Consider the following 72,089-nt stretch of genomic DNA (forward strand, 5'->3'; position numbering starts at 1 on the left):
TCTTACTGGCCTGTCATTTTCAGCTTTATGTCTATCACCCTCTCCTTTATACACAGGGGCTACTATAGCAACTCTCTATTCATCTGGTATAGCTCCTTCAACCAAACAATAATCAAATAAGTACTTCAGATATGGTACTATATCCCAACCCAGTGTCTTTAGAGTATCCCCAGAAATCTTATCATGCCTTTTGAAGATCCTCACATACACACTCCCCGGGTTCATTAATTACTCCTGGAATGTCCTTCTTGGAACCTGTTTCTACCTTAAAATACCTATACATTCTCTTCCATTTTTCACTAAAATTTGTATGACTGCCAATTATGCTTGCCATCATGTTATCCTTAGCTGCCTTCTTTGCTAGATTCAATTTTCTAGTAAGTTCCTTAAATTTCTCCTTACTTCCACAGCCATTTGTAACTCTGTTTCTTTCCACTCTGCACCTCCTTCTTAGTCTCTTTATTTCTCTATTATAATAAGGTGGGTCTTTACCATTCCTTACCACCCTTGAAGGTACAAACCTGTTTTCACATTCCTCAACAATTGCTTTAAACCCATTCTTTCACCAGAATGAATACTCCCCCTCCCACCATCCCTATCCTATCTCTATGATACACACTCCTGTTCCATTTATTTTTAGTTACAATTACCTAGTAATTTTTAATTTTTTGTTTCTTTATAGCCTCCACCAATAGAGGAAACAAATCCAGGAAATAAATTAGGTTACCTTCAAAGGTAAGTCAAATGTTACCGGTATGTTGTTTGTTGGTTAGTTAACAGTTATTGATTCCTTGAGATGAGGAATATTCTTTACTCCGGTGTGTGATGTTTTTATTACGGGTGAGCATGCACTCATTTGCTGAGTGCGGGTTGAGGTCAGTAGTGGGAAGGTAAACACAAACAATTTTAAGTGGTTTATTACCTAGGTTTAATATCCAGGGGAGGAGGGACAGGGGCAAGTGTCCCCCTTCCAAAGTGGAAATAAATAAATAAATAAATAAATAAATAAATAAATAAATAAATAAATAAATAAATAAACAACAAATTTTTAAATTTCTGAAAAATTTAGTAACAGGTTGGTTGTTGGTATTTCAACACTTTGAAAGAATCTAAACATGAAATACAGATGATTACCACAGAGAAGATCATTCCTTATATTAACACCTAGGTACTTACATTGTTCCCCATGAGGTACCATCACCCCATCAACACAATAATTAAAACTGAGAGGACTTTTCCTCTTGGTGAAACTTACAACTTGACTTTTCATCCCATTTGCATTCATACCATTGTCTGCTGTCAATCTCACTACATTGTTTAAGTCCCCCTGCAGTTGCTCACAGTCCTGCAACTCATTTACTGTTCTATACAGCTTAACAATAATCCGCAAATATCCTTATCTGTGATTCGAGATATTTACTCATATCATTTATATATATAAGAAAACATAAAGGTCCAATAATACTACCCTGTGGAAACCCCCTCTTAATCATTAGAGGATCAGATAATGTTTCACCTACTCTAATTCTGTGAGTTCTATTTTCTAGAAATGTAGCCACCCATTCAACCACTCTTTTGTCTAGTCATATTTTCCTCATTTTTGTCAGTAATCTCCCATGATCTACTCTAACAAACGCATTGGATAGGTCAATAGCGATACAGTCCATTTGACTTCCTGAATCTAAAATATCTGCTATATCTTGCTGGAATTCTATAAGTTGAGCTTCACTGGAATAACCTTTCCTAAACCCGAACTGCCTTCTATCAATCCAGTGAGTAATTTTGCAAATGTGTCTAATATAATCAGAAAGAATGCTTTCCCAGAGCTTAAAAACTACACAGGGTCAAGCTGATGACCTGTAATTTTCCACTTTATGTTTGTCACCCTTTTCCCTGTACACTGGTGTTACTATTGCAACTTTCCATTCATTTGTTATAGCTCCTTCATGCAAACAGTAATCAAATGAGTATTTCAGATATGGCACTCTATCCCAACCCATAGTCTTTAATATATTCCCAGAAATCTTATCAATCCCAGCTGCCTTCCTAGCTTTCAACTTTTGTATCTTTTTATAAATGTATTAATTATCACAGGTAAATTTCAATATTTTTCCATTATTAATCTCCTCCTCTATCAGGACATTATCTTTATATCCAACTACCTTTACATATTGCTGACTGAATACTTCTGCCTTCTCCAAGTCCTCGCATATACACTCCCCTTGTTCATTAATGATCCCAGAAATGTCCTTCCTGGAACCTGTTTCTGCCTTTAAGTATCTAGACATGTCCTTCCATTGTTCCCTAAAATTCATGGGGCTCCCAAATATGTTTGCCATTATGTTTTCCTTGCCTGATTTTTTCGCTGAATTTAATTTCCTAGTGAGATCATTCCAGCTCTCCTTACTCCCGTAACCACTCCTAACTCTATTTCTTTCTAATATGCACTTCCTTATAATCTATTTATTTCCCTGTTATAATATAATGGGACCTTACTATCACTTACCACTTTTTAAGGTACATATCTGTTTTTACACTTCTCACCAATTGCTTTAACTCTTCCTATACTATTATATGCCATCTCTGTCATAAGAACTATAAAATGTACATGTATAGTTAGCCTGTAGCAACAAGGAGCTTTCTAGAATAATCTCATCTCATTTCATGACAACAACAATTAGAATATTCCAGATGCCATTTACCATACACATATATGTAGGAGTATCGTAGGTTATAATCTTAATTTCCGTGTTATTTATTTAGCTTATGGCTAGTACATAACTATACATACAAATATTAAAAAAAAACACAATATAACACCTTAAACAATCAACCAATCTCTAAAACAGTTCAGAAACTCAAATCTAAGCTGTCCAACCATTGTACAACCCCGTCAGAAGCACACACAAACTCCTTCAGCTGACCGGAGTATGATCGCCTAGGACATTCGGTGACAATATGACGGATGGTCTGTTTCTTCTCACCACAGTTGCCCTCAGGGGAGGAGCACATACCCCACATATGCAACAATGACCCACATCGTCCATGATTGGTACAGACTCTATTGAGAAGAACCCAAGTCCTTCTGGGGAGATTAAAACCAGGTGGTGGGTGTTGGCGACTAAAGAGGGTCTGCCATTCATCTAGAGCTGTGTTGGTCCACTCCAATTGCCATTCATCAGAACCGTTAAAGTTCCTATTGATGAGTTCCCTTGCAGTCTGAATGGGCGGAGATCTTGACTTCAGACGTCTATACCTAACAACCATGTCTTCATGAATGGGAAGACTTGGGTTCATTGTTATCTTCCTGAACTTGCGAATTAGGTTGTTTTATCTGCGAATCCTTGGAGGTGTTATGTGGCTCAAGACTGGCAACCAGAAAAGAGAAGTAGATCTGACTGTGCCGCTGACAATGCACATCGTCTGATTCAGAACAACATCAATATTCTTAACATAAGGGCTGTTCAGCCAAACAGAAGAACAATACTCGGCTGTAGAGTATACCAGTCCCAGTGCTGACGACCTAAGAGTGGATGCTGATGCTCCCCATGTAGAACCTGCAAGTTTCTGAATGATATTGTTCCTGGTCTTCAGTTTAGCAGCGGTATTCATTAAATGCTTCCTGAAGGATAGTGTCCGATCAAGAGTTACTCCATTCAGTCGTTTTTCAAAACCTGCTTCAATGTGGGTTGTTAACGCAAGAACTTGGTCTTCACAACTACGGTTAGGTCTAAAATCGGCTTGTTCTGCTGGGAGCGATCGTAAAATTAGAGGGCTTATTCTATTGTAGATGAGCCGTTCCAGAAGTTTGTAACAAACACTCATTAGAACAATTGGATGATAACTTTCAGGACAATCGGAAGGTTTACCTGGTTTCAGAATAGCCAGAATCTTGGTTCGTTTGAACTCTGGAGGAAGTTTGCCCGTAATCAGAATATTTGGGAAAAACCGTAACAACCATTTCCTTGTGTTCTTCCCACAATGGTTGAGGAATTCAGGGTGAATGCCATCAAAACCAGGTGCTTTGCGGTTTTTTGTTGTCTTCAGAGCAGACAGGAGCTCTTTTTCGGTGAAAGGGGCAGAAATATTTGATGAATCAATATTATGTCTTTTCATGAAGGTTAATTCTTTTCTTATTAACCGATTGAGTTCTTTCTTAGGTTTCACTTTAGACAATCCAGCAATCCGTTTGACAACTTGATCAGGTGATACAGCAGATTTGGGCTGTGGAATGTGAGGTGATCTTCCCAACTTCTTTAAGAGGCTCCAAGCCTTCCTGCTAGAATGTTTGAAATCCATTAGTCTCCACAGTTTCTGTCCACTTGTTCTGTCTGGCCTCAATTTCTAGCTTGGTTCCACAGTTTGATTGCAGCTAGCTGGGATTTTTTTTTTTTTTTGACAGGGTTACAGTTTATGGATCTCATGTTCACAATCGTCTGTATTGATGACATATAATATAAAAAATTCCCTTGAAAAAGTAAAAAATTTAAAAATCCACCTTTGTCAATACAGTTCAACATAACCTATATTAAAACACACTTAAAAGGTCAAGATTAAAACACTTCAGTACATGTTTCAGTCAGATATTTTAGGCCTTCTTCAGGCACATATAAAACAATGAGTAGAAAAATGTATGACGTAAAGTTAAAAATAATTAAAATTGACAAAAAGTATCACATGAAAATGTCCATCTTGATGGAAATGGATATGACTTTAAAAAAAAAAACATATGTCTGGGTTCTTCATGAATTAATTGTTGAATGTTCGAGACAATATTCTTGTTATGTAAATCTAACACTGTTGAAAACTGAGGACAGCCACTGAACAGTCTAGCAGATCCCACCGTAGCGCACACTTCATTTACGTTCTTCATTAAATCTTCAACAAGCAATTAATAGAACGCCATACCTGTCTTTTCACGTCAACTTTTCCGGTCAATGTTCTGTGTTGACTTCCAAATGGAAACCCTGTTTGTACACAATAATTCTTCCACCAAGTGTGCTGCTTCAGGCATCAATTTCTGATAATGAGACAAAGTCTTTCATAGTGTATTGGCACTGCCGGTGGCTCCAAATAGCCTACGCAGTGGCCTCCACGGTATGTACTAGCCATGAGTCTTGGTGGGTGTGCTAAGTACCAACTGATGAGCCCAACTTAGCACACGGGGGTGAAATGTTGGCAACCAGGAATGAGTTAGCTGGAAAATTTATAATGTCCAATAACAGACCATTTATATTGGCATTATAAATTTACTCGTTTGGGACAAATATTTCAGGTTCCCTATGGGAATCAACATCTATATCATAGCCATGCATATCAAATTACTCAAAAAATTATTCCTGATATTTCTATTATTTTATCTTCTCCAGATTCTGTCTGTAAGCGGAGATATGTCTCAAGTTTATTTTCTTGTCAGGCCTGAAGTCTCCCGCATTTCTTGTTAGCAGACTGGCATCAGAAAATCCTTTAACATCAAGTGGATGGCGTTCCCTGTCTCTGTTCCTGTCATACAGTGAGCCACACCCGAACTGATGCTGTGATGCTCCCAAAAGTGCGCTATTGCACCATATTGCCCTTTCTTTGTGGTCACATATGATTATACTCATTAAATATTACCTCCAGTGGCCCATGAACAGAACAGTTCAGTATGCCATACGTCGATGGTAATGTTCCGTGGAGGACGAGCGACATACGGCATTGAGTTCTAGTGCTTATATATTCGCTTCACCGTACTACAGACGTTAGCAGAGTACTGGAACACATTCCGCAGTGCTTGTAGTTCATTAAAAAATACCAGGCAGCAGCACATCATCGGAACCTAATTCTATTATGATACTACCGAGGCAGCTTCATAGCCGCATGGTAACACGCGGGTAACGGTTAGAGCCAGTTTCCATAATTAATGTAATCTTTTCATTTCTCAGTGATTAGTATGTATGTTATGTTTCAAAAATGTATCATGGTGTGTGTGACTCTGTAACTTTTCATGTTTTTAATATGCATTGTGGAAATTTAAAAAAATTAGAGTAGAAAAAAAAAGTTTTCGAAATGTAATTATAAAAGTTACTGGTTTTGCTCCAATTTCGAAAATAAGGTATGCATGTGTAGCTCAAATGTTGCTGAATCCAAAATAGGTGTGTGACTGTTAGTAAGGTTATCAGTTATTTTTGTATAAAAATGTGAATGCACACTGAAATGCTGTCGTAGGACAGGTATCCTAATTATGATAAAACCTTCAATACTCGTATCTTGAAGTTTTATGATGAGCCGAAAGTATTATGTTATTATTTTTATGTTTCGTGTCCATGGACGTATAACGTGCGGATGTACGGACACACAGACTTCCAATATGGCGTCAGGGAACAGCACCATTAGGTCTCTGATGTGAAACATGTATATTTTTTCTTTGTAGATTGTTTTTGTGACGAGTGATTGTTTTTCTTCATCTGACAGGATAAGTTGGTAGTGATAATAAAGTTGTTTTTAGAAATACGTAAAAGTGTTCTCGTGTGATATTTTTATTGCGTAAAATAGAAAATCGCATATAGAGAACGAAAAATTGGGTATCCCCCCCTAAAACCTTCAATACTGATTCCGGACTTTTCTGTTTCTAGGTCTTAAATTATACCTAGAGATCCCGATCTCCATGTCTTCAGTTCTCTCATCCTCCAAGGTCGGTACCGACACATGTTGATCCTCTCTGGAGTTCGTGTCCTTCTGGGGTCCTTTAGAGAGTTCCCACTCGCCGGTCCCTCCGCCTTCTGTTAGGGGTTGAGGTAATACCTTTAATTCTGACGTATGCACCTTCGTCGGCGGCATACTTTTCAGAAGATACACACCATTCCCCAACTTTTTCTCCACCTCAAAAGGTCCGAGCCATTTTGGGGCCATCCCAGCGTGGAACTTTTGAGGCTTGTTGCTGAGGGGATGGTTTCGACGAAGAACTAGTGTTCCCGGTCTGAGCTCCGTTTCTTCCGGTGTATCGTTGTTCTCGGCTTCTCTCCTGGAACGCTCTTCGGCTTGGCTATGTGCCTGTTGTATTCGCTGCTGGTTATGTACATACCATGTATCAAGACCCTCCGGTTCCTCCTCTCGTCTATGTATGAAGTCCCAGTCGCCAGTTCTCTTAATTGGGCGTCCAAGAAAAAGTTCTGCGGGCGAGAAACCTGTGACGCGATTAATCCGCTGTCTGATGGCCAAGAGGGACTCATGTAGCTGTTGGTCCCACTTGGTATGTTCTTTGTCAACCAAGTGAATTCGGAACATCTTCTTCAGCTCCTGAGTTCTCCGTTCAGTTGGATTCGCTTGTGGGTGGTAGATTGGTGTCGTCCAGTGTTCGATTCCCCATTCTAACAAGGTTTGCAACCACTGTCTCGAAGTGAATTGACTACCATTGTCTGTGAGTATACACCGAGGATATCCATAACGACTGAAGACTTCTGTCCTTAAGAGGTGTATGATACGTCCCGATGTAGCTTCGGGGATGGCGAATGCTTCCACCCATCTGGTGAATAGGTCAGTCACCATGACTTTTCCCGTTTTTCCCCGAGATGTCCTAGGGTAGGGTCCCATAAGGTCAATAGCGAGTACCTCCCAAGGTTGATGGGGTCGTCGTCCTCTCATGCTGGTACTCGCCTTTTGATTGTTCGCCTTAGTGCGAGCACAGATAACACATGCTTGGACGTAGCTCATAATTTCTTGACGCATGTGTATCCAGAAGAAAGGTCGCCGAATAGAAGAATATGTTTCCTCTTGACCAGGATGCCCTGCTTCTGGATCATCATGATATTTATTCAAAATCCTCGTGGTTTGCGACTTCGGGATGACGATGACCGGGGAAGATCCAGGCAGATGTGAAATGTATTTGAGTATGCCGTCTTCGAGTCGGAAGTTCTTATAGCACATCTTAAACTGGACTGGGACAGATTGACGATTAGTGCTGCGTTTGCTGATCCAGGATTTCATTCGGTTACAGGACATGTCCTCAGTTTGCCATTTCCTTATTAATTCCAAATCGATCTCATTATTCCTTCGATGGATAGCAAGAAGCACATGATCGGTTTGAGGCCTCTTAGTTGGTAGAGGGATCTCTCTCTCTAATAAATTCGTCGCTGATACCTGCCCGTCCTCAGGATTTCTTGATAGGCTATCCGCCGCTTGATTGGTCACCCCAGGAACGTGACAAATCTCGAAGTCAAAGTCGGCAAGGATCAAGGCCCATCGCATGAGTTTGGACTTCAATCCAGATACTTGGTTCAACCACTGAAGTGAAGAGTTATCCATAAATAGCCTGAACTTCCTTCCCTCTAGGTAACCTCTAAACTTCCCGACAGCCCACACCACTGCTAATGCTTCCTTCTCGGCTGTACAATAGTTTCTTTCGGAAGCAGAAAGTTTCCTACTGGCATACTCAATTATATCCTTGCTTCCTCCTCCTTTCTCGTGAAACAGTACAGCCCCAAGACCGACGTCACTCGCATCCGTCTGTAAGCAGACTTCCCGGTTTGTATCCAGATAGGCTAGATTTGGAGCATCACAAATAGCTCTTTTTATCTCCTGGAAGGCTGTTTCTTCCCTCTGAGTCCATTTAAATAGCATGTTCTTGTTGAGGAGGTCGGTTAACGGAGCAGCTTTCGTCTCAAAGTGCGGCACAAAACTACTGTACCAACCGCAGAGCCCTAAAAATTGACGTACCTGGCGTTTCGTTCGAGGTCTCTCTTGTTCTTGAATGGCCCTATTCTTCTCAATTTGTCTCTCTAATCCCCTGTCCGTCACTACATGACCTAAGTACTCAACCGAGTTTGATGCGAATTGGCACTTCTTGACTTGGCAAGTAAGTCCGTGGATCCTCAGTCTTTCTAATATTCTAGTTAGGTGTTCCAAATGGTCCGAAAATGTCTTGCTATATACGAGGATGTCATCCAAATAGACCTGACAGAATTCCCCTGTGTATCCTGATAAGACTTCGTCCATCAGACGCATAAAGGTGGCTGGAGCATTCTTAAGACCAAATGGCATGACTCTGAATTGATAAAGTCCTCTTGGGGTAGAAAAAGCAGTCATCGGTCGAGATTCTTCTTCGACTTCGACTTGCCAGTAGCCCGAGTTCAAATTGAGGGTACTGAAGACTTTTGCCCCACTCACTTGCTTTATCAGGTGGCGTAGATCCGGCATGGGGTAAACATCTGATATAGTCTTGTTATTAACTTGACGTAAATCTACACACAGTCGGTAATCCCCACTTTTTTCTTAGGTAATACTATCGGAGAAGCCCATCTTGATACCGAAGGCTCAATCAAACCTTGGTTCTCCATTTCCTTGACCTTCCTTATTACAAATTTTCGCTTATCTGGGTTCAATGGGTAGGGCCTTTGTTTGACTGGTGTATTATCCTTGCATGCTATTTTGTGTTTTACCGTTGTAGTAAACCCGATTTTATCAGTGATGACCTCCGGGAACCAGTAATTTCTCAAGATCTTCCTTCTCCTCCACCTTCAACGGTCCTGTTTTCAGTTCCGCCCATACCTTGGGTTCTACTGTTTGTGACTCGAGAGCTTTATTTTCAACCCATGCCAGTCTACATCTTTTCCTATTACCAAGGAATATTTCATTAGCTGTGTAATCTATCACTACCCCATATTTAGTTAAGAAGTCATGTCCTAAGATTATGTCAGGTATCAAATCCTTGATAACCTTTACTGGTATGTCTATGACTTCAGGGGAGCATTTGGCTCAAAGGAAAGTACAACCATCAATCTGATAATGTGTGTGACGAACTGCCCCTCTGACTGTTTCCACCTTATCAGGACGCATAGGTTCTAAAAATTTAGCCACATTCAGGCTCACAAACGAGTGTGAAGCTTGAGTGTCAAGGATAGCGATTACCGGCTTATCATCAATCGTCAAATTAATAGCCGGGTGGGGTGAACTAGGCTCATCACTACAAATTTGACCAATATATTTACCTTCCAGCCAGGTGTCATGTATCTGGGGCTGTTTCATTCCGGAACCCTCCTTCCCCCAGCTCGGACGGTCCCAAGCTAGTTTTCCGGACATTGTCCCTTAAAATGCCCGATCTGCCCGCAACGGTAACATTTCTTGGGTGTCTCCGCTGTTGAGATTTTCGTTCTCGAGGAATGGTAACTGGTTTCCTCGCCCAGTTTTGCTACGATGTGACGGAGCTCTTCAAAAGTTCTTGGTTGTGCCACTTTAACAAGTGATCGTACCTTATCATGTAGCAGCTCGATTATATAAGGAACGCTCGTGTCAACATTTTCTTTTTCATGGACTCGTTTAAATAGTTGGAGTTTTTGAATTATGAAAGCTCCTGCTCTCATCCCACTGGGTTGTGTTTCAGTAAGGAACTTCTTTTGGACCGACGCTTGGACAGACTCTGAGTCAAATCTCTGGACGAATTCCTTCTTAAATTCCTCCCAGTTGAGGCTGAGCCCTTTTATTTTCTGCCACCAAGTCCCTGCTGATGCTTTTAGTTGTTGACTGACAAGTTGTAAGTATATCTCCGTAGGTATATTCGTCCTACCTAGTAAAGATTCTGATGTTTTTAGGAATACTTTAGGACACTCTTCCAATCTCCCATGAAATTCTGGTAGGCTATTTCTGATTACCCTGGGATCGACCGGTATCCCAAGGGAAAGGTCCTTACCTCTGTTAGGTTGAACATTGCCTATGGAAATGTTTTCTTCCAGGGTTGAAATTTTTCTCTTAACCTCAGATTCAAAATTCTTAAGTTTCTGGCCTACTTCGGTTTTAAACTGGTTGGATTCCCGCTCGATTTCGCCAATCTTTTCTTCGACTTTGTTTTCCAAGGCATGCATTTCATTTACTACTTTGTCTATATCTAATTCTATGTTGTTGAGTCTATCATTAATTTTTGTAATATCTTCTTTCAGATCTCTTACCAAGGAATCGATTCGGCCTTTTATCTCTTGAGCCTGAGTCTCGATTTTCCCTTCGAGTTTTTCAGATTGTGTCCCGATCAAAGTAGTTAGTTGCATAAACATCCGGTCGTTGGCTTCCTTCTCCGAGACGACTTCAAAATCGAAGCTACCTGGGTCTTCTTCATTTTCTATCAGATCTTGGCGTAGTCTCTCTTGTAGTTCCGACTTGCTCCCAGCCGTCGGTAACCCTCGGGATATCAGCGCCTTTCGTAAAATGACGACAGTCATTTGATCAATCTTCATCATTAAACTTCGAAAGTCCTGTCACGGTCGCCAATTTTTCGTTCTCTATATGCGATTTTCTATTTTACGCAATAAAAATATCACACGAGAACACTTTTACGTATTTCTAAAAACAACTTTATTATCACTACCAACTTATCCTGTCAGATGAAGAAAAACAATCACTCGTCACAAAAACAATCTACAAAGAAAAAATATACATGTTTCACATCAGAGACCTAATGGTGCTGTTCCCTGACGCCATATTGGAAGTCTGTGTGTCCGTACGTCCGCACGTTATACGTCCATGGACACGAAACATAAAAATAATAACATAATACTTTCGACTCATCATAAAACTTCAAGATACGAGTATTGAAGGTTTTATCATAATTAGGATACCTGTCCTACGACAATGCTCAGTCCACAGTGTAAGATCTAACTTCACATGCTTAGTCTTCAATGTGTTAAAGATCTAGGTTTAGGTAAGGCTCCTGAAAGCAGCAAACTAATTAATAATAATGGTATTGATTTTACATCCCAGTAACATCTTCTACGGTTTTTGGAGATGCCAAGGTGCTAGAAGTTTGTCCTACAGGAGTTCTTTAACATGCCAGTAAATCTACCGACATGAGGTTGACATTTTTTAGTATGAAGATACAACCAGACTGAGTCAGGATCGAACCTACCAAGCTGGGCACAGAAGGCCAGCGTTCTACTGTCTGAGCTATTCAGCCTGGCAACTAATTAATAGTGAAGCAAGCTACTGGCTGTGATGGGATAAGTTTCAATATGTTGAACAATATACTAGATATTGTCCTTCCTACTGTACCATTTTGTTACATTCAAGGCGCTTATACGCAAGGAAAAGGGGCAGACAAAATGGTGCACGGCAACTTCAGGTAGTACAAATGCATAAAAATTGTCACTGAAACTCAGATAAATCTAAGTCTAGAAGGTGCAGAATTATAAAGGCCATGCAAAGGAACTTTAAGTTGGAACAGATATTGTTTTAAAATATAATTGAAACTAATTCATTCTTTACTTGAAGAAAAAAAAGACCATACTGGATAAGTCATCGCAGAAGCAAGAAGAAGGAATCTGTCGACGTTCTGGAGCAAAATAATAATCTAAATAAGAAGACTGAAGTAATATTCTGAGCTAGATATAGCAGAACAGCAGTCAAGATATGAAAAGGATTGGAGGTCTTTAAGTTTAAATATTAACGAAAGGCAATATTGGAACCACCAAAAGAAGAGGCAAGAAGGCAAAATTCTGTACTACAAGCAATCTAGTATACTGAAGACTAATCAAGTTAGCAACTGGAATCCACAATTAGCCAGAGAAAAATATATTTATTAACAAGAAACCATATCTGCATAATAATAATAGAGACAAGGTTCCACGTATAGACAATAATATATATTGAGAGGCTAACATAAATATTTCAATTATGTATACTGCCAATATAATGTTAATTTCTACTTTCATGAGCGACTGTGACATCATGAGATCCGCCTAAGCTGAGGGAGCAGGTTACCTGGGATGCCATAACGAGGCTGAGCAGCGGCATGCATTGGGACCAGAGATGACGTCTGGAGTGGTAGAAATCAGCCGCATGGAACACGCATAACACTCGAGCAGAAGGCAGTATTCCCAGATGAGAGACGAGATATAAGATAAGTTTCCTGTGAAAAGGTATTTATGACATTTCAGAAATAATTTATTTCGGTGAAATATTTAGCTTAGATGTATCCCATGTGCCAAATTCTAACTGTTGGTGGCAGGTATTGGTCATATAACCATGAATATTAATTATTTTATGTAACATGTAAACTCAAATGTGAAGTGACATGGTTACGTTGATATTTGTAGTGAGTGTATATCGATTTAACATACCAATCTACACGGAAAGGCTATTCAGTTATGAATCTGGAGACGTTGGAAAAAATGCATGTATTATAAAATATAGATGAGCTTTAGGAGGAAATCAGATTGACGAATATGACCGCACCTACCTGATAATTAAGAAGAGATGGATCCTACTTGGATTATAAGAATATTATAGAAGTAATATCGTCGAGAGAAAGTAGTATTGTAACAAAAATGATGTTATAAGGAAGAATAATGAGATGTTATAATTGAGAAGAGTGATGATTATGAAGAGATGGATTTGAATTGTGTATTAATAGAGATGTTGAGATTTAATGTTTACTTTTCGAGAGGTTATATGCAAGAAGATGTTATGATGTCGTATGATACATGTTGATAGAGGATCGTATTTGGAATGGTTATTGTAGGGTTAGGTCATGTTGAGAAGAATGTATTAGCAAGAGCCAAGCTGATTTAATGTCGAGATTTGAGACACATTGACAAAGAATATGATTAGTTGTTAGCCTCTATATGTTTAATGGTGAAGATGTAGGGATTTATGTCAAGAATTATTGTTGTATTTAAGATCATTCTTTCTCAAGCAAGCAGTAGATTGATATATTGAGCTAATTTGAATTAATGGCACAGCGGTATATGAAATAAGGTCAAACTATGACTGATGGTAGAATAATATATGAATATTTGGCACATCCTTTCGTTTACTATACTAATAGATGATTAATGAAAGGTATATTTAGCTTGTTTATGATTGTTGGTATTGAAAATGAGTTAATATAGGAGAAATAAATAAATATTTCATTTTCACCAACATTTTTAAGGGTATGGCAACACTCTTTAGCCATATTAAGGAAACTTATTGAATATCTTGGCTCTCACAAGTAAGAATATGTCATAAAAGACCCAATATGAAATAAATAATAAAGATGAAGACCTTGTATAGGGACAACAGGAATATCAATTATGAATGAATTTACGTGTTCATAAATGTGACCTTTTTCAATTTGTAAATGGCTTCCTACGGCCTCAATTCAAATAGCTTATGTGTTTCTGACAACATACTGGAGAGGGCAGCACTGTGTGATATAAACACAGATCGTTCCTTTTGCGAGATGAGAAGTATTATCTCTTTGTTTATGGGAGATGAATTAACAATGGAGCCCATACAAAGCAGAGCTGCATTCCTATCTTATAAATGGGCGTTTAATATATTCAAACCTTGCTCATATTAACATGCATCTTATTGTTTTGATTATTCATATCGCAGGTACGTTAATTCTTGTTTAACTTTGGTTCTGCAGTTCTTTAGTATTACTATTGGCCCTATTGATTATGGCTGATCGATATGCGTCTTCCGCCCCAAACGCCATTAATGAGATGTGTGTCTGTTAGTATGTTTGTGACTATGCCATGATGATAACTGAGTCTCTAATAGATTCCATTTATGTGCACTGCATTGTATGTTAAAAATTAAATAATTGAAAAGGAGGTTCAACCTATTCAATACTTAAAAGAAAGAAATGCAGTAATCACATTCCTATTTAAATGGGACCGGTTTCGACCTTAGTCCAGGTCATCATCAGCCGTAAAAACATGTACAATGTTTATGAATATTGGAGGTCAGTTTCACACTCTGATAGGCACAAAGACACGACACCACATTCTGTCATGCACAAAGTCACAACACTATCAACTAATATACGAAGATCAAAAATAACTTGAAGTCGCGGACGAATAGATTTGTAGTAGAAAGCCGCCAGCTCCTGGTGATCAGCGCGGCACATTCAAGGTCATGCGCTGCGGTCGAACGCCAAAGTAGAGTGGAGAATGTTTTGAAGGTCCAGAATTTGTCACGGTTGCGGGAAGTTAAGTACGTATATAAAAATATACGACGCAAATCAGCTCCATTCTCGTCGTACGGGGCACGTGACATGGTGGTTTTGAGTACGGGATTCTTCCGATCTCGTTATATTGTTCGCGTTGTGCACACTGCTGTCTGGTATACGAGAGACCTGCAGTTCGTGACCAGGTGAGTCACCCTATATGGATTGGTGTTGGACTTTATTAATTGGAGCGACCGCTCGTATTGCCTGCCGTACTGGCATATGTGTGTTGAGTTTGGGAGTGTGTGCGTGAGTGAGGGGAGTGGAAAGATGATGTACCGGTCAGTTCTATTTTCATTTTAAATTTAGTTTCTGTACCTTATTTTTGTTCTTGGTACAGTATTACTTATTTTGTCTTGGTCCCTATCTCGGGCGCTTGCCTGCCCGTGAGGCAGCCATGTTTATTTACTTTCATTCTTGTGGGCGATGCGCTTGCCTGTGTTTTCTCCTTTAATTTTAAATTCACTTTTTTGGTCCAGAGACATTCCTCTCTCTGGTGTGATATTGTCTTTCATATTTGTTTTACCTGCCTTTTTTTTCTCCATGCTGCAGAGAGGTTTTTTCGTAGAGATATGGCTATTGTTGTTGTGTGGATAATGAGCAAAAAGAATATATATGCTTGAAAGAAGTCAATCTCATAAAAAGAACGACCTAACTGGGCCGTGTGAGCTGTATTAATACCTGCACATGATGTAACGAGGTTATATTTGAGGCGGCGAGCTTGTGATAATAGTTATCTGTATCTTGGAGTGTAATAACGCCGCGCTCACGCTATAATGTTTTGACATCCACTGAACGAGGTATGCTTATGTTACAATCCTTTTCCCTTTTTAAGTTATTGACATCACCATTTTGCTTATCTGTTTCAATTTTACTTTATCAATAATCCCCCATTTAAGTTTTATTCGGATTTTATTGCTGTAGTATTAGATTGATATCCTTATTCATCAATAATGAGGGACATTTTCAGCTCAAGGCTGTGTTCTCCTGGCCTTTGCTAGTCGTGGTCCACGCCTCATTTTTTCCCCTACGTGCGTATCATTTTACGTCTCACATCATTGGTAGGGAAGGGGGTGGTGCAAAACTAATCAGTTTGTGAGAATTATATCTTCAGTAGGGCAAGTTGTCCACATCGTTAGGCTTAAACTTTTCGACAGAGTTGAATCATGATTTTGGATGTCATGAAATGATGTTAATTAATTCAGTAAAACAACTTTCGGTATTTAATGAATGTATTAGTATACAAGAAGAGACCCCATTTCAATTATGTTATTGCCAGACAGAATGTAAATATGTTGGATTTCATGTGAAACATCTTGTCCTTTTCGCTATATCGCTATTTATTTTCATTTTTTTATTCAGATTAGCATGCTAATAAACTAGTATAATGGTAAGTTTGAATTATTATTTTTGAAAATAGGATAAGGTATGTAGTGATAAGTTAATATAGTCACTTATAGTAATGATTATTCACTCTGAATGTCTAATGGAGATGTCCACTGGCAGAATCCATTTTGAGAGCGATTCTTAGAAAACTTGCAAGTCATCTTTCTCGGAACCTTTGATAAATGAGTGTGATAATGACGAGATAAATTTCTTCCCTGTGTTGCTACCAGGATTTAACCACACTCCGACTTGGATGCAGGTCGCGTGGACTACCTTAACTTGCATAATAAATACATCCCCTATGACTGGCATTTTTCCTTTGCAGTGGAAGTAAGCTATTCTTTGCCTAATCCCAAAAACAATAGTCCTACTTTACCTGATGATTTAAAACCTGTAAGCATATTATCTTTCCTGCCAAAAATTTTTGAAAAAATAATTCATAATCATATTATGACGTACATAGATGAGAACAATTTACTTAATAAATATCAGACAGGATTTTATGCTAACCACGGTACTGCAATAGCTTTGGTGAAGGTAATTAATGACACTGAATGTGCTATGGACAATGGCCAGGTAACAATTTTAATACTATTAGATCTGACTAAAGCCTTCAACTGCATGGAAAAAGACATACTTCTGGCAAAATTAGAATCATTGAACTTGAAATCCAATGTAATAATGTGGATAAAATCTTTTCTGTCAAATTGTAGTCAGTGTGTTTACACCACGGAAAGAACATCCTCATGGAAGCAGGTTTAGGTTCTATAATTTCTCCTCTTCGCTTTTCACTTTATATTAACAATATTTCATCAAATATTGAAAACTGTAAATATTATCTATATGCAGGTGATTTACAGGTCTATGCTCACATGAAAGTAACTGGTATTCACTAAGCTATATGTAGAATTAATCAAGACCTTGTGTGTTTGACTATTGTGATGTCATGTATGGCAGACTAAGTGGCGTCCTCCCTAATAGATTTCAGAGAGTTCAGAATGTTTTCACAAAATAATATACAAGCAGACACCCTCTTATCTTACAGATTCTTTCCAATCACTCTCAAACATTCATAACATTCCGACCAGAGCTGCAGCTAGCCTAATCTTCAAAATACCAAATCACAGATCTACCATATACAATAATTCTTTTGTTGTCAGTACAGTTTGAACATGGAATTTGTTGCCCATTGGTCTTAAGGCCAGTCTCCACTGATTAACATTTAACATGTTAAATGTTAAAACTGTTAAACGTTAACTGGTAACACCACCAACATGTTAAATATTAAATGCTGTTTCATTGAACATTGTGTCTACACTTATAAACATGTTAAACTTGACTTCCTTTGTTTATACACAGTTAATTCATAATACCAATTTGTGTTAATACATTCAGGTGGTGTCTTGCATTTTCAAACAAAGATAATGGACTCAGAAGAAAATTTGGCCTTGGTTATTGCCACTGTTGCTTCTTATAAGATTTTGAGAAGGATGATGGTGATGATGATATTGATGATGATGATGATGATGATGATGATGATGATGATGGTTGTTTAAATGGGCATAACATCTAGGTCATCGGCTCTTCTTGAGAAGGAAGGAAAGGAGAATATCTGAATAGAAGGCACAATGTGGATGAAACTCTGAATGAGCTTAAAAGTAGAAGACAGGTTTGGATTTTAAAATTTTCTGAAAATGTCTGAGCATGATTTTAATGTAGTTTACCTATACAGACACTGCTGAAGCCATGCTGATACTACACAAACAAAAAAATTGATTTAACATGTTTTTCAATCCCACCGGAAAACACGCCAACATGTTAAATATGTTAACTTCAACATATCAAGTTAACATGTTAATTCAACTATGAACCAAATGTTCGTATACATGTCAATTTCAACATGTTGTTAAATGTTATTCAATGGAGACCCGGCTTAAGGGACATCCTATCTGAGCTGGTATTTAAAGAGAAATGTTATAAGTGGTACTTGGACGGGTTAAGTTGAGTGTGAATGAATGAATTCTGTTTTCCTGTTTTGTTATTTGATTCTGTGCATCACTAAGTTTTGTGCTAAATATGTTTTTATTGATGCATTAGGACAACTTTCTTTATTCTGGGTTATTTTATATATATGTTTCTTTCCTTTAAGGTGTTTGTATAACCATGTGTACAGTTTAGTATTAGAGAGAGAGAGAGAGAGAGATTGATTTTTAAACTGTATGTACATTGGTAAAACATGGTTTGACAAAATAGCAGGTTTCATAGTCTGGGTCACACCATGGAAATATAGGCATAATTCTGGAATACCACATTTCTAAAACATATTCATGGATACCACAATGGGGTCTGACAAACCCTGTCAGTATTTAGCGATTAATATCACAGTGTATGGTTTTTTACATTTCTTGTCATTCTAGTTATATACTATATAGCTCGATAATACAGAAAAGTAACTTTGAATGCCCAGTACATTTGTGCACTTTTAGAAATTAAAACATTCATGTAATATTATCAATGACTCTTTGATGGATGTACAAGAAAGTTAACTAACTTCTGCTGACTGATTAGATCAATATGTACAAGTTATTATACTCTACTCACAGTAAAATTTCATGTAATAATAAAATCATATCATGGAGTAAGTATGCTGATAAGTTTTCTTAGTTCAACATGTTTCACAAGAGGTGTTCGCACTCAACACAAAACATGGCTTTGTTACTAAAACAAAAGGGTTTGCCACACTGCAAACACATCACCTCACTGCTTGTTTCAATGTCCTCAATTACTTTGTCAGACTCTAATTCCCAATCATTACCTGCAATTCCGAATCACCATCTATTTCCCTTTCACCATCACCATCTTCTAATATCTGCCCTATGTTTTTTTCTGACAGTGTTAATCAAGAGCTAATCATTTTAAACATGACAGAGATAAACCATACTTACCATAAACCAGATGCACATAAGTATACAATGTCAGCATATTAACAATAGGCAAATGCTGCAGGATGAAAATACTGATGCATTAGGGAAAAAACAACCTTGAATACCATGTTGGTTTTTTTTAGATCCTGGCCTATATTTGTTTGTGTCATCAGAATGCAACCAACAGATTAGAATGACTCCTTGTAGTGCACAGAGAGGTATCAACCTATTTTACATGCATGATACTAAATTCCAATGGCAGATATAAGGAAGGTATGCAATGATATATTTTATGCTGGGTATCTCAGATCCCACTGTGGTGTTCTAGGGTTAAATAGCAATAATGTTATTTATTTATAGTAATTTACACTTCTAAAGCTTTCTGAAAGAAACTTACAGTATAGTAGATAGCTGACTTTTAGACATATACTTACTTTCTTTCAATAGGTTTAAGAAGAATCATATTTACACATCTTCTCAGAGAAGTTACATTGTTTGGAACATCATGGAACGAACCAAGTTTGGAGATGGAGATGAGGAGGTAATATTTAGTTTTAATCTTCTCTTTAAGATTCTCATCTTATGCAAAAGTTTTAAACATGGTCAACTTCATTATTATAAGTTTATTTTCATTTTTTCTGTTTCTTATTCTGTGTTTATGTCTTCATTCTTAGAAATATTTACAAAAACCCATATTTTGCCACATCAGTATTTTTCATGAAATCCTTTCATCCATTAAATAAAATGATAGAAATGTAGAGAAAAGTTTAGTGAGATTTTATTCAGCAGAAAAAAATCCTCAATATTGCAATGGGAAGGCAGTTGGCCATGATCTGGAAGATCTTGGAGAGCATGGGACAGAATATCTTGCTACATTTTCAAATCAAAGTATAACCGAGAACAAGCCTCCATATATATGGGCTACAGTATGACTGTTAGTCTGGAAAGCGAAAAGTGGCACCACCGACTGCACGACTCATTTACTAACTTGTCTTCTGTGCTACACATGAAGATATTCAAGTGAGTGTATGACAGCCAACTTAGATGGAATGTTACCATATAACCAGATTATTGAGACACTAGTGACGGATGCAGTACTACAGATGTGATCCATATTTATTGATGGTGGGAAGACATGGTAAAAAGAAGAAGATTGTGTCTGTGATGTTTCTAACTGCAGAAAATCCTTTTGATCAAGTACCACATTACCGTTTTTTGTGATCTCTTCAGCACCACAGAATCCAAGAGGTGTTTGTAAGCTTGGTGGAGTTTCTCTACCACAACGTCGCAAGCATCGTTCGATATCCATTTAGGATCTTTCTGCCCTGTAACATGATTGTTGGTGTCCATCAGGGATCAGCGCTATTACTTTTATTCCTCTGTATGGATAATGCATCAGCTGATATGCAGTGACTACACCTCTGGACCCTTCTGTATGTAGATGATGAGGTAATTGATCAGAAAATTCATCTTGCTCTTTAGCACCAGACATAAAATTGGAAAGACAGCCTAGTTGACAACAGAATGCTCTCCAACCTCCAAAAGACTGAGTATCTCAACTGTGGCCCTCAACCAAAGGAACCAAGACCATGGACAATAAAGAACTGCCCTGCGCATTTGAATATCTTGCGGTAATGATTCCCGTAGACAGTGACACCATCTCTGATAAATCCAATGAGTATCAGTGCTGCATGGTGCAAGTGGAGACAAGTTATCAGTATCCTATACATTAAAAGCAGGGGCAGTTTTCCATAAGGTTGTAGGTTTGCACTACCAATATTAATTTTTATGTTTATTTTAGGTAAAGTTTTATAATTTAGATTACTCAACTACTGTATTTTCATTCTACAAGAAAAACCTTTCAAGAGCTTGAAAGAGCAAATATTGACTACAGGAGACTTTACAAGCTGGTACTCTTAGATGTTCACTGCATGAGTTGAAAAGTTTGCAGCAGGAAGTCAACCTGAGGTAGGATGAAACCTTGGCTGCTAGAGGGGTGCTTTCAGGCTGCTAGAGGGTTGCGCGGGGAGAGGAAAAGATAAGAGTGGCTTCTTATACATGGCTTAAATGGAGGTTTATCAACCTGGCTCCTCCTACATAACCAACTACTAGCAAAGTCGCTAGGGACCATTGCTGCTCAATGTGGGAGTCTGTCATCTAGCGATATTGGATAGAAGTTCATCTGCTGGATATATGACTAATAGCTTAAATCTGAAAATCAAAACCACCATTTCTTTCAGTATAGTCATGAGCTTTGTTATGTGCGTACAAGCTAAGAAGCTTATTAATTTCATTGTGTAAACATTTGTGTCAGTGTGTGCGTTTTTATCAGTTAGTGGTATTTTGCCAGATCATGAATTCGGTGCAGCCTTTAATGTCTTAGGCCGTTTCCACAACGGACTGCTGAAGAAAAATCCGAGGTGAAACGAATGGGTAGGCCTACGCGACGTTTAATTTAAAAACCAGATATATTACAAGAGGATTTTTTTCAATACCGAAATTAGGCTACCTCAATGTGTTTCATTTCAATATGGTAAAAGAGTTTTTACATAAAAAGAAAGTTAATGGGTTGTAGTGATATTCCTGAAAATAGAAATGTAAAATGTTTGTTGTATTTTTAATAATGAAAAACCTACATTAATACATCATTGATATTTGGAACGCGGAGAAGCTTCCCGAGGAATGGAATACGGTGATAATCCACCCGCTGCATAAGAAAGGTGATCGCTCCGATACAAATAATTATCGGGGGATATCCTTGCTTGATATTACATACAAGATTTTATCCAAGATTATATACACAAGAATCCAAGAACAACTCGACCAAGAACTTGGAGAATATCAGGGAGAATTTCGACCAGGTAGAAGCTGTCCAGATCAAATCCTTAGTTTAAAATGGATAATGAAGCACCAAAGAGTTCGAAATAAGGGTCTAGTCATCACGTTTGTAGATTTTAAAACAGCATACGACAGTATTCATCATGAATCATTATTAAAAAGCCTTAAAGAATTTGGCTTACACCAAAAACTTGTTAACCTCATTAGTATGACTTTTAAAAATACGAAGGCAAAAGTTAAATTTAGAGGTGAATTATCAGAATCATTCACCATAAGAACTGGACTTCACCAAGGAGACGGACTCACCATTGTTATTTAATTGTGCATTGGAGAAGGTTATGCGTGAATGGAACAAGAAATGCCAACCAACTATCAAGATCGGTAGAAATATTAAACTCAACTGCCTTGCTTTTGCGGACAATTTAGCATTACTTGCAAATACAATAGAAGAGGCTAAATTTCAAATGGAACAGCTAGAAATTATAGCAAAAAAAGTGGGATTACAAATTTCATTTGAAAAAACAGAAATGATACCAACTTTTAAAGTTGATTTACCAGTTATTCAACTGAACAGTAATAAAGAGATTAAAATTGTTCAGAAATTCAAATATCTTGGGGAAATAATAACATGGAACACAAATGAAAAAGAAGCAATAGAACACAGAACAAAGTTTAAACAAGCACAAGGACTTACCTGGCCAACCTATAAAAGAAAATCTCTTTCGTTAAACACTAAGCTGAAACACTATAATTCCATAGTTAAACCAGAGGCAATATATGCTAGTGAAACTTTATTCAAATTAAATGTAAAATCTACAACAGACAAATTACAGAAAACTGATAGAAGAATTCTTAGAACAATTATTAATAAAAGCATCAAGTTGATGGACAGTGGAGATTGTTGCCTAACAACATTGTCTATCGTGAATGTGAATCAATAATATCTACAATGCGTAAAAGAAGAATATCCTTTTTCTGTCACATATCAATATTACCAGACACCAGGATATTGAAACAACTATTTGATTACTTTTTGAAAAATAAAATCAATAATAATTGGTTCAAAGAAGTTCAGGATGATTTGGTAGAATTGGGTATAACTCGGTAACAAATCAAAGACAGAAAAGAGAAGAGGATTTTGAAGAACAAAAGCATAAGTCTCAAACTAAAAACAGTTGAACGGAAACAATATACTATATCAGACACACAAAGGGCTTCCAGGTTGGAGAGGATGAGAAAGTTCTGGGAGAAGAAAAAGAAGAAATTAACTCAAATGTATTGATTTAAGTGCTCCAATGTGGGCGTAATATATGTAAATAATGAAAAGGATTGTTGATGTATCTGTATTTGAAAATTAGCCTGTAATCACAGTATATCATTGGTAAAAATTGTACACCACTGAACTTTTAAACCACCAGACGCCACTGATTAAAATGATGCCTGAATATCTCAAGGCAAAGCTTTATAAGGTTATAATGCATCCAGCAAAATTTTGTCCAGTAACTAGGAGTCTCGAGCAGGCCATCCATAACATGAAGATGAAATTGCTGAGATTGACACTCGGACTGACTTTCATGATCACATGAGAAATTGGAATGTACAGCAGAGACTTGACATAGTCAAAATTGTTAAGAAAGTGAGAGAGGCTAGACCCTGGTGGTAGGATAATCTCATCAGAAGCAATGACAGCTTGTGACAAAAACAGGCCTTCAGTTCGACCCAGGGCGACACTGGTCACTTGGAAAGCCTATGAAGCACTGGAAAGATTACATCAAAGAGGATATGCAAGCTTTCAGATCTAAATCTTGAAAATGCCATCAACAGGGAGAATGGAGACAGTATTACACAACAGCAGACTCTGTTCATTGGGAAAAGTGCTAGGGAGGAGAGAAAGAGATTGCAATAAAAATTTTACTCTAAGGGGCAGGCTTGAGTTGTTATATGGTACATAAGTGGGTACTTGAGATGGACAGAGACAGTAGTGGCTTCCTCATTTCTGTAAATAAAATGTTAGTATTCAGGCTGCAGTCAAAGTAGGCAAAGATACTACAATTAAGATAGGAAAATTTAAACATATATTTAGAAGACACACAGCAAGAAGTCTTTGGGTTAGCAACCCCAGAAGAGAAGCATAAAAAGAAGATACAAGTAACAACTTTATATTTGTCCAACAGGATACTCATGTGTTTCTTTTATGTGCACTTCATCTACACGTGCTTACTTGGCAAGTTGCTGTTCTCCAGCTATTTCCTAAGCATTATAAATGTCATATCTTTGCATATTATGAAATAAGAAACATCCTCACAACAGTAAATTACATAGGATACTTCTGCAGGGTGTCATAACAAATCTGTTTTGTTAAATTACCAATACATCCTAATGGAGAACTGAATAAATAGTCTGTCAATATACATTTCTAAGGGAGATAATTATAGCATAATTTTATAGACATTATGTAGCTTGACAAAACTTGGGTTAACCCTGGAGAAGGTGCATAAAAATAACCCCGCGATTAGACATGCATGGACTTTTAGAGCAGGTCAGGAAAAAATAGCACAAATTAGGCACAAAAACTATTTTTAATCTTACAAAACTAGTAAATAATTTTGAACCAATTTGTAAATAATGTTCAAAGGTGTTTTAACAATACAAAAATTGGATGTTAAACAATTGACGTTCATTCTGCATCATCACCTTATTCTTGACTTTCTGTACAGCACCGAACACATGTCACTGCTAAGTATTCTTTGCAGATATGTTGCTGGCATACACGGCATCTAGTTTTGGTTTTACTGGTTTTTTTCTTTTCAGTTGCAATAGGCGCATCTTCCAGGTCTTTCTAGTTCTTGTGGAGTTGCAGAGAGCTGCTCTTCTTCAGGCAATCCTCACATTAGGCAAATATTCCTTTTCTAATAGTCTTTTGATTTCTCATTCCCTATTTCTATCCATGTTGCTTGGACTTCAGTATGTACTCTACCCTTCCAGCCTATAAGTTGGGCATTGGCTACAATCCCAGGATTGTATACGGGTGATTCCTGGTGATATTTAAAAGTATAATAAAACTAAACTTAAATTAATAGGCAGGAAAGATAAAAGGGTAAAAAATAATAAAATGATTATGAATGAGAACTTTTTGCAAAACTAATTTATTTTAAACTTTGGCAGTACTGGTATGGAAAACAAAAACATGAGTAACAAAAAAAAAAAAGGATAAAATCATTAATCAAAACTCACAAGGTCAACTGAAACCCATTCATAATTCATACAGATATTACAAAATTTGTTTATAACTCTCGAGTATCATTTTTCAATATAGCACAAATGCTTTATTTATTGAATTTGTTAAGTCTGTTTTTTTCTAAAAAATCAATTCCACTCATTAAATGTCTGACATAATACCATACTCTCTCAAAATTTTAAAAATCCTAAGAAAAATACATATCGAATGGTTGAAACTTCATTTACCTGATTTTAGGATCCATCTTTATGACGTGATTTATCACACAGGCATTTACCGACGTAACTCATTACATATCATTTAATTTTGTTTATTCTCTTATTGGATTTCATCATTAAATTACTGACATCATTGTTACAAATATAAAGTTGACCTGTATTATCCTTTACAAATTAAATGAAATTATATAAAATTGAATCAAATCAAAATCAAAGTAAATCATCCCAAATTAAGTTAAATTAAATTAACTGAATCAACCAATTAAATCATAAATTTTGCTGAATCATTCCTACAATTTACTACACCGAACCGAACACGGACTGAACGAGTATATCTGATCTAATACTGACATGAGTAAATCCAACCAAAAATTCAATCACATAAACAAACACAACCAGCTGTCTAATTGCTATATTCCACCAACATGGAAATTATACATTAATAAAATCACAAATAATAAATCTGTAGCAAAGGGCCCTATGGAATATAAACAAACACAATCTCCCCAAAACTTACAACTATACTGGCTTTACTGCAGTGGGAATGGAACCCCTGCCTCAAGACTTGTCAACCATATGGAACTGAGTCCACAATCAATAAATCACAACAACCACAAAACAGAGTTTGCGTTGTCAAAATACATATACAAGACACATAAATCACACATATAAACAAATAAATCCAGGATGACAACCATCAGTGAAGAACCCTAGTCCAATGACCCGGTCGAGAATCGAAGCGATGTCCTACAAGATATCCAATTATACCACCCCGAAATACCCTGCCTTCTAACCAAAGCGATATTCAGATGATGTTAAATATTCAAATAACCTTGTGCTGTGGTTCTACTTAATCTATTGAGAATTGTATAAAATAACATCATAATTAATTTTCAATGACCCTATCTCAACAGGATATAATCTTTCACATTCAGACGCAGCAGCGAGGAGATTCTTAATTTGAGAGTAAATATTTATCTATCAATGCTATTTCTGGCATAACATATATATCATCATTTCACGCTATCTCCATGGCAAGGCAAGCTCATTCAGTCTCCTTCCAAATACCTTATAATCTCACCTCTCTCGGGCTAACAACATCCACTGGTTCAAATCTCACCAGAATTAACAAAATATTCCCCAAAATCTATGATCAGGAATACACAGTCTCTTGCCTTCAATTATCAGTTTGATAATATCTCATTTCATATTTATCGCTTATTTTCTTCCTCTCACTGCCATTCTGAGTGTTTTAAATATATCGTATCTCAATAAATCACAAAATAAACACAATAAAGAACCGTCAAAAAACATGAACTACCTCACAGCACAGATTGCTATCTCGACCAAAATCAAATCACTTATCCTTGTATGATGACTTTAAATATAAACTGTAATATTCAAAGATGGCCACTGGTTCAAGTCAGTAGCAAAACACTGATGGGTCTTTCTCGAAGGACAAAAATAATCATTCAGCATGCCATACAACTAACATGCTTCCACAAACTACTTTAACTGTACATAATGCCATCTAATCTTTATTACATTAGCACACACTTATATATCATTGGAAGAAGATTATTTCAACACACACTCAAGAATATATTTTGAAGATAAAATTGACACGATCACACAAAAAATTATAAATACACAAAAATAAACACCCCCAAGGCATTAGTACGACAAAAATGACTTATACTGCCCCCTTTATTACCTGGCTAAACTCAGCCACTGAGCGAGAGATCCCAAGGGCGAACGTTCGTTCATGGCTTTCCAATTTTCTAGAGGCATTTAAGGGAAAAGGATGGACGACCAAGTACAAGAATAAATTTTAAAACAACATTTCTAACATTTATTCACATAAACACCTTTTGAAACAAAAATATTCTTGCTGGATTTAAAATTTTACAATAATTTCATTGTATCCTGTCTTCTAGTAGTGAATTTACATAAATCAGAATGATCTTCATTGACGTAGACAACGGTTAGGCTCTGAAAGAAAAATAATATAAATTCAGATTAGGCCTTTACTGCCTTTAAAAATTAAAATATGGATTGAGCCTCCTATATCTCACATTAGTATTTACAAAATCAGCTGGCAGTTAAAACTTGAAAATTCCACTTATCCATTAAAGATTTAACATGTGGTCAATCTTAACTAATGATCAGTTTACATTACTTGCTTAAGAAATCCTATTATCGGATATGAGTCTACTTCGAAGTCACAATTAATTAATTATTATTATCATTAATTGTCATTGAAGTTTCTGATAACATTTATCTTTGATAATCACACAATCGTGTTCATGGAATTGATGTATTCCATTTAATAAATTCTCAATTTAATAATGACTCACTTGCTAAATAAATAATAATAATAATAACAATAATAATAATAATAATAATAATAATAATAATAATAATAATAATAATAATAATAATAATAGTAATTATTAGTAATTATTATTATTATTATTATTATTATTATTATTATTATTAGTAATTATTAGTAATTATTATTATTATTATTATTATTATTATTATTATTATTATTATTATTATTATTATTATTATTATTATTATTATTATTATTATTATTATTATTATTATTATTATTATTATTTGTTACCTCCCTGGCTTACAAGTTAACTATGTCATCTGTAGACATTTAATTTCTATCTGCACAGCATTTAAACTCTTTGAAAATTAATTAGAAATCAATTGAAAATTAACTATAAATCTTGTGTAAATCAATTGAAAATTCCTTAATAAATCACTTATAAATCATGTGCCTTTGCTGATTCTTAACTAAATGATATTTCGGCTAAATCAGCTTTAAAAGAAAATAAATTCAAATCTAGTCTTACTTGGACTTAATCTCAACAAATTTTTCCTTAATGTACCCTTCAGTCAACTCAACACTGTGGCAAACCAACGCTGGAATAATCTGGGTCATCGCGTTGAACGCATGACCGGATTAGAGCACAAGGTAAAAGTGAACACTTGAAAATATCTATAACTATTTCATTCACTCATCTCATTCACACAAAGGTAACACGAATTTTATGTACATTATTTACATACAAATCCTGACTTAATTAGTTATTCCATTATTTTTAAACATGGTCAGGTCAGTAAGATTAGGTAGATGACTAATGTCCATTAGCATAATCAACTTAATTAGTGACCAGTGATCGAATTGGAGTTATCACTTTCATTGAAACAATCATTTAAGATCAACGACGATCCATCTAAATTCCAGAAAATTATCAAAGATTCCAATAGAATTAAATAATCATCACCATTATATGGGTTATTAAGTCGCAAATGCATAGTTCGTGAGCCTCAATTACTTTATTATTCCCTACACTCATGGAATGCATTCAACACGTGCTCAACATTTATTATAACTCACTGTGTTCCAAAGACACAAGCAGCAAATTGTTCAAATTATATACCTCAGGATCACCAATATTCCAGGCACAATTAATTTACAGAGCACATCAGATATCATATTCGAGAATATCTAATTTAGTTTATGGCTCATGACCATCAAATTACCTTTTAACCCGGTCTCATACTTGAAAATTATTATTATTATCAATGATTATATCAGTCCCTCTGAAATTGTCATGAAAATGGATGACACGATCCTAAAGAATTGCAAGTAAAGCATAGATGACACTCACTTCAACACTACTTCTCAAAGTTTATGACCGAGCTCGATAGCTGCAGTCGCTTAATTGCGGCCAGTGTCCAGTATTCGGGAGATAGTAGGTTCGAACCCCACTATCGGCAGCCCTGAAGATGGTTTTCCATGGTTTCCCATTTTCACACCAGGCAAATGCTGGGGCTGTACCTTAATTAAGGCCACGGCCGATTCCTTCCCACTCCTAGCCATTTCCTGTCCCATCGTCGCCATAAGACCTATCTGAGTCGGTGCGACGTAAAGCAACTAGCATAGATAGACAAAGTTTATGTACGATTCTATATCCCGATATTTCAAATATCACATGTAAATCAGGTAAAGTTTAACACAAGTTGAATGATTTTTACACATATAAATCCTGCACTTGAGAAAACCATTCAAAGATCAACTACAGAAACTACTCTAATAGAGTCACACAGGTAACTCATCTACCTCACCACCTTTAAGAATGTAAAATGGAAATAAATCAAACTACAGCAAATACTAATAGACTACGATCTAAGGAAGAAAGATCACCTAGTTATTACATAGATGAGAAAGATATTATATAATAAATGGATACTCAAATGTTGGCTGGTATTCGACTTCTGGCTGAGGTCCGATTCATTCCGGCATTTCCCTCTCGTTCACCTTCCCCATGCCAGAATCGCCTTACATATTTAGCCGCTCATGGAGACACAGCTGTTGACGTCCCACGATGAAACTGTGATGAATCTTGAAGAAAGAAGATTCATCTTGAGGTGTCGACGATCCGTCGAGCTGGGTCTTCGCCACGTGCACGTAGAATTAAGCTGTAACTGACACAACAGGCATTAAAATATGCACACACCAGTCGAAATGTTCACTAATCGTGTGGTGAAATAGAAACTTGAATCCTCTAAATTTTCAGTGTCACACAGTGAAGTTTTACTTTAAAGTACTACAGTCACAAGTAGCATAGAAAATTATCATCTGTAGAACTTAATTAAGTTCCACGTGGTCCGGCGAACAGCAAGTACGTAACATAAGCAGCGCAGAGAAGAATAAGTCAGTAAAAGTAAGTCAATAAGAGTAAGAGAAAAATTTAAGGTGTGTACGAAGTTTTATACCATTTGCTCAGGGATGTGTCATTTTCCAAGACGACCATTGGTTTGCCAGTGTCTTAATTGACTACGACTATTCCAGAAACTAGTAGATCGACTTGCTTGCTGGCTGGCACGCGCGCTCTAGCCTCGAGGAACCTGTCCGTAACGTGATCTCCCCCTCACTCGATCGAAGACAGATCAATACTTGCTGCTTCTGAACTGGTAAAAACCAGCCTGACACACTAACACAGCTCACTGAATGACAAAATCTAGCTCTTGGCAAACAATAAATTTTCAATGCAGGCCTATAGCAAATATTCTAATTATGACCAAATTTGACGGGGACAATACTAAACTAGCTGACCATTGCTCTATAATTAACTCAAACAAATTTAAATATTACATGCAAGAAGTTACTATGTACAAATTTATTCTTCTGGCCAGAAGTTATTGTCTTTGAGATTAAATAAAATCAGATGTACTCATCCTTGTCCGCGTCAGTCTGTGATTCAACAATGCACCATTTCAGCCATCGGGTCAGTCCATTGAGCTACACTTACTCCATCATGATGTTGGAAATATGACAGTCCTTAGGGCTCTCCTCCATGGTTCTTCTTCTGAAGTGCACTGTCCCGACAACAATCTGATTCATGGCACAATTGGTAAATCGTGTCCTGCACAAGCCAAAATACACTGAGCATAGAAAACATACAGTATCAATTATCACACAATTTAAACAAACACAATAAAATAATCCCTCTCAAGATTCCATTCATGTAACAGTTCAGCCTGTAGCATATTCTTCACTCGAATCTATTATTTAATATTAATTACAAGTTCTAGCTTGACTTGCAACTGCATTACTTATAAAATTTCACACTGCTTGCATAACAAATGGCTCGGCACTTCACACAACTATATGTATTAATTTGTGACAATTAACCATTAATAATTCCCTTATGGGAAAATTCCTGTGGATTAAGTTCATATTCAGTGTTTAAATTTATTATTCCTGCCTACAGAAATGCTCAATGTTAACTCCACGTTTTTCAAGTGACGATCTTAGAAATACGTCCGAACCATTCAATTTCAGTATTCAGAGTGAGCTCCTCATGAGTGCGTGGCATCATGAAACTCGTGTGCCCACGGTACACACGTCAGGGATTCCCCTCTTTATTGCACCATACTTCCTGTCTCTGGTGATCACATATTTAACTTCACAAGCTGCCAGGATATGTTAATTGAATTTTTACGGAATTATAAGAGTCTTATTTACGTTTTGTAATCATCTCTTCTGTATTTAACCTTCCTTTGCAGTGTTATGACACTGGTGCTACTGCTACCATACCAGTTACTCCTTTGCGTACTGTCTTGTGATTCATCGGTTCAAAATCTCCGCCGGTAAATCTCATTAGCTCTGTCTCATCTCGTTATCAAGTTTTTCTCTCTACCAAATGGAAAATTCCACTGCTCTCTCTGATACAACATCCACCAATCCTGTACACGTGTACCGTTGAAGACATGATTCAGCCTGCCAGATTTTCACATACATGCTGCTTCAATATGAACTCTCCTTTCCCATATATTATTTTCTCATTACATCTTATTCATATGCCTATGACTTGAACCAATTGGGTTCAATATGAAGGCACTATTCTACATGAAAATAAAACAAAACTGACACATTCTAACTATATTAAAAGAAAAAGTAAAATAAAATTTAACTCATAAACACGAATATGTCATGGGGTGCACCAAGAGTTTTAGACTGGGTCCGTCAAGCAATGCATTTGGGCTGATACTGAGAAGCATGAGGGGTAAATTGTTTATGCACACTGATAGTGGATGAGTCCAAGGTAAGGTACTGAGGGGATGGAAGCTAGCTGCCCGCTACGTTAACAATTATAAACATTTATCTCTGAAGCCAGTCGAAAGGACCGTGACGCCCTCTCCAGGATTAATGCTAACCATTGTGGGCAGCTGATATGGTAGGATAATCAATGAGAATTCCATGGAGTAACTCCCCCATGGTGCAACAGCCCTTGAAGGGTTTTGGCCTACCAAGTAACCGCTGCTCAGCCTGAAGGCCTGCAGGTTACAAGGTGTCATGTGGTCAGCACGATGAGTCCTCTCAGTTGTTATTCTTGGATTTCTAGACCGGGGACGCTGTCTCACCATCAGATAGCTCCTCAATTTTAATCGCATAGGCTGAGTGGACCTCCAACTAGCCCTCAGAATGAGGTAAAAATCCCTGACCTGGTCAGGAATCGAACCCAGCGCCTCTGGGTGAGAGGCAGACACACTACCCCCACACCACAGAGCCGGCTCCATAGAGTAAGGGTGGTATAAATATATTTTATATTTCAGAAAGTCACAGGGATTCACGCTCAACTATTATCCCGATGATGATGATGATGATGATGATGATGCTTGTTGTTTAAAGGGGCCTAACATCTAGGGCATTGGCCCCTACCAACTAGTATCCCCACATCAAGTCTGTAAAGATGGTGACAAAGAGATGAAGCATGAAACATTTTTGAAATGGTCTACACAGTTTAGTGACACTTCTAATGTCAACACTGGTGATAGACAGGGAGATAGTTTATCCTCAATACTGTTCAATATTGTGCCTGAAAGTGCATTAAAGAAAGTTCAAAATCTTGACTGTGATTTCATAGTAGGTACAAAATTAAACATCATTGTGTATGCTGATGACATAATATCACTAAACGACAACAAAAGTAAGTAAGTAATTAATTCATCTTTATTTGGGTGAAGTTAAGGCTCAAGGCCCTCTCTTTCACTTAAGCACAACATTTAAAATAAATAAATAAATACTGTAAATAAATAAATAAATAAATAAATAAATAAATAAATAAATAAATAAATAAATAAATAAATAAATAAATAAATAAATAAATAAATAAATAAATAATTAACAGAAATACAATTTTTAATTAACAGGATAAAAATGTTGTACCATGAGAGTAAAAGCAGTGTACAAGTGGGGAGTGGTGACTCTGAAACATTTTATACAAAAAAAAAGGTCTCAAACAAGGAAGTGCACTGTCACCATTATTGTTATTATATTTATGGATGAAATCATAAAACGTGTAAGAAGTATCAGTAGTGATGAAGTGAATGCTTTGGTATTTGCATTTGGGGAAAGGGAGAAAAGGAAGTACAAAGGAGACTGGACATTTGGAATGAAAATCTGAAGGAGTTTGGAATGGTAATTAGTAAAAAGAAAACTGTAGTCATTCACTGTAGAAAAGAGAAAAAGAGAAGCCAAGTGAACATAGATGGAGAATGGTTAGAGATTGTAGAAGAGTTTACATATCTGGGTAGCATTATTAATGGAAGTAATGAAATCAATCCTGAAAAGGAGCATTAAGGACGGCACAAACACCCAGCCCCCATGCAAGGGATATTAATCATTTACAGTTAAAAACCCCTGACCCGGCCGGGAATCGAACCCGTTGCCCCCCACACTGCAGGGCCGGACCTCTCCCTTCTTACTATCATATATCATGTCATTCATTTCATTTTATTAACTCTTCTGATGAGGTTGATGTCAGGAAGTGCAGCCAGTCTTAAAAAGCCTGCCAGGACAGATTCATCTCACCTCATACCCGACCCCATAGAGAAATGGGACAAGGGTTGGACGTACACAGTACTAATAGCAAGTATGGAGATAGTAGTAAAAGAAATAATTATAGAATGTACAACATGACAATATAAATAAATGAACATGATAATAATTATAAAACTAACAATAGTAATAATAAAAGAAGGAACACTGTAAAAACTTACTAGAATTAGCCAGAATTAATCAGCAAGTGATTTTGGCAATCCATCTTAAATCTTCTACGAGAACTCAAATCCCTAATGGTAGCAGAGAGGGTATTCCACAGTCTAGCGGCATTGACTACAAAGGAGCGTTTATAAGCCCTGTAATGACTGAGAGATATAGTTAAAGAGGAGCCAGATCGTGTGTCATTGTTATGATAAGAGGAGAGGTAGGAAAGGAACAAACAAGTATGTGGAAGAAAGGAACACATATAATAGGACAAACAGAATGGCAAGTCAGTGTGGGAACAACAGAAAGAGGAGATGAGGATAAATATGGAAATACAAAGGACAAGCACAATCCCCACATCTTTATACACTGCCGTCTTCAAATAGGTATGCTCTCTTCTTGTCAATCCCGTTCTACATCCATCTCTTCTCAGCTCCCGACAAGCTTGTTTCTATTTCTCAGCTTTATCAGGAGGGCGGACATTAACACTCATTGAGGGGCCATGTTGAAAGATCTTCAGTTTTGACGTGGGGTAAGTATAGGATGAGAAGAATGCTGGATGGACAACTACATAAAAGGGATTTTACACTTGTTTGTTCCTTTCCTATTTATTATCCCATTGGGATCATTTCCTCCTTTTATGTTTGTCCTGTGTTCCTGTTTGTTTCAGCACCTGTGTTTATCTTTGTCTTACCATTAAAAAGCTTCAAAATTGTTGTCCAGAAACACAAAATAATTATCTGACCAGTGCTACTCTGTGGCACCAAAAATTGGGTCTCGAGAATGAAATTCTGTTTTTCACTCATTACGTCTGAAAATAAAATTCTCAGAAAAATCTCAGGGCCTCTGAAAGAACACCTGGAAACTATGCAGCAGTCAGGATATGAAAGACCTAGACTGACTGCAGTATAACTGCCACCTGGAGCAGACATCTGAGGTGGATGGGACAAATTATATGAAATGATGGCCTACTACACCTACTCTTCATTGGACAGCCACGTGGGAAGAGACCTTGGAACAGATCGAGGCAGTGCTGGAGAGATGAAACTATACAGGTTCTTCAGGATGTCAGTGTAGAATAGACATAAGTTTGGGATAGAAAAAAATGGCAAACACTTGCGGGTAAGGCTAAACATAAAGCTTTTATGTTTTAAATTATGAAAATTATGTCACACATCTAGTCGAACCACTAGAGGCTGAGGGAAATCCAGCAATGAGACAACCAAAAATGAGATGGAAAGCTTGTGTTTCAAACGACCTGAAAAAACACAATATGTCTAAGGATAGGGTCAAAGACAGACAGTATTGGTTGAGAGTGACCAGGAAAGCCAATCCCAGAACTGTGAGCCCCTCCTCCCCACCGGTCCTTGATGAAGGGCTTATTTTTTGAACACCCATAAAAAACTGCAGAATTCTCATCCTCCTGACAGAAAATAAATCAAGGGTATAATTGAAGAGAGAGAAAAAAACAAGGTTCCTGGGAAAGACACTGTCATGGCAGAATTGTTGAAGTATGGTTAAAAATTTGGAAGGACTCTTTGCTCATATTTGGGCAACAGAAGAGATCCCAAAGGAATGAAAGTATGAGCTGATTCCCCCACCCCACAGGAAGGTTGATAAGATGGATGTCAATAATTACAGAGGCATCTCACTTCTTCCCTTCACAAAACGAGATATATTGTTTAAAACATTTCAAACTAGGGTGGGGACCCACTTGGATAAACATTTGGGTGAATACCAGACAGGGTTCCAAAAGGGATGTTCATGTCAAGAACAAACGTTCATCCTCACATCATTGACAAATATTAGGATAATGAGGCAAAAAAGGATGATTATAACCTTGGTGAATTTCAAGAAGGTCTATGATTCAGTAGACTGTGAAACACTTATAAAAATTCTTATGGAGTTGGGAGTCAATAAGTCCCTTAGCTTTGGTCCAACAGACCCTCACATAAACATATTCACAAGTTAAGTTCTTGAGTGAGCTGGGGACGGCCTCTCCCCACTCTTGTTCAGTTATATTCTGGAGAAAGTAATCAGAGAATGGAGTTGGCTGCAAAAACTAAGGTATCACATTTAATTGGCAGGCGTTTGCTGATGATGTAGTGATCCTTGTAGATAGCCTCCCAACAGCAGTGAAACAAATAGAAGTACTACAAGATATAGCTGCTAAGACTGGCCTGATGATCTCATTAGAAGAGACAATGTATCTGGACTCAGCTAAAATTGGACTCTATCTGCAAGATTGAAACTGTATATGGAAGTATTCAGAGGACTGAGAAATTTAAGTACCCGGGATGGAGACTTTTTATCTCAATGGCAGTTATAAAGAATCACTAGGAGCAAGAGCAATAAGGATGGAAATGGCCTTTAAACTATGCCAGGAATCTTACAAGTCCAGATCAGTCTCCTTCCAAACAAAACTAAGGCACTACTGCACTGTAGTCTGACCAAAATGCCTCTACACTGCAGTGACACTAGCCAAAATAGAAGATCCCACAATTGAAAAAAGGAAGCAAAGATTCTTAGGAAAATTCTAGGACCCAAGAAAGTGTTTGAAGGTTTTATATTCCATCTGAGATCCAAATGGAAACTGTATGAGAGAATAAAGAAGATTACTACCACAATCAAAAACAGGAAGCTGTCCTTTTATGGATATGTAAAAAGAATGAAGCTTGAGAGATGGACGTATTGAATACTCACTTTTCAGGAGAAATGGGTAACTCATCCCTGTTGGTTTAAACAGTGCATGAAGATCTAAAGGAAGGAGGCATAACCCCCAACCCCCCCCCCCTCACACACACACTCATAAGATAAACTCAAGGCAGAACTGTTTTCAGGAAGAAAGTTGCAGATTTGAGGAAGAATCTTGAGACACATCCTGTTAAACTGTGCAAAATATTGGTGGAAAAGCAATGGAAGGGAAGCCTGAGCTGGAAAAACCTTGGCTATAATGTAAAGAAAAATGTGTAAGTCTCAAAAGAGGAAAGTTACAAGTAGCTTGGTTGGTTGTTGCCTATAGCTGGCTGTAACAACAACAACAGCAGCAGCAGCAGCAGCAACAACATGTTAACAACTACAGAGGTGTGCTGCTATTCCCAGTCACTTACAAAATCCTCTTCAAAGTACTTCTGAACAGAACTGAAGGAATCCTAAATAAGCAACTTGGAGAATACCAGGGTGGGTTCCAAAAATGCTGCTCCTGTGCTGAGCAAATCCTTAATTTAAAATCAATAATTTACCACAAGGTGCTGAACAGCAAAAATATAATGGTTTCTTTCCATGACTTCAAAAAAGCCTTTGACTCAGTGGACAGAGAGATCCTAGGTAACATCATCAGAGAATTTGGGGTCAATACCAAACTGGCAAACATAATCACAGAAACCTTAACAGGCACAATTTCTAAGGTGAAATTCATAGGAGAATTGTCTCAGTCATTTGAAATTAAGACAGGTGTGCAACAGGGTGATGGATTATCACCAATATTATTCAATTGTGTCCTGGAGAAGATTGTGAGAATTTGGAATACCGAACTTGAAAATCAAGGGATAACCCCGATCTGCTTAGGAAGAAAATTGGGAGGAATCAAAGTCAACTGCTTGGCTTTTGCTGATAATTTTGCAATACTTTCAAAAAACCTAGAGGAAGTGGCTGTAAAGATCAACATCCTAGAAAAGATCACAAGCAAGATGATCTCGAAAGAGAAGACCAACAAACATGGACCACAATTCCTTGAAACAGAGATTAGACAGATTCAGATGGTTAGAAAGTTCAAATACCTTGGTGAAATCATACAAGAGAATGGGCTAGAGAAAGCTGCTGTAGACGATTGTATCTCAGAAATGGAGAGAGGATATAGACTAACTAAAATCATCTACAACAAGAAATGCATTTCATGGAATGCTAAAATAAGGCATTACAACACTATAGTCAAAACTGAATGTCTGTATGCCAGCGAATGCCTCCTGATGAATTACAAATAAGAGAAGCTGGAGATCATAGAAAGAAGAATAATACAGAAAATCTTGGGCCCAGTCCAGACTGAAACCGGCTAGAAACTTTGGAACAACAATGTCTACAAAAATGTGGAAAAAATTTCAGTGACCATGAAAAAGAGAAGGTTATCATTGCACAGAATGGACAAAACCAGATTATCCAAAAAGTTATTCGAATACCTGTGGAACAAGAAGATGACGATGACATTGATTAAAGAAGTTTGTAAAGATCTAGAGAAGTCCAATATCCGGGAAGTTCAGATGTTCGACAGGAAAACATTTGAGATCATGATTCCAAATTTTGAAGGGTTTCAAGTCAAAAGAACTGCAAAGATGGCAAGAGACTGGACAGATGAATAGAAGAAACATCATAGCATCCGTATGAAGGAGTACTGGAGGAAGAGGAAACTTCAGACAAAGAAGAAATGAAATTGTAGCATGATCCTCAGATAATAATAATAATAATGATGATGATGACATTTTTTTATAAGGGACTGTGGAAAATCTTCAAAGGACACTTGTGAATGGTCCGCACTCCACAAGTGTGTGGGATTCTTACCCACTAAAAAAACCATACACCCTTTTCCCACAATGTGTATCATCACCCCGGAACTGCTCTCGCATTACTTCAGGGTGATATCATGCTTACTTTGCCTTTCAGACCTCTTCTTTTTTGATTTCTCCTTTATGGATATTCGTACACTTCCAAATTCTCCTCCTTCTGACAAAGGACATCCTCCACATACACTGCCACATGATCCCAGGAACCCTGGTTTCGTTGCATAGCAGAAATAATATTATCAGCTGTCAGTTCTCCCAGTTCAGTTTCCACACACCTTATCTGTATCATCCAATGGCCGCACACAAAGAAGGTGTGAAATACATCATCGATGTCACCACAGTATATGCATGCTGCATCACTCGCGCTGCCCATTCTATGCAGGAATTTCTGAAAATATCCATGTCCTTTTAGAAGCTGCATGAGGTAATAGTTGACTTCGCCATGAATCCATTGACTGAAGGCATGCTTCTTTGCACATTTCTTTCCAAACTTTCCTTGGGTACGCCAGATTTCTTGTCACTCCAATGCAAGTAGATCTATTGAAGCTATTGCTGCCACCATGAGGATTGCAGGTTCGGAAACCATGCTGTATGCATATGCAATATGTAAAGCTGCTCTCCATTGTACAGCAACTATCCTTCTCTGATACCAAGCAAAACTCAAGGATTCATCCAGATTTCAGAGCCACACAGGAGCACTGACTGAACCGTTGACACAGAAGGCATCGTTTACTGGATTTTGGACCTTTAATATTTCCCATCAGTCTACTACGTGCAGTCATGTATTTTACTACCTTATCTGTCGCTCTCTGAATATGATTCCAGAATGTGAGCTTGGAGTCAAGTGTCACTCCTAGATATTTTGTGCTCGTAGATGTTTTATTCACTCACTCTCCAACAGTCATTGGCACAAGAGTCTCAATCCTTTTCCTCATCACAAGAACTATCTCCGTTTTGTATTCTGCTAATGTTAGCCTATGACTCATCATCCATTCTTTTATGTGCCGCATCACTTGGTTCAGTTTGATTTGAGCCATCTCAACATTACGAGCCACTATCAAGGCAGCCACATCATCAGCATAGCCCACAAGCTTCATGTCCTCTGGCATCTCCAAACGTAACAAGCCATCATACATGATGTTCCAAAGATCTGGGCCAAGGATTGATCCCTGCGCTGCACCAGCCGTCAGTCGTTTTGTCTTTTGTCCACCTTTCATATCATACAGCAGAGTGTGATCCTTGAAGTAGTCTCTCATTATGTGCATAAGATATTGTGGTAGCTTGAAAGTTTCTTCAAGAGCTACCAACATGTCAATCTACCTTGCCGAATTGAAAGCATTCTTCACATCTAGGGTCACAATAAGTGTCAATTTACGGGAATGATTGCCCATTTGTGCTCTTTCTGCTGTATTCACCCACCTCCCACACTGCATCCAACGTCGAGTGCCTTCTCCAAATACCATGTTGGCAAACAGGTAGATCCCCTACTAGCTGAATTGCTGAGAGGATTCTGGGCTGCAGAAGTTTCTCCAGGCCATTTCCAGCTGTGTCTATAACCACCAAGTTTCCCTTTGCTAATCCAAACCAGTTAGGCCATTTTCCATCGGGGACTAAAAATACCCGCTTGCAGGCAGTGATTGTACATATTCAGCAACAGTTCTGGACAGAGTGCTGATATTATCTCTAGCACTTCTGCAGGTATGCTATCTGGTCCTGAAGTCTCCTTGTTTCTAAGAGAGCTAATAGCTCTATTCAGCTCTTCTACTGTGAAGAGGGGTATATCATCCAGCTCTTTTTCATTGTCACAGTCAATCCTCTCTGGATGGTCTGGGAATAGTGTATCCACAATTTGTTTAATGGTTTGTGGATCCATTCTCGGGGTAGAAAATGTCCCAAGTTTCTTCATTACAATCTTGTAACCTAGTCCCCATGGATCATCTTCTACTTCTTTAGCCAATGCCCACCATTTATTGGCTTTACTCTTTCTAATTGCGTTACGGAGTTCCTGACTTGTACTCCGCTGTGACTGAGGTATTCTCCATACTGCCTCTCATCCTTTGAGCTCTGCGTCAAAGTCGCAGACACTTCCCTCTCAGTTCACCAATCTCTTCGGTCCACCAGTATGCTGGGCACTTGCTATTTCGTGGTTTTCTTTGGGACTTTGAGACATTGTATGCTTGCTGGATTAACTGCATGGTGAGTTCAACACATACACCAGCTGCTTCTTTCCCTCTAAGAACAAAACATTTTTCTGTTATGTTCCCCATTCCATTCCATATTACATCAAGAAACTTTTCCTTGTCGATACCGGCTATGTTCCACCGTGCTGGCCTGCGCAAGATGTTTCTTACTTGAAGAGATTCTTGGAGCAGTCGAAAGATGATATATTGGTGATCACTTCCCATATAGTTCTCGATCACTTGCCATTCAGTAATCTTAGGTGCAATATCCTCTGATGAGAAGGTTACATCCGGTATTGTTCCCTGGCATCCTGGCCGTCGAAATGTTGTCACGTTTCCAATGTTGTTGACCACCAAACCCATTCTGGCTGCCATCTCCACTATACGTCATCCTCTGGAGTCTGTTTGTGGCATGCCCCATTCCGACGCTTGAGCATTTAAATCACCAGCGACCACTAGTCTGTTTTCCATTCCATGTAATACATCCTCAAGGCCATCAAGTTTCATCTGAAAGTTGGGAACAGATTCATTTGGCATAAAATAACAGCTTACAATAGTGATTTCCCCAATCTGTACCCAAACAAAACCATCTTCACATCCATGCTCTGTTACTGAAAATTTTTCTAGATCTGGTATCCAAATTGCAGCTGTTCCAAGAGTATCCCCAAACCACCCTGGATGATCCCTCTCTTGATAGGGTTTGCTAATAATAATGATGCCTGCTTCCATCTGATAAATCAGCTGTGTCATAAGGTCGTTAGCTGTTTGACTCCTGTGCATGTTTGGTTGAAGGATTCACATCATTTGCTGTGATTTTTGGCCTTTTCAAGAGCTTCACAAAATATTGTGCATGCACCTGATCCGGTAACATGATTTCGTTTAGCTTAATTGACACCCTTGTCTGTACAAATCATGCATCGTGGATTATTCTTTTTTGCAGTCCACTGCCTTATGACCAGATTCTTCTCACTTAAAACAGAGCCTGCTTCTGTCAGGGCCTGTGCAGTTTCTTGCCAGGTGTCCATATGATAGGCATTGAAAGCAACGGGGTAACATGGTTCTAGCACGTACTCTGCAGTATAGCCATCCTATCTTAATTCTTCCTGCTTCCAGTAGTTTCTGAGCATCCTCATTTTTTTTTTTTTTTTTGCTAGGGGCTTTACGTCGCACCGACACAGATAGGTCTTATGGCGACCATCCTCATCTTTAGTTTCTAAGATGGCAAGTTTCTGTCCCCAGCTGTTTGGTTTTGTGCCCAATATTTCCAGCTCTCCATGGGGATTGCCGGAATCTCGTCTTACAGCTTCCTCCACATCTGCAGCGGTAGTGACGCTATCCATGTCTCGAATCTCCAGTGTAGTTCCGGGGATTAAATCCTTTACATCGCCATCCCATCCGGCTCCATGGCTAAATGGTTAATGTGCTGGCCTTCGGTCACAGGGGTCCCGGGTTCGATTCCTTTCAGGGTCAGAAATTTTAACCATAATTGGTTAATTTCACTGGCATGGGGACTGGGTTTATGTGCCGTCTTCATCATCATTTCATCCTCATCACGACATGCAGGTCACCTACGGGCATCAAATCGGAAGACCTGCATCTGGCGAGCCGAACTTGTCCTCGGACACTCCCAGCACTAAAAGCCATACGCCATTTCCATTTCATTTCATCGCCATCTCGTCCAAGGGCATCTCTCAGAGATTTACTGTGTATCTCCCTGTCTCCCTGTGTTGTTTTATTGAATTCAAGGAATAGCCCCAGCTCTTGTTTTGCGGATAAATTGGATGTCTGCTCCATTGTCTTTCGGCTAAACCCTGTTCCTGATATCCTTCAAAACATTAGCAAAAATCTTACTGTTCATTGGTTTGATGATTACAGCTTCTGAATGAATCCTTGATTTAGAATAAGGTTGTTTTCCACTCTCGCTAAATGCTGTACCTTCAAGATCATTTCTGGCCCGTTTCGTTGGAATATCATTGTGCTTCCTATCTCCACGCTTCTTCTTCTTCTTGGATAGAAACATTTCCCATTTTCCTTGGTCTTCCTCCAAGTCATTTGTCACTGGTAATGTCCTGGACAATTCCTTGTTCTCCATGGTAGTTGACAGGGGCGAATGCTGGTCATGAAAGTCAGGCTTGCTCTTCCATTCGTGAAAGTTGGTAGGGTGGGACATGCATAGTTCTGAATGAATAAAATTTATAAACCCAATAATCGCTAAATCACATGAACATGCATTCAAACTGGTTATGTCACACCTTCAAGAATGGCCAAAAGAATAACAAACAGACACATTTTATAATCATTAACAAATCATGACAAGCCAGTGATCAAACAAGTAAACGTCAAACTATGTACACAGAAAAATTGCAACTATTTATTAGATCTTCCTACTTGAAAACAAACTCTACTCTGCAGCTTCTCTTTACAAAACCATCAATAACTTAATCATAGAAAGAGGACTGTAATCTAATTTTTTCAATCAATCCTTTTTCAATCGACAACATAGCTAATGATGATAGCCTCTCCTGACCTTGAGTCGATCTGCAATATGTATTAATGCATCTCAGTGTTGAAAAAGAACGTTCTGCAGAGGATGTAGTAGCAGGAATTGTTGCTACAAGTTTGATGAGCTTGAAAATTTCTGGCATACCCATGTACAATTTATTAATATGCATAAACTGCATTAAGTCTGAAACACTTTTCTCTTTAAAATCAGAAAATGAATACATCACACTTAATTTGGTTTTTAAGCGAACAATGTCGAAAAATGACCCATAGGTCTTTTCTAGGGCAGTAACATTAGTGTCTGGAAACCTATTTCTATGCTTCTCAAACAAATCACAATCCAACAGCGCGAAGAACACAAATTTCTTTATGCATTTAAAACGCTCTCCTATTTGGACAAGTACATTGTCAATAATTTCACTGAATAGACGTTTGTATTTTGATTTTTCTGGTTCATCACTAATTCTTCGATTTTTAGAGCACGGCTGTCCTCCATAAACGTCAATTTCAGTATCAACATGTCCATACAAACTATCAAAATCTTCATCTCACATAGACTGGATATTTAAAAAGAGCTCCTCAACCTTCTTGCCACAGTACTGAATATCCAGACTTTTTGTTTGTAAAATATTGAACACAGTATCAGAGAATGAAAAATCTTGGAGAACACTGCCAGCAGAAATCTAGTGTTGAACTTAAGTAAGAAGAAGAAAAATCCTTGTGCTTTAAATGTAGTGTCTTCATCCCAGTCGTCTGAAGTATCCTGTACATGTTGAAAGAATTTCACCAGCGTATCATAATATTCCTTCACAGTATTAATAAGACGTGAAGCAAAATTCCATCTCCTTGGTACTACTGCTGGCAACTTCTTCTGAACAAAATCTCGAAGAGCAGCTGTTCTCTTTGTAGACTTTGAGAAAAAAGCAGCAAGTCCTGACATTGTTTGGAAGAAAATTGTACATTCTTTGATTTTTGAAGCAGACTGCTGTAGTGTTAAATTCAATAGGTGGCTATAACAATGCACAAATGTTGCATATGGATACTGGTCTTGAAGTAGTTTATTGAGCCCATTCACATGACCGGCTAAGATAGCAGCACAGTCATATGTTTGAGCCACAATCTTTTCCTCACAACTGAACTCTTTTAAAATAGCACGAACATGATTTAAGAGGGCTCCAGCAGTGCGATCTTTACTAACGTCAGCAAAATCAAGAAACCTCTTTTGAATTTCACCACTTTCGTCTACAAAATGGAGTAAAGTAGAGAGTTGTGACTTACTAATAATATCGGACGTTTCCTCCAACATCATTGCCACAAAAGTTGCTTGTTTAAGCTCCTCTTTTATTCTTCTCACAATTACTGAACTTATTTCTGCTATTAAATAATTTTGGATTGCAGACGAAGTCCCTCTAAGAATGGTGGAGTCTTTCAAATGAGCTGCCAGAAGAGGATCATATTCACTTATAATTTGTGGAAGTTCGATGTAATTCCCTCTGTTTACGGAAGTTGCAGACTCGTCATGTCCGCGAAATGGTAGCTCCTGTTTTGCTAAAAAACACACTGCATCGATCAGTCGTTTAAGTATGTCACGATTTTTCTTTACCTTTTCATTATGAAGTTGGTCACTGATGCGTTTCTGTTCATCCAGCCCGTGGTCGATCCTTGAACGCCCAAAGCTATTTAACTGCAAGACACACTTCATATGGTTTGCAGATTTCTCATGTCTTGTAATGGACAGTGTCAAGGTTTTCAAATGGTCAAAGCCACTTTTACACCATACACCGTTATCAGCAGAAAATAGTGAACACGGCCAGCAAAACAGTCTATTCAGTTTCTTGGACCCTGTCAACCAGTGCGTATTATTATATTGAGATACAGAGAACTAATGTACATATTCTCTATTTTCCTCCCTGTGCTGTGTCTTTAAATCTAGCAGCGCCGGGCAGGGCCTGCCATTCTTAATAATGTCTGTTTTCTCTTGGATAGTCCTCCGAGAAAATGGATTTGATAACAAGCTGTCAATAATGCACGGTTCGGAACCCATTGCAGCACGTCAAATCATTCAGAATAGATGATCAGGAACTTACAGTACACTACTCACCGACACAACACACTAGATCTGTAGCTCTCAGACCAGAGCTTCCAACTACACATTACAAACGTGACAGCTTGCAACCGGCCTTGGAGAGAAGAAACCTGCGCGCGCATACATTTCACGCTGTGTCGACAGCTCCGCTGAAGCTCCTAAGACACGAGCAAGCCTCGCTGGACTCACCAAGATATACGCAACATGCGATTTGTATAATGCAGATCTATTACAGATATGGTACGTATTGTAATTTTTTTTTTTAACTCGCCTGCTTTAGAAATATATTGCGCTTGCGCAGCAAGCGTAGCATGCTCGGAGAAATTGCCCCTGGTAGTTGATCTCTGCTTTAGTTCTTCTGTAGATTTCTTCCACAACATCCTGCATGTTGCTCCAGCCTCTAAAGCTTCTTCCAACTTCATGAGGCTATTTTTTATTTCCATTTTTAGATTCTTAAGAGGAATAGCTATGATGTTCTTTAACAGTGATCTTGCAGTCTCAAGATGCACCTCTTCTTCATATTGATTCTCCGTTATCTGCCGACTGATATCATCAATCAGATTTAAGTCAATACTCCTAGCGTTTCGGTGATTGTGGGTGCTTTCCTGTGATACTCCAGGCTACTCCACTGTATCACACTGAATCTCTGCTTCTACCATCATGCCAATGAGAGAGTCTAGTTGGCCGTGACTTGAACCGACGGTATGGTGTCATGAGTGAGTGCTAGGAACGCTTACACTAGAAAACGATCATCTATCTGCCGCAGTGGTTTTGATCTTTGGCAAGACGGCTGCTCATAACAAGATTATTTTACCGCAAACTTTTCAATATTTTGCTCGATATTCTGCCATTCCTATTGTAAACAAACACATCTACCGTGCAATGGAGCTTAAAATAATCATACAAACTTGTTTCGGTAAGTACCTTCACAATATAAACCCGCTTTCTTGAGTTATCTTGTAGCTGTGAAGTTCACGCTTTCTTTCATGTCCAACAACAACAACAACAATAATAATAATAATGGCTAGCAAGACGATCTCGAAAGAGAAGATGAAGTTCATGATGAACAACGGATATGGACCACAATTCCTTGAAACAGAGATTGGACAGATTCAGAGGGTTAAAAAGTTCAAATACCTTTGTGAATCTGCTTAGGAAGAAAATCGGGAGGAATCAAAGTAGTAGTAGTAGTAGTAGTAGTAGTAGTAGTAGTAGTAGTAGTAGTAGTAGCAGCAGTATTAGTATTATTATTATTATTATTATTATTATTATTATTATTATTATTATTATTATTATTATTATTATTATTATTATTATTATTTGTTGTTGTTGTTGTTGTTGTTGTTGTTGTTGTTGTTGTTGTTGTTGTTGTTGTTGTTGTTGTTGTTGTTGTTGTTGTTGTTGTTGTTGTCGTCGTTGTTGTTGTTGTTGTTGTTGTTGTTGTTGTTGTTGTTGTTGTTGTTGTTGTTGTTGTTGTTGTTGTTGTTGTTGTTGTTAAGTCCTTCAAATTGCTATGTACATATTTTAAGAGATGCCGGAGTGACTGAATTTTTGTTCTCCAAGAATGTTCCTATAACATTGATTTATAACAAGCATAATCTTTTGTTCATTCATTCTTATGTTCCACCATTGAGAATATGCTACTAAGCTCCAGTCATTTATTGTCAAATGCTATGTTAGATGTTCTGTCATTTGTCAACATTGCCTTGACCTAACTCAGTCAGCACGGTGAAGGCTGCTATAGACGTGGTGTTACAATGCCTTGAATCCCAGGTCTCTCAATGTAGCCAGATAAGAAGTGTTTTAGGATTAAAATTGCACTACAGATCTCAATAAGCTTGAAAGAGCTCTGAAAAATACAGATTAAGCCTATAGTTTACTATGTTTGGAAGTAATTCATCTCTAAAAGTACATTTCCGATCGTGTTACTGGTACCAACATGATTTGTTATTTCTTTACAGTATGGTATCCACAGATTACTAAATGATAAAGTTTATAGTGCTGCTTATCCTCTTCATGATGGAAAGTATAAAGGTGACGCAGAACAGAATACCAGAAAGGTATGTATATAAATTTAGACAGTTCTTATTATTAAAAAGAAAATAACTTACAGTACATCATTACACAGTATGAAACATAAATTTAAGAAAGTACTTTGATACATTAATGCTAAGACAATGGTGCATATGTTATATTCCATATGAATTCCGAACAAAAATAGGGACATAATATCAGTTTCAAATTACTACTACTACTACTACTACTACTACTAGACCTGATCGTTAAGGTGCTGAAGTCTAAATGGTCTGACACCGAAGTTAGTTGGTTCAAATTCCGTTGGTCGAAAACGTTTTCACCATCAGAATGTTGGCTGGCAGGGTAGGGGAGGCAGTGGTATACAATTTCTAATCACTAGATGGCGTGACAAAAGCCTGGATTAAATTCCAAATCTTTCTGCAGTGCTCATATGGAGTGAGGGCATACAGTATAATGCTGTTGATGGTGATTCATTTGTCAGTTGGGGATGTTAAGGCTTGAGCAGACCCCTTGGTGCTATTCGACAGGAGTAGGCTATGTGCCGGCACCGGGTTTGACCCTCTCATATATCACATCATTCACTTCATCCCATTAACTCCTCTGATGAGGTTGACATCAGGAAGAGCATCCGGTCAAAAAAAAAAAGCCACGACAGATTCATCTCACCTCATACCTGACCCCACAGAGAAAAGGGACAAGGATTGGACAAACTACTACTACTATTACTTTAGTTGTACTTCCTGCAAAGATAGACTGCTTAAACCTAACAAAGTACACCAATGAAATGTGTGTATACAAAAAAGAGTTAAAGGCTTCATGGAGTTTCTTTTTCAAAAGCTTCCCTACAACATTATTGAGGGTTATACAAGACGTGTTTTCTGATAATTTGTACAGATCCTTTAATGGCCAAAATAGCTAGATCAGAATGTATATTCTTGGGAATTTCCACACTTATAAAAAATTTAATTTTGTAATTGTTCCTCTTGCTGTTATGAATAGTCCTATGACCTTTATACTGGAAATGTTATATGCTTTATTATAGTTTTTTTAAAAATTTACTTTATGTCACACCGACACAGATAGGTCTTACAGCGACAATGGGATGGGAAAGGGCTAGGAGTAAGGAGGAAATATTCATGAATTTGATTAAGTTACAGCCCCAGCATTTGTCTGATATGAAAATGGAAAAGCACAGAAGACCATCTTCAGGGCTGCCAACAGGGCGTTTCAAACCCACTATCTCCCAGATGCAAGCCGACAGCTACATGACCCAAAATGTGCAGCCACTCACTCGATCTTTATTGAAGTAGTTAATGGCTGGTTCACATATGGCTTGTTTCTCTGCATCAATATCTCCTGGTTGACTGGTGTCAACCTCACATCTAATGGTGGAATCCAACATATACGTGGAATCCTTTTCTTGGTCCAAGACAATTATGTCTATTCTCTGGTTACGCTGCGGTGTTGGAAGAACTGCTTCTGCACTACACCAAGGGGGTGGTTAGAGTCTCCTTCCTGCGACTGTGGTGCTGAAGTACAAACCATCAGCCACATCGTGAAAGAATGTCCTCTCCGAGCATTCACTGGGACTATGGAGGAGCTACATCAAGTTATCCCTATGGCACTCACTTGGCTGGAAGGAGTTGACATCAGCTTGTGATGAAATCTCAGAACCTGCAGTTGCGTGTGTGTGTATGTGTGTGTGTGTGTGTTTACCTCCTAGTTAGTCTGTAAATACTCTACATCCATGTATTTAAATATGTTTATATTTTTCTAATAACACTTATATGTAAAATACATTTCAAACGATTGTCAAATGAAGCATCATACACTAAATAAATAAATAAATAAATAATCCACCATCAGCAATACCCACTACCTATTCCTGTACCTTACAATCCTTCTGGGAGAATGCTACTGCAGTTCTAGATATTATTCTGTAGTGTGAGAGATTCCTAAGCAAGTCCTCCCATGGAAATGAACCAAGAACATGAGCATGGGTTTCAGGCTTTCTACACTGTCTGCAGTGGACTCTGTCCTGCCTACATCCTCTATGAAAATTAGTGTATCAAAACACTCTGCTTGATATTATCTTGCCATTATCCATCTTACAACACTTGTTTGAAAGTGGCTTTACTGGTTTTTTTTAAATTCATTCTCCCACAGCATCTTTTTGTCTGGTTCTAGGCTGGCCTCTGGCCATCTTTCCTTTAAAAAAAACTTTTATCTACTAGATTTCCACCATACTACCTGGCCATACAAGATAAATCAGTGTGTATGCAGTTCTCAATTTAATTTTCCATCCAAGTCAATACTTAAAATTTATTCCGGTGCTATCTTGTGATGGTTGGCAACCATCACGAGCAATTTTTCATATTTTATGTTTTCCTTATCAGGGATGCCATATTGTGGATCCTTGAACACCATAAAGCAGTGCCAATAACACAGAACACTTTACAACACAATACTGTAATAAATTTTGAAATGGAAAACATAGTTGCGCACAAGATGCTTTAATTTCAGTAATGCACTTCTTGCAGTGCTGATTTCGGTTTTGATTTCTACATCCAGATCCCATTCTTGTGCCAGCCAACATCCTAGGTACATGAAATTTGACAATCTTTAAATAATGTTTCCATCCATAGTAATAACAGCATTAATAATTTTGCGCTTACCGATTCCTACGAATTTTGTTCTCTGAATGTGTGTTTTAGGACCCCTCAGTGCTATGAGGACAAACGTCTTGATAACATTTTTGCTGATTTTGTGTCTGATGCAGTCAACAAAGAAAGATGTCATTGTGCCTCTGGCTTCTACCAAAAGTCCAACAACTTCAGGGTTCATATTATATTAAATCCTAAATGATAAAAATTTTAACTTAAGAACATGGTTCTGTTAATCCTAATTTACAAACTTCTACACAGTGGGCCGAAGTAAGCTAAAGTTTTACACTAAAATGAAAACCCCTTTATACACTCTTCTCACACCCAACTTCTTTGAGAAATCAGCACCGAGCAAGTGGCTGTGGAGTTTAGGTCACGTAGCTATCAACTTGCATTCGGGAGATAGTGAGTTCGAACCCCACTGTCAGCAGCCCTGTAGATGGTTTTCCGTGGTTTCCCATCTTCACACCAGGCAAATGCTGTGGATATACCTTAATTAGGACCATGGTCGCTTCGTTCCCACTCCTAGCCCATTCCTATTCTATCGTCATCACAAGACCTATCTGTTGTAATGTACTCTTACTGTAATGTGAACACCTGTTTATCTGCTCTGTTCACCTACTCATCTGCTGTCCTTTGCTACGTATACTTTACTACAAACACCGTCTTGTTGCTCAACAACCTGCATTCTACTCCGTTCGCTGTGTATGCTTGCCGTATACTGTGCTCTTGCTTGCTCCAAATGCCTGTCCATGCTATGTCACTTACTACGTCACAGAAACTTCTCGATCTGCCTTGTGAATGTTTCTATTCTGCTATATAAGGGCAACTTCGGCCACGGCTTGTTAGTCTGGCATTGATACTGGAACCCTGTGTGTGGAGGGAGCACTGACCTTGTTGCGGCTGGTCCGCGCGTACTTCGCCAAATGTCCGTCCAACTGGAAACAATTTGACACCATGTGGTCTGGGTGAGCAAAGCCTTACATCTACGTCAGCAAAAACTTTATTTTGCATCTTAAAACTTTTACTGGAACTAAATTATTCTTGGTTTTTGCCCTTCGGGCACTATTAATATAAAATCTTTAAAGGCCTGGAGCCAGCTTATCTAGTGTTCACTTTCACTTTAATGTGAACTTTTTTCTTGTTAGTGTGGAGTTGCATTCTACGAACTTTGTGTGTGGACAAGAACTGTGAATTCCATCATGAGTATATAAAAGGAATATTGATGCACCTTTTTATTGGTGAAAGAAAACTTTTCAACTAAGCAGTTGGACTCTTCCTTGTTTCTTCCCTCCCCTCATCCCAAAATTTTCTCCCCCCTCTGACTTCTGCCTTTTCATTTGGAGTCGTTCAAGAAAAGTTCTAGGAACACTCTGGTGGTGTTGTTTTATTGTGGCCTAATGTTGTATTATGATGTTAAAATAATGCTGCATTTGTTGCTAAAAAGCAATAATTCTGTGTACCTGTTTTGTCTAAAATTCTAGTCAAGTGTCTCTTATAAGGACTCTTTCTATGCTTTTTTATGCTCTGCTCAAAGAAGAAAAGCTGAAATGAGAAAGATAACAAACCAAGGTGGTGTAAAATATTTCTCTTTTAAATTGTAAGCTCGTTCTCTATTTGTTCTTTTGGCAAGTTACTGAATATAATCTGTTGATATTTCTTGTTCTGAAAGGGGGGTTTATTCTAATACTTTTGTGTTCCTTTCACTTCCTCACCTATTCTTTCTTTTGTACTTACTATGGATAACCTCGGGCTATCCCAGCACTACTTTCCATCACTCTGCTCATCATTTATTTGCTTGTGTAGTTCATAATTTCTAAATTATGAGTGTTCATGGTGTATGGATTTTGCAAAAATGGTCTCCTATGGTTGGATATCGAACTGTTCTTGGTTAATCATCTACAGTATAGTGATAATGAACTTTATAATTGAATTAGCTGATCACCCTTGGTTCAGTGTTGTGTCCTCTCGTCATTATCCCTGATTTTCATAAGCGATTCGTGTTTATAGACGGTTTCAATAATTTATACCAAATTAAGGTGACTGGACTATATCTTGACTCTCGTACGTCAACTGTCCAAATGGATAACATATTGTTCTCCAGCTCCCTTGCTACTATTTCGTTACCCAGTCATAAGTATATAATCAATCTTCTTTACTTTGATTATATACGATCTTTCGCCATCGTCTAATTATAACCGCCAGACTATCAACTTTATTTTTATGCAATCTTACTACTTGTTGTATAACAATCTGTTGTTTTTATCCATTGCACTTATTTTAGCAACCTTCTAATGTTAATTTTGTTAATACTTCCACTATTATCTCATCACATTGTATTTTTAAACCATCATTGTTATTTTTAATGTTATTTTACTTCAAATCTCCTCAAGATTTTAAAATTCATTTCATTACTACATGTTATTTAGACGCTTATTTTTAATTTAAGGTTAAGACTATGACTGATGATGCCTTCAGGGAAGGCGAAACATGAGCCACTATTAGTTATTAGTTAACAAATTTATGTAATTCATCCAAGACTAGACTTTGTATTGATTAGGTCTAATAAATAACTTACTGTTATTATTTCTAACACAATGACTGTTTGTTGGTTTGACTCCACAGACAGTTCATTCATTCACAGAGCTGTTTAGATGATGATTCCCATAGGAAACCTGAAATTTTTGTCCCGAATGAGTAAAATTATAATACCAGTATAGTTGGTCCGTTATTGGGCATTATAAATTTTCCAACTAACTCATTCCTGGTTGCCAGCATTTCACCTCAGTGTGCTAAGCTAAATAGCACACCTACCAAGACGCATGGCTAGTGCATACCATGGAGGCCATTGCGTAGTCTACTTGGAGCTACCAGTAGTGCCAATGCACTACGAGAGACTTTGTCTCATGATCAGATGCTGCTCTGTGATATGCCGCCATTACTAGCAAGGTTATATATGAGCGAGTGACACATCAGTGTGCTACGGTAGTGCACTGCTAAGGTTATCTGGCCATATTATTAGAAGAAACTGTGTGTTTTTTTTTTGAAGGGCTTACTTCGTATATGGCTCTCTTATCATTGTTACAATGGGCTTAATAATTTTAGAGAGCTATTACTGTATTATGTGAAATGAACTTATTTGTTGTCATGTATTATTCTAGCAAGAGCATATTTTGGATGAACAAGAGTCAGTTATATGATTGGGAATAACTAGAGTAGATATATTTGAAGACTGTCTTATTAAAATATGGTATTATTGGTTTATTTTTCACCTTAAACTGATTTTGAACCTAGTATGGTATATTTTCCTGATTAGCAAGAGACTCATTATGAAACATAGTGGGTAAAAACAAGTGATTTGACACCTAGAAGGACTGTTTAAGTAAAAGCACTAATTTGTCACCAAAATTTGGAGATTTTTAGAATATTGTGCATATCTGAATCATCAGTGAGGTAAATAAAGAAGAAAATTGATTTTGGTGATGAGTGATCCCCTCAAGGAAAGAAAGACTGTGGTTGGTAATCAGTATTTATACCAAGTTCTGAATGTTCCATAAAGAAGGTATGCCATGATGGTCGGTTCACTTCTACAAAATAAATTAAAATCAAATTTGAACACTATGGCATCCCTGCAGCTAAAAGCACTGTAAGGTGAAAACTTTCACAAATGAACTTGAAGACCCACAGCCCTGTCTGGAAGCCAAAATTAGCTGCTGCTTTGATTGTAAAAACATCTTGCATAGGCAGAGGAACACAAACATTGAGATTTGGACTTCTGGAAATCGATATCATTTATGTGCGTTTGCCTTGTGATAAATATATTCAATTCAAGGCCATTCCTAAAGCAAATGCTCACGGCTTTGCCATTTTATTTCAGGTTTGCTTCAGTGATGAATCAAAATCTTAATGAATAAATGTCAGTCTGTACGAAGCATTCTGGTGAAAGGAACCATCCTGATTGTATTGTGCAGACTGTGAAATATCCCATGAAAGTCATGATTTGGTCAGTCATCAATGGGAATTGCAGTGGGCATCTGTACATGTTTGAGGGAACAATGCAACAAGACCAGTACAAGGAAGTGCTAATGAAGAGGCTCCTACCACAACTAAAAAAATGGTTCCCTACTGGAGAACTATTTGTTTTTATGCACGATGGAGCTCCACATCTTACCACCCGATCATTAAAAGCTTTTTTCTAAGAATAAAATGCCCTTCTATTACTCTGGTCAGGAAATTCATCATTCATAAACCAAACTGAAAATATTTGGGGGCTGTTGAAGAGGGAGGTGACAAAGGAAGCAATCAACACCGAAGCTCTCAAAGATGCCTTGAAAAATTATTAAGAAGTTTTGTTTAGTTCCATCTACTGAACATATTTGAAATCAATACTACAATAAGTACATGTTTATGAATGTCATTACTGTATGCATTATCATTTATTAATAATCAGTAGTGTTCAGAGTAATTAATTCCTTCATTTAGGCAGATCAAAGTAAGGTTAAGAGCATTTTAGGCCTCTTTAAGTAGTATTATGTTAAAAATTCAAGGTGTGTCTAATAATATGGCCAGGGATTGTATAATTACGATGCCAAAAGCTGAAGCACTGATATCCCTGTCAACCATAAATCATAATTAGAATTATCTCTGTTCTTTTGCCAAAGTTTGAGTAAATAGAATGCTCATGAGAAGAGATGATTCATTAAATGTATTTTGACTAAAATGTTATTCTCTTCCACTTCCATGCTAAACTATAGTTTGTGATTGTTTCTTATCTCAGGAGTTGTACGAGAATTGGGCTCAGTTTTCCTGTTGGACCAGAGAACAACCTCTGTGGGAAATAAAGCTCTACTTTGGTGATAAGGTTGCACTCTACTTCGCTTGGCTTAATTTTTACACTAAAATGCTCATTGTTCCATCTATTGTTGGGCTCTTATGTTTCTTCTATGGAGTTCTTTCTGTAATATCTAATTTTCCAAGTACTGTCCCAAGGTAAGAGCAATTATTAAGATAATACATCTACAATTTTTTATTATTGTGTTCATTTCTATTGCTTTGGTAGTATTGTAGATTTTTATGCAAATAATATACATATTTTACTGGAGAAACTTGTTAACTGAAATTTCCTTACAATTTTGAAAATTGTATTACAATAAAGAATAATTGATTTTACTTACTTTGTTCGCAGTGCAGTATCCATTTCATAATTTTGAGGATAACTAGAAAGCAGACTCAACTAGCTGACATACATGAGCAGTACCATGTTCTTCGAAATCAAATTAAGCTTGAAATTCTTCTTCTTCTTCTTCTTTTATGACCACATAGGATCACTTTAGTCAGTCCGTTGTTTGGGTCTCTTTGAAGGGATTGTTCGGGCTTTGCGGTCTTCCCAGTACTTCTTTAGACGCACCGATCTTCGTGTCCTTTCCTCAGTTGAAACTATGCGTGTTGTTGGTTTGTTTTGTGTAAGGGTAAAGCGGAGGTTTGTATTATTGAGCTTTTGTATTCAATTTTATCTTATTTGTAGTGTCTTCTGTTGTAAGGCCTATTTCCTTCAGATCCTCTCTTACTTCTCTGATCCATTTACATCCTGTTGTGGTATTTTTTGAGACGATATTGTGTTGTACTAGTTGTTTCAGAAGCCTCGAATCCTGCATCCTCATGATATGTCCAAAGAATCCCAGTTTCCTCTTATGCATAGTATCTGTAATGGGTTCTAGCTCTTTGTACACGACTTTGTTAGGTATTAACCGCCACTGTCCATCCTCCTGGTATTTTTTGTTGATGCAGGTTCTTCCAATCCTCCTTTCAATTTTCTGAAGTCTGTCAGTGTTTGATTGTTTATTCAGGTGAAAAAGTGTTTCTGCTGCATATGTAGCTTCTGGTTTTATGACTGTGTTGTAGTGTTTTATTTTTGCATTTACAAATGTTATCAGCATATCTCTATTTCTTCTCCTATTATAGTCCATTTTTGTGCTTTAGCTAATCTATTTGTTCTTGTTTGGATTGAGATTTTTTCATTTAGGTTATATGTTATTACTTCTCCAAGATATTTAAAATGAGTTACTATTTTCATTTTATTACCATTTATGGTAACTTCTTTTAGTTGTGTTGGTTTTTGGGGCATAATTTCTGTTTTTTTCAAATTATATTTTGAGGCCAATTTTATTTACAATGTTTTGAAGTTCTGATATCTGGGTTTTTGCTTCTTTCATGTCCTCGTCAGCGAAACCCAGGCAATTTGTTTTGATTTTTCAGCCAATTTTTATTTTGGGGGGACATTTCATAAACCATTCCATCATTACCATTTCTAGAGCACAATTAAATAATAGTGGTGAGAGCCCATCTCCCTGCCGTAGTCCAGTTTTAATTTCAAATGTCTCTGATGTTTCGCCCCTAAACTTCACTTTTGATTTGGTGTTAGTGAGAGTCAATTTTAACATGTTTATTAATTTGGGGTGTAGTCCAAGGTGTCTTAAAATTTTGAACAGAGATTCTCTATGGATGGAATCATAAGCTTTCTTGAAATCTACAAATGTTATCAGCATACCTCTATTTCTTCTCCTGTTATAGTCCATTATCAACTTAAGACTCATGATCTGATCAGGACAGCTCCTCCAGGGTCTGAAACCTCCTTGATATTCTCCTAGTTCTTTCTCAAGTTGTAATAAGAAATTTAATTATTTCCAGCATTTAGACAAAAATATTAACACTGGTTCCACATGGTGACAACTTCGGTCACTGGGTATTGGCAAACCACTTGCGAAGCGTACTGATCCCGAGGTGTCCCTTGATGAATTAAATACATATTTCTCTAAGGAACGTCTCACTCCTGACACACCGACTGTACAAAACACCATTGACAATATATTAAGGCAAAAATTTCCAGTCCAACCTGTATTTGAATTTGATACAGTTACATAGCATAAAGTAAAAAGGAAAGCTATGTCAATTCAATCAATCAATCAATACTGATCTGCATTTAGGGCAGTCGCCCAAGTGGCAGATTCCCTATCTGTTGCTTTCCTAGCTTATTCCTAAATGATTTCAAAGAAATTGGAAATTTATTTAACATCTTCCTTGGTAAGTTATTCCAATCCCTAACTCCCCTTCCCATAAATGAATATTTGCCCCAGTTTGTCCTCTTGAATTCCAACTTTATCTTCATATTGTGATCTTTCCTACTTTTATAAACGCCATTCAAACTTATTTGTCTACTAATGTCATTCCACGCCATCTCTCCGCAGAAAGCTCGGAACATACATACCACTTAGTCGAGCAACTCTTCTTCTTTCTCTCAATTCTTCCCAACCCAAACTTTGCAATATTTTTGTAACGCTACTCTTTTGTTGGAAATCACCCAGAACAAATCGAGCTGCTTTTCTTTGGACTTTTTCCAGTTCTTGAATCAGGTAATCCTGGTGAGGGTCCCATACACTGGAACCATACTCTAGTTGGGGTCTTACCAGAGACTTATATGCACTCTCCTTTACATCCTTACTACAACCTGTAAACACCCTCATAACCATGTGCAGAGATCTGTACCCTTTATTTACAATCCCATTTATGTGATTACCCCAATGAAGATCTTTCCTTATATTAACACCTAGAAACTTACAATGATCCCCAAAAGGAACTTTCACCCCATCAATGCAGTAATTAAAACTGAGAGGACTTTTCCTATTTGTGAAACTCACAAACTGACTTTTAACCCCGTTTATCAACATACCATTGCCTGCTGTCCATCTCACAACATTTTCGAGATCACGTTGCAGTTGCTCACAATCTTGTAACTTATTTATCACTCTATAGAGAATAACATCATCCGCAAAAAGCCTTACCTCCGATTCCACTCCTTTACTCATATCATTTATATATATAAGAAAACATAAAGGTCCGATAATACTGCCTTGAGGAATTCCCCTCTTAATTATTACAGGGTCAGATAAAGCTTCACCTACTCTAATTCTCTGAGATCTATTTTCTAGAAATATAGCAACCCATTCAGTCACTCTTTTGTCTAGTCCAATTGCACTCATTTTTGCCAGTAGTCTCCCATGATCCACCCTATCAAATGTTTTAGACAGGTCAATCGCGATACAGTCCATTTGACCTCCAGAATCCAAAATATCTGCTATATCTTGCTGGAATACTACAAGTTGAGCTTCTGTGGAATAACCTTTCCTAAAACCGAATTGCCTTCTATCGAACCAGTTATTAATTTCACAAACATGTCTAATATAATCAGAAAGAATTCCTTCCCAAAGCTTACATACAATGCATGTCAAACTTACTGGCCTGTAATTTTCAGCTTTATGTCTATCACCCTTTCCTTTATACACAGGGGCTACTATAGCAACTCTCCATTCATCTGGTATAGCTCCTCCGACCAAACAATAATCAAATAAGTACTTCAGATATGGTACTATATCCCAATCCATTGTCTTTAGTATATCCCCAGAAATCTGATCAATTCCAGCCGGTTTTCTTGTTTTCAACTTTTGTATCTAATTGTAAATGTCATTGTTATCATATGTAAATTTTATTACTTCTTTGGCCTTAGTCTCCTCCTCTATCTCAACATTATCCTTGTAACCAACAATCTTTACATACTGCTGACTGAATACTTCTGCCTTTTGAAGATCCTCACATACACACTCCCCTTGTTCATTAATTATTCCTGGAATGTCCTTCTTGGAACCTGTTTCTGCCTTAAAATACCAATACATACCCTTCCATTTTTCACTAAAATTTGTATTACTGCCAATTATGCTTGCCATCATGTTATCCTTAGCTGCCTTCTTTGCTAGATTCAATTTTCTAGTAAGTTCCTTCAGTTTCTCCTTACTTCCACAACCATTTCTAACTCTATTTCTTTCCAGTCTGCACCTCCTTCTTAGTCTCTTTATTTCTCTATTATAATAAGGTGGGTCTTTACCATTCCTTACCACCCTTAAAGGTACAAACCTGTTTTCGCATTCCTCAACAATTTCTTTAAACCCATCCAAGAATCTGTTTACATTTTTATTTACCGTTTTCCACCGATCATAGTTACTTTTTAGAAACTGCCTCATGCCTGCTTTATCAGCCATATGGTACTGCCTAACAGTCCTACTTTTAGGACCTTCCTTTCTATGACATTTATTTTTAACTACCACAAAAACAGCTTCATGATCACTAATACCATCTATTACTTCAGTTTCCATATAGAGCTCATCTGGTTTTATCAGCACGACATCCAGGATATTTTTCCCTCTGGTTGGTTCCATCACTTTATGAATCAGTTGTCCTTCCCATATTAACTTATTTGCTATTTGTTGGTCATGCTTCCTGTCGTTCGCATTTCCTTCCCAATTGCCATCTGGCAAATTCAGATCTCCCGCTACAATCACATTTCTTTCCATGTCGTTTCCCACATAGTTGACTATCTTATCAAATAATTCTGAATCCACGTCTGTGCTACCCTTTCCCGATCTGTACACTCCAAATATATCAAGTTGCCTATTACCTTTAGAAATGAGCCTTACACCTAGAATTTCATGTGTCTCATCTTTAACTTTTTCGTAGCTTACAAATTCTTCTTTCACCAGAATGAACACTCCCCCTCCTACCATTCCTATCCTATCTCTACAACACACACTCCAGTTACATGTAACTAATCTCATGATTAGACCCTATTGAACTATACTATGATATACTAACAATTTGTTGGTTATTTTGATCCACCTTTTCAATACAAATTAGTTTGTGTTGTTAGGTCGTAATGTTACAACACTAATTTACCGAGACATGTTTTGCTTTATTCACAAGCATCATCAGCCTATACAATTGTCTCAAGGTTTGTCATATTTGGATTGTTGTTACAAATTTCATTACATTGAATGTAAATCTAATTTCAGTGATAACAATATTTAAAACATAGGAATAATATACACATTAAAAATTATGACAATATGATTTGCAATGTTAAAATGGAGTAACTCTTAATTCTAAAACACATTGACGTCCAAAACACAGTTTTTACAATTTGAAAATTTGGCTAAAAATTGTTTGCAATGTTAAAATCCTCCTCTGCGAACCATGTGACCTTGCCGCGGTGGGGAGGCTTGCGTGTCCCAATGATGCAGATAGCCGAGCCGCAGGTGCAACCATATCGGATGGGTATCTGTTGAGAGACCAGACTAACGAATGGTTCATCGAAAGGGGGGTAGCGGCCTTTCGGTAGTTGCAAGGGCGGCAGTCTAGTTGATTGACTGATACGGCCTTGTAATAATACTCAACATGGCTTAGCTGTGTTGATACTGCTACACGGCTGAAAGCAGCGGGAAACTACAGCCGTAACTAACTCCCGAGGACATGCAGCTCTCTCTGTATGAATGATGTTCTGATGATGGCTTCCTTCTGGGTAAAATATTCCGGAGGTAAACTAGTCCCCCATTCGGATCTCCAGGTGGGGACTACACGAGAGGGGGCGATCATCAGGAAGATGGATACTGACATTCTGCGAGCCAGAGCGTGGAATGTTAGAAGTTTGAATCGTTGTGGTAGGTTAGAGAATCTGAAAAGGGAGATGGATAGGCTAAAGTTAGATGTAGTTGTTATAAGAAAAGTACGGTGGCAGGAAGAGCAAGATTTTTGGTCAGGTGACTGCCGAATTATCAACACAAAATCAAACAGGGGAAATGCAGGAGTTGGTTTAATAATGAATAAGAAAATAGGGCAGCGGGTAAGCTACTACGACCAGCATAGTGAAAGAATTATTGTCGTCAAGATAGACACCAAACCAATGCCCACCACAATAGTGCAGGTCTATATGCCTACTAGTTCAGCGGATCGTGAAGAAATCGAAAGAATATACGAGGAGATAGAAGATTTAATACAATATATAAAAGGTGAAGAGAATCTAATTGTAATGGGAGACTGGAATGCAGTGGTAGGCCAAGGAAGAGAAGGTAGTACAGTAGGAGAATTTGGATTGGGACAAAGGAACGAAAGAGGAAGTCGGCTGGTTGAATTCTGCACTGATCATAATTTAGTCCTTGCCAATACTTGGTTCAAACACCACAAACAACGGCTGTATACGTGGACGAGACCTGGAGACACTGGAAGATATCAAATAGACTTCATTATGATTAAGCAGAGATTCAGAAACCAAGTGTTGGATTGCAAAACTTTCCCAGGAGCAGACGTGGACTCTGACCACAACTTGTTGGTCAGGAAATGCCATCTGAAGTTGAAGAAATTGAAGAAAGGAAAGAATGCAAAAAGATGGGATCTAGACAAGTTGAAAGAAAAGAGTGTGAGGGATTGTTTCAAGGAACATGTTGCACAAGGACTAAATGAAAAGGCTGAAGGAAACACTATAGAGGAAGAGTGGAGAGTCATGAAAAATGAAGTCAGTAGGGCTGCTGAAGAAATGTTAGGAAGGAAGAAAAGATCAACTAAGAATCAGTGGATAACTCAGGAGATACTAGACCTGATTGATGAACGACGAAAATACAAGAATGCTAGAAATGAAGAGGGCAGAAAAGAATACAGGCGATTAAAGAATCAAGTGGATAGAAAGTGCAAGGTAGCTAAGGAAGAATGGCTGAAGGAGAAGTGCAAGGATGTCGAAGGCTGTATGGTCCTGGGAAAGGTAGATGCTGCATACAGGAAAATCAAGGAAACCTTTGGAGAAAGGAAATCTAGGTGTATGAATATTAAGAGCTCAGATGGAAAGCCACTTCTAGGGAAGGAAGACAAAGCAGAAAGATGGCAGGAGCATATCCAACAGTTGTATCAAGGTAAAGATGTAGATAATTTGGTTCTGGAACATGAAGAGGCTGTTGATGCTGATGAAATGGGAGACCCAATTTTGAGGTCAGAGTTTGACAGAGCTGTGAGCGGCCTCAATAGGAACAAGGCACCTGGAATTGATGACATTCCCTCTGAATTACTGACTGCCTTAGGAGAAACCAGCATGGCAAGGTTATTTCATTTAGTGTGCAAGATGTATGAGACAGGAGAAGTCCCATCCGATTTTCGGAAGAATGTTGTTATACCTATTCCCAAAAAAGCTGGTGCTGACAGGTGTGAAAACTACCGCACCATTAGTTTAGTATCTCATGCCTGCAAAATTTTAACACATATTTACAGAAGAATGGAAAAACAAGTTGAAGCTGAGTTGGGAGAAGATCAATTTGGCTTCAGAAGAAATGTAGGAACACGTGAAGCAATCCTGACTTTACGTCTGATCTTAGAGGATCGAATCAAGAAGGACAAGCCCACGTACATGGCATTCGTAGATCTAGAAAAGGCATTCGATAATGTTGATTGGACCAAGCTATTTACGATTCTGAAGATGATAGGGATCAGATACCGAGAACGAAAAATTATCTACAATCTGTATAAAAATCAGTCTGCAGTGATAAGAATCGAGGGCTTTGAAAAAGAAGCAGCAATCCAGAAAGGTGTGAGGCAAGGCTGCAGTTTGTCCCCTTTCCTTTTCAATGTTTACATAGAACAGGCAGTAAAGGAAATCAAAGAGAAATTTGGAAAGGGCATCACAGTCCAAGGAGAGGAAATCAAAACGTTGAGATTTGCCGATGATATTGTTATTTTATCTGAGACTGCAGAAGATCTCGAGAAGTTGCTGAATGGTATGGATGGAAGTCTTGGGTAAGGAGTACAAGATGAAAATAAATAAGTCCAAAACAAAGGAATGGAGTGCAGTCGAATGAAGGCAGGTGATGTAGGAAATATTAGATTAGGAAATGAAGTCTTAAAGGAAGTAGATGAATATTGTTACTTGGGTAGTAAAATAAGTAACGATGGCAGAAGTAAGGAGGACATAAAATGCAGACTAGCACAAGCAAGGAAGAGCTTTCTTAAGAAAATAAATTTGCTCACTTCAAACATTGATATTGGAATTAGAAAGATGTTTTTGAATACTTTCGTGTGGAGCGTGGCATTGTATGGAAGTGAAACATGGACGATAACTAGCTCAGAAAGAAAGAGAATAGAAGCTTTTGAAATGTGGTGTTACAGAAGAATGCTGAAGGTGAGATGGATAGATCGAATCACGAATGAAGAGATACTGAATCGAATTGGTGAGAGGAGATCGATTTGGCTAAATTTGATGAGAAGAAGAGATGGAATGATAGGACACATCTTAAGACACCCAGGACTTGTTCAGTTGGTTTTAGAAGGAAGTGTAGGTGGTAAGAACGGTAGGGGTAGACCAAGGTATGAATATGACAAGCAGATTAGAGCAGATGTAGGATGCAATAGTTACGTAGAAATGAAAAGGTTAGCACAGGATAGGGTGGCATGGAGAGCTGCATCAAACCAGTCTATGGGCTGATGACTCAAGCAACAACAACAACAACAACAACATGTTAAAATAAAATTGATTCAACTATAATTTGGCATTCAAATTTGATTCATAAATATAAATATTGGATGTTAATATATAGGAGCCATAGTTTCAAAAGTGCGTTGGTTTCTAGAATACAGTAACATTTCAGTATTGAGAATTTTAGTTAAGAATTGTGCTCTCTAAATAATGTTATTTAAAAAGACTGTAATTTTGCATCATGCGTGATTAGAGTCATGATGATAATCTGGAATTGAAGTCTTGGGTTCATTGGAGAATGGCTTCTAGATTTGATGAGGCTTGCTGCTGCAGTTTTGCAATTTGATCAGAGGAAGTATTGACTTATTTAATTCTTGTTTGTAGCGACCAGACTCTCCGTTGGAAGTTGATTGTTTTAGTAAGTTATGGTTAAAAGGAGCTTCAATCCTAATTTTGAGTATCTGATTTTGTTTCTTTTGAGATATAGAATATAGAATGGAAGAATCATCCCTTTGTCTGCTGCTACAGAATCTTGTGGACCTTATTGCGTTACTGTGACACCACAACTATACAGTAGCTTGGAAGAAGTAGAAACGGTACTAGTGACCTGAGAAGACATGCTCATAGGAGAAGGAGCTAACGCAACGCATAGCTGGTCGGCATACCTAATGCCTTCGGCAGAAACAGTGATAGCTTCCAACTGAGCGGAAGTAGCTGGTCGTGGTGACAGAGAAAGATATGACCGACAATTAGGTGCAAGACCCTCAACAATGCTAGCAACCATTTGAGATTCAGAATAGTTGAGCATAAAAATCCTAGCATTGAACTTAATGTCCTGAATATATTCAGACAATGTTTCATTCAAATGCTGCACACGGAAATAATACCTTTGCACCAAAGAAGACAATGCATGGGAAGGAATAAAGAACTCAAGCACATGCGCATGAAATTGGTCAACTGTTCACTTTTCAGAAATGGCTCTTATGACGTGCTCAGAGAGAGCTCCAGATACATGTGGATATAAGATTTGGAAGAAATTGTCACTACTTAAAGAATATACAATACCCTGATCTTTAAATTCAACCAAGAAACTTAGAAAGGCAATGATTTCATCAATTGAATTAGTGGTGAACTTTGATACACCCTTAAATATAGCAGTTAATGGGTGAGGTAAATTAGAAAAAAAATAAGAAACAGCAGGTGTAGTAGGTACTTGAACAGGACTGGAATGGTTGAGGGAAGGCGTCACAGTTGTATAGTAATCTTGGTTCGAACGCCCTTGGAAAAAGGTGGGAGTACTGAAAGTGAGGTTAGGACTGCAGTTAGATTGCAACTAAACCATCGCAACATTTTTGCAACATTTTCGCACATTTATGAAACCACCGAAACATTTGATACAGGTGACACTTGGACATGGGGATATCTTTGCATTATTGGAAGAGAAACAGCTTGGGTTGCAACAAAAGTTTGAGACAAAGACATGGTTGAATTAACAGTTCCCATAGGAATGATAGACACACCAACTTGTGTAAAAGAAGCACCACTGGCATTACTAATGGGCAGAGAAGCACTTGTAAATATAGCACGAGACAAGTTGACCAAATAGCAATACGAGATAATACTTTAATTAAATCTTAGGTTATAATCACCATCAACTTCCCTTCTTCAACAACCCAAGGCTCGGGTACCATTATGTAACCTTAGGTTGCAACCTTCCATACAGGAACACAAAGTAAAGGAAAGGTACATGATAATAATTATAATAATTAATGCAGATTCAAAATGTTTAGACACAATCAAAGATATTAAAAACAAGCGCAAGTTTTCACAAGAAAACAACAAACAGAAACTGTCAGTTAAGCAATATGACAACTAAGGAAGGAATAGTGGAAAGCGGTGGGACCATATCCAGACAGTGAAAGGTATTGACAGTGCTGAAGAAGCAAAATCAATGGTGATTCAGACTTCAATACACATTTTTACTTAATAATTTAGATGGAAATAACACGCAAATGTGATCAAACAAAATTATACAATGAATCGCAACATGATTAAAACAATAACGAAAATTTACCCAAAATGCACAAATTCAGTGACGCTACTTTACATAACTTTAGGAAGGAAAATCTCACAGAATGTTCAAGTTTCGTGGTGCAATACTTAATTCACCTAATACTGTCAGAAAGAATAAAGTTAAAGTAACATTATACTGTCATAAAGAATAAAATTTAAGTAACATTATACTGCCAGAAAAATATACACGGAAGAAAGGAAAAAACAACATTTAAAATCATTAGTCCTGCTTTACAGAGTCTTTCAAGGACTTCATTGAGATGAACAAGGTGCTCTTCAAAAAATTTTCACTGAAAATTACCAAATTGTCCAAATTATTATAGACAAATTTGAATTTAATGTCTGACAAAACATTATCGGGGAGCCAAGTTAAAACCGCAGCACCTGTGGCCAATTCAAACGGCACTCTTTCAAATTGCCTTGCCTTGCCTTGCGGATATTTATTTGGGAACCAAATATATTCTTTCCCAGTCACGAGCCCAATGAAATTTTTTCACTTGTATCACAACAGCACACGTTTACATCATTAATAACCAGTTTTAGCATGGTTACACTTAGATAGATAAACTGAACGAAGCACTATGATATCGTGTATATGTAAGTTCATAAAAGTAGTAAACTATCTGCACTAGTCGAATACACAGATAACCTATTAATCTTGAGCAATAGAAATGTGTTGCACTGTACAAGATTGGAGAGTAATAAAACTCTTGGCGCGAGATCCACTCACCCAGAACATATAGAAATGCCACTTCACCAACATGTCGGAAAAAACACCTGAAAATCTAGATCGTAATTACAATTTGATGTGAGTGTTATCAAGGTATTCGTTTAAGACAGCAATGATCTTAGGCGAAGGTTGATACAACAAAGCTCAAAGTCGTGTAGGGAAAGGTACGTGGACATTAATTAATTTCTGCATTAAAATGGCCTGTTGGCGTGCATATTGGGGGCAATGAAAAAACAAATGGTCACTATCGCCCAGAGATTCGCCACAGGAACAAGATGGATCGTTCGTAATTTGAAATCGAGATAAATATACCGGGGTTAAGGCATGATTAAAACGTAGTCTGATGATGTTAGTAATGTGACATCGTGTATACGTACCATTTGCAAACCACGGAAGTGTGGGAATATTCGGTTGAATTTGATAGTAATAATGGCCTTTCGTACTAGCTGATAAACGCCATTTTGTGCACCATGTGTGTTTAGCTTCATTTTTGATATATGGAAAGAAGTCAGAAATCGGGATTTTGATTTGTAATAAGTTCGTAGTATCTGCACTGGCTTCTTTTGCTGCTATATCGGCCATATCGTTGCCTGCGTGTCGGTTATGCCCTTTAATCCATATTGACGTTATAACAAAACTGGATGTTTCGAGTTGTAAAATAAGGTGTTTAACTTCGTAGACATATGTATTTTGACTATGGGCGAAGGATTGGAGAGCTTGAAATACACTTTGAGAATCGCTGAATATATTTTTTTTTTTGGATTGTAACTGTTGGACATATAAAAGAGCTTGATATATGGCATATAATTCTGCGGTAAAGATAGTTAAATTATTAGGCAACGGATATTTAAAGATAGTTTGTGTTTGTGGATCATAAAATGCTGCTCCGACTCCAGTAGTCGATTCTGACCCATCAGTAAAAAGGTGATAATCTGGTGAGGTTATTGAACTTTTAAATTTCTTAAGAGCGTATAATTTGGGATGAGGTGAATACATTGATTGTTTTAATGATTCAGAAGGTGCAATGATAATAGAAGGACGGAATGTTTGAATATCATAGTCATATGAATACAAATTTACGCGTGGTGTGCGAAGTATAGTTTCAGTAAGATGGTGGAGTTCAGCATACGCCATATATATGGCGGGGTACTGATGATAAGGTGGAGGACACTGTTGATAATATTCATATAATAATTTTAATTTAGGTACGATAAGGGAGTTCGATCTGCTAATATGTTTGAGTAGGAATTTTTTTGAAATTTTTATCCTGCGAATATACAGTGGTTCTTCTGTAGTTTCTACTAGTAAAGCGTTAGTTGGTGTTGTTCGGAGGGCACCCACACTGATATGTAGTGCTGAAAATTGAAGACGATCCAAAGCTAGTAAACTGTGTTTAGCGGTTAAATCAATAATATGGGCGCTATAGTCAAGTATGGACTGAATGGTTGCACGATATAGTTGTATTGCTGACAAGGGGTCAGCACCCCATGCACGTTTCGTTACTGTTCATAAGATAGTAATATAACGATCAGATTTCCGAGTTAAATACTGTATTTGGGGTTGCCATGTAAGTCTTTGGTCGATATATATGCCTAAATATAGGTGTTGTGGGACAAAGGGGATGCTATAGGTATCAAAGTTAATAGTGCTTTTAACAAAGGTTCGTTTATTTGTAAAGATCATCGCTGTACATTTAGCGATTGAAAGTGAAAGTCCATGGGTTGTTAGCCACCGAAGGACTAAACTTAAAACGTGAGATATTGTGGTTCTACAATGATCAATGTTGGAGTGAGAACAATAAATAACATAATCATCCGCGTAAGCTAGAATTCGAGCGTGTGGAGTCACAATAGATTCGAGATCTTTCATATAAAGGGCAAACAAAATTCCACTTAGTATTGAACCCTGTGGTAATCCATTTGATGTATAGCGGCTTTCAATTGTGTGTTGAGTTGATTTAATGGTTAACCGGCGATTGGTAAATAGTTGATTTAAAATAGAAAGGAATTTAATGGGAAATCCATATATAAATAATTTCTCCCAGAGAATATGCAATAACACAGCATCACAGGCACCTTTAATATCCAAAAAGACTGCCACAGTAGATTGTTTCCGCCATTTTGCCAATAAGATGTCGAGTAGGAAAATGATGAAAGGTTCCTGTGTACTATTACCACGTCTAAAAGTGAACTGATACTTCGGTAATAGCGAGTGGTATTCCAATAACCACGCCATTCATTTCATGAGGATTTTACAGAAGACTTTCCGTATACATGATCCCAAAACTATGCCACGAAAATTTACAGGTTCGGTAGGTCGTTTTGTCGGTTTCAATATAGGAGTTATGAAAAAATCGTTCCATGTTGTTGGTATGTGTAATGTCTCAAGAATACTATTATAGTGTTGTAGTAAATAAATTTGGGCGTGAGAGGGTAGGGCCCTGAGCATGAGATAAGTAATTGCATCAGGTGCTGGGGACGAGCTATTAACAGTACATAATACAGATTGTAGTTCGTTATATGTAATTGGCTTTAATAATGAAGAAAAAGAACGAGAATTGTCCTGTGAGGTGGGTAGAAATGGCGGGTTTACTGATACTGGGGTGAGGGTATATAAAAAATCTTCTAAAACTTGTCGCGGATAGGAATAATAAGTTTGGTATTGGAATGTTCGCGTTATCATACGGATCACGTTCCAAAATTTCGCTGCTGGTAATTGAGGAGTTAATGTAGAAATAAAAGATTGCCAAGCTTTTCGTTTTTTGGCATTAAAGACAAGCTTTGTTTTAGCAATATGCTTTCGCAATTGGAAATAATGCTGCTGAGTCATTGATTGGCGGTATTGTTTAAATAATTTTTTCTGCTGTTGAATGAGATCATGACATTCTTTATCCCACCATTTTATTTCGTATTTCTGTGGGTGGGTCGTCACGTTAAGTGGTAGACACGGATGAAACATATTTAAATATTGGGTTAAATAAGGGAGTAAGGTTGGAAAGGTAATAGGTGACTCGTGTTCCTGCTGCAAGATATGATTGAGATATGATTGATACTTTGAAATATTGAAATTTTTATAAGATCGGGCATTACATATACATGAAGGTGTCTTAAACTGGGAAATTATTGGGCGATTACCATATGTGATGATGATGGGGAAGTGGTCACTGGAGTAGGTATCAGATAAAGTGTGCCAGGTGGTGACAGGGACCATGGTTGGATGACATAATGTAAGGTCAACGGCACTGGGTGGAGATCCAGGCGGAGTTAAACGGGTCGGGGAACCATCGTTTAAAATAAACAAATTCTGATGATTTGAGGTAGCAAGTAAATTGGAGCCTTTTATTGTATCTATGATACACCCCCATTCAGTGTGATGGCAATTGAAATCACCGAGAATGAAAAGGTGTTGGAATGTTGCAAATTGTTGGAAAAATTGCGTCCATTGACTCTGAGTAATGTAAATGTGTGGGGGGGAGGGAGGAATATATATTTATAAGACAAGTATTATGGTGTACTATCCCTACTGCATAAGTGTGTGGAATGAAATATTGCAAAGGGAATTGTGTAAAGGATAATGAAGTTTGTACACATGTGGCGACTCCATCAAAACCGTTACCATCGTATCGGAATACTTGATAACCTCGTAATTTGAAAATGTAATGTGGTTGAAACCACGTTTCTTGTAAGCAAATAATATTAGCTTGCGTTTCGTTTATTAATATTTGTAATTCATGTCGTTTAGAGGTGGCACTTCGTCAATTCCTTTGGAGTATTGTAATCATGCAAGGATGTTCATGATAGAATCTCATAGTTTATATAATACATGGTGAATCTGAGGCTCGTGGCTCATACTTTGGATTAACATTACCAGCAATTGCTGGATTTCTTGTTGAAGTTGTTCCTTGGTAGGAGGATAGCTTATGTCTTGGGGGGCTGCGGAAGGTTGTTGCCCATTAGATGGTGACGAACTTGATGGGTATGATAAGTGTAGAGGTTGTTGCATGGCGCTCGTTGACGGGAATGAATTTACTGGAACCGAAGGTTCATTTCGCAGGATGGCCATGTATCCTTGCCGATCGAAGCCTGGCTCGGGTGTAGGAGGGGGAGATTGCATGATGACTTGAGTAAACTTATGTTTACGGGGGTTTTGTGTCGGAGGAGATGAGGGATTCGATGGTAGTGGAGGGAACTGATGTTCTTGTTGTTCGGAGTGGTAAATTGGAAGGGTAATGCGAGCTTTAGCCTCGGGAAAAGACAGGTATTCAGTACTCATTAATCTTTTAATGTTAACTTGACACTTGTGTTCAGGACAAGTTGAGGAACCCGTAACATGATTTTTCTTACAGTAGGCGCACTGCGTGAATTGCTCAGTACAAGCCTGGGTTTCATGTTGCTGCGAACATTTCCCACAACGGGCATTTTTGGCTTGACATTGCCGAATTGTATGTCCATAGCGCTGGCATTTACGACAGCGAATAGGTGAAAAGATGTAAGGTTCAACGGCCATATACACCTTATATAAGGCTACATGGGATGGGAGCGTTTGAGCCCTGAAAACTATTTTTATAGAACCTGTAGGAAGGTATTGGGTTTCTCCATCTTGAATTGCATGACGATTAAGACGTTGCACGCTTTTAACAGGTGCCTCAGATTCCAGATACTGTAAAATTTCATCATTCGATAGGCCTTTTTCAACTCCACGAATAATTCCTACTCTTAACACTTGTGAAGATGGAATATAGGCTTTAATTTTGAGGGTTTCAAGCATGGGGTTACTCAAAAAGGCATTGGCTTGAGAAGCCGTATGGAAAGTGACTTGTAGTCTATTGCGTCCCTTACGTTGGATAGATTTGACGTTGAGCTTAGTTTCATAAAATCGGCGACCAAGTGCCATAGGGTGTAAGCTACCTATGTTTTGATCGTTAACGGATTCAACGAATACAAAGAAGGGTCCATGATGAAAGCGATTATAATATTCCGGGGGAGAAGTTACTGGGAACGCCTCGGATTGATTGTGAAGTTGTTCTGGATTAGAACGGTCTGCCACTTCCGTACTACGCCTCTGTTCAGTAGACTCAGATGCCTGAGAACCTTGTGTCGTATTATTATGTGAATCAGTTATGGATTCCTCATCCATGGGGACGACAATCTCACGCTCCACTCGTAGATTATGCCCGGCCACTTTCAACGTTCCGCCACTATCGGTCTCCATGACTTCTCACTCCTTCACCACACTTAAGCAAAACACAAGTGATTACCACTACCGTGCACCACTGACTCGCACAACTAAGGTAGTGTACCGTACAACGGTCACTGCGTGACTGACTCTTTCAAATTCATAGAGGTTCCAGTCAGTGGCAAAAGTAGTTCTATTCAGGAACACAAATTAAAGGAAAGGTACATGATAATAATAATTATAATTAATGCAGATTAAAAATGTTTAGACACAATCAAAGGTATTAAAAACAAGTGCATGTTTTCACAAGAAAACAACAAACAGAAATGGTCAGTTAAGCAATATGACAACTAAGGAAGGAATAGTGGAAAGCAGTGGGATCATATCCAGGCAGTGAAAGGTATTGACAGTGCTGAAGAAGCAAAATCAATGGTGATTCAGACTTTAATATACATTTTACTTAATAATTTAGATGGAAATAACATGCAAATGTGATCAAACAAAATTATACAATGAATCGCAACATGATTAAAACAATAACGAAAATTTACCCAAAATGCACAAATTCAGTGACGCTACTTTACATAACTTTAGGAAGGAATATCTCACAGAATGTTCAAGTTTT

General features: G+C 37.7%; 1 long non-coding RNA gene across 1 annotated transcript; it reads left to right on the forward strand.

Annotated features, from left to right (window-relative positions):
- The first annotated feature begins 19,728 nt into the window (after nucleotides 1-19,728).
- On the forward strand, nucleotides 19,729-47,499 carry LOC137498918 (uncharacterized). Its single transcript, XR_011017942.1, has 3 exons — nucleotides 19,729-19,804; nucleotides 24,913-24,995; nucleotides 47,415-47,499. It is a non-coding gene; the product is annotated as an uncharacterized lncRNA (long non-coding RNA).
- The last annotated feature ends 24,590 nt before the right edge of the window (nucleotides 47,500-72,089 follow it).

The sequence above is a fragment of the Anabrus simplex genome, chromosome 3 (assembly GCF_040414725.1).
Source record: "Anabrus simplex isolate iqAnaSimp1 chromosome 3, ASM4041472v1, whole genome shotgun sequence".
NCBI classification, from domain to species: domain Eukaryota; kingdom Metazoa; phylum Arthropoda; class Insecta; order Orthoptera; family Tettigoniidae; genus Anabrus; species Anabrus simplex.